This window comes from Bufo bufo, chromosome 4, assembly GCF_905171765.1.
Source record: "Bufo bufo chromosome 4, aBufBuf1.1, whole genome shotgun sequence".
Taxonomy (NCBI): Eukaryota; Metazoa; Chordata; class Amphibia; order Anura; family Bufonidae; genus Bufo; species Bufo bufo.
Window position 1 is genome coordinate 209,413,695 of NC_053392.1, and position 72,089 is coordinate 209,485,783.

Genomic DNA, 72,089 nt, shown 5'->3' on the forward strand with positions numbered 1-72,089 from the left:
TGCTGTAAATATCCTTCTGCCCTTCAGCTTTCTACTTAGCTGGATAAAAGTGTCTCTGCACTGTACTTTTAAAGGTGCTAGATATCTTCAGGAGGCAACTTCTTCTCCTGGGTGCAAGCTAGGAACCTGGGCTATCTAGCTGCATGTCAGAAGCTGCTCTTCAGCTAACCTCTGGAGAAAGTGCTCACTTGGCTAATGACCACACTCTCCCTCTCTGGACTGGACCTGACTATATATACTAGGGGGTTCCCTAGCTCCCTCTACTGCCTAGGAGGAGAAACTACATCCCTAGCAGGCCTGGTACACAGGAAATAAGTATGAAAGTATACATTACAATGCAATATAAAATACCATAACCATGTTCCACAGGAGGTGGAGAACAATGTGACCCAATTGACCCTTGAGTAGTGCCCACCCTTACGTAGTGGGACACTACATACCCCGCTACTTTGAGGTTGCCTGACCTAGGCGCAACATAGGGGGCCCGCCCAGCTGGACACTGTGACCTGAAAGACAAAAAATGCAAAGCAGGCATATTCAACAATCACTACATTTGCAAGGAAAATATCAGACACCTCCGCTGGCAAAGGAACAAGTGCTGTGAAAAGGGGCGTCGTTCTCTTCACACAGGATAGTACTGGGAACAGGGGCGCTGACCTGGTACAGCGTATCAGGAATAACCAGGATAGTCCATAATAATAAAATACAATAGTCCCATAAAACAGCATCTCAGAGGCCCACATGCATTGTGGTCATCTCTGGGCACAGTCCTTGAACTAATATTGCATATAAAAGCCACAGCACAGAACTCTACATCTCAGGGATACTTTCCCCTGGCAAGTCCTGGTAGATAAAAATGGTGCTGTAATATCCCTGATCAACCTGAAAAGGGGGTTAAAAGGGTTAAGGTGCAAAAAAGGCACAAATTGGATTATCACTTAAAGCAGGCAGGATGTCCTGGTAAACAGTATGGCAGAAGAGCTATTGGTATTCTCAGTGGCCTTTCAACCACCACCTTTGGCCGTCGGTAACTGGCAGCAGCTCATTGTGCCAAAACATAGGACTCCTGTCCTGAAACAATTACATTTACTGGAAGGGTCCCTCAGCAATCATGGCCTAGCAGGCCTACTCACAGGTATGTGTCCAGTTCATACTGATCGTCAGACGTGGTGCATCCTGGTTCCGCTCTGAGTCTTGGCCTGGAACGGGAATCCACACTTGGCTGGGCCCACAAAATAGAGTTAAGAGGCAGCTGAAGAATAAATGGGCCTGTCACTGGTATAGGCTCCACAAGCCTGGGGGTGAAGGTTGCAGGAGGCTCCATAGGTCTGGGCGTCGCCGGCTTTATGCGACAGACCCGACTCCTGGTGTAACAAAGTTTCTCGGGCACAGGGATGGTGGTCGCCGAGCTGGTGGCGACGGGATATTTCACTGCAGGCCCGGGGACATCAGAGTTCTTGGACGAATCGCTATTGTCCGGTGGTATTGGTGCCACTCTGGACGCAGCAAGTTGGCGCAGGCCATGAAGATGGATTTCTAGCCTGGCGATCTGGTCCTCCAGTCTCTCAGGTGATGCTCCACTGCAGGGATCCGGTACTGTCACAGCAGGTCCAGGTGCGGAGTTACAACTCTTTCCTCGCCGCAGGACATCAAGGGTCTCATGGAATTTCTGCATGTTTTCCATCTCCACTTGTGTCTTCTCCCTGCGGGGCAACTCAGGTGAGGGATAGGGACTCACCCGTTTCTCTAGCACAGTAGGCTGCCAGAAGATATCGGGGCCGGTGAAGTAACCCCTCTCCTGGTAAGTATTGCGAGCAGGCTCGCATTCTGGACTGGTGGGCTCTTCAGGCTCTTCCCAATCCTCTAGTCCCAGCTTGGGACGGGTTATGGCCGTGGCATAAGGACCCCTCAAGCCCTCGGCGGGGGTAAACACTTCTTCTCCTTCGCGGAGGTTATACAAATGTTCGGGTAGGTAACTGCGTTTCACAGACCTCCGATTCACAAAAAGGTCTCGGCCTGTGGAGAAGTCCTTGATGAACCCGAAACCCTGGCTTTTATCAAACGTCACCACCACTCCCATCCTTCTCTCCAGGTGGGGCTGAGTATTCGAGTGGCGCTCGTATACAGTCTTTGCGAGCTCCTCGAAGTAGATCTTTGTCTCAGTAGTTTTTCGTATTGCCGCGGCGCGTATCTCGGCCATCAGCAAGGGCCATTGCGCACTAGGCTGGGCAAATCCACCCCGCGAGCCAGGGCACGGCTCGGGCTGCGACCGCGGTGGGAAGCAAGGTGGCCTCTCCGGTCCCGGAGTATAGGCGGGTGGTGCTTCTCCCTCCTCGATCATTGCAGGCTCTGTCATTTTGACGGTAGGTGAGGCCATTCGATTAGAGAAATCCTCACTCTCCAACATGCTCGATCCCTTTACTGTGCATGACAGGGCGGCTCTCAGTACTTCACACAAGACCTCCCACTGCTCCGGGAGGCCACCCCCTAGGTACTCCAACATGGGGGAGGCGGAGTCCATATTAACATACATGCAGATTAAATAAAGAGGCGGTGGCGCGAACATACAGTCCTTCCCGCTCTCTCAGTGGAAGACGCCAATTTTTCCCGCCAACAAAACACAGCGATGGCGCAGCAATAATTCCAGTCAGCTTAGGCGGCCATCTTTAAGCATAAAGCTGTCAATTCACTGACAGCAAGCGGTGACTTAGGGAGCGGCAAACAGTCCACAATATACAGTTTTCACACCGCGATTTTTCACAGTTCTTTGGCCCAACAATTTTCAAATAAACAGATAGGGCATTTATCACTTTATAGGCAATAATGGCACATAGTTCAGATTCCACTTTGACGTAGGAATATTCGCATCCTGTTCGTGATGCCAAAATATGCAGTACGCTAGTTCTGCAGCGTGAGCGAATGTGAGGTCAAGGTTAATAGGCAGAACGAGGGTTGCTCTTGGTACTCACAGTTTTTATTTACCCTGGGCAGGCGTACAGCAGTGATGGAGAGGCTGGCACATGAATCCTCTGGGGCACTCTCTGTGTATAGGGACCAGGCCAGGTGGTAGGTGAGGTGCCCTGGGTGTTGGAAGTTTAATGTGCCGGTGGCAAGATCCCTTATAGTTCGTGACGCCAGTGCCGGTAACGGTGGCACACCAATTTATTGTAGGAATAACTGAGGTACACAAAGTTGCAGTGAACCAGAACTTCTTTTTACTGAACAGTTCAACTATTTACAAGTTTCAGTTAGTTCCACATGAAAAGTCTTGGTCACAGGCAGGCTTCACATAAATGGCAGGCAAAGTCTTTGCAAGATACTCAGAGGGAATAACACTTACAGATCAGGCTGTATTTTCCTCAGATCCTGTCTGGCTTTCTCCAAGGCCCGTATGCCCTATAGCTGGCTTTATCCTTGGGTAGGGAAACCTTCCTCTGGTGTAAATCCTCTTGCTGTAAATATCCTTCTGCCCTTCAACTTTCTACTTAGCTGGATAAAAGTGTCTCTGCACTGTACTTTTAAAGGTGCTAGATATCTTCAGGAGGCAACTTCTTCTCCTGGGTGCAAGCTAGGAACCTGGGCTATCTAGCTGCATGTCAGAAGCTGCTCTTCAGCTAACCTCTGGAGAAAGTGCTCACTTGGCTTCTGACCACACTCTCCCTCTCTGGACTGGACCTGACTATATATATTAGGGGGTTCCCTAGCTCCCTCTACTGCCTAGGAGGAGAAACTACACCCCTAGCAGGCCTGGTACACAGGAAATTAACATGAAAGTATACATTACAATGCAATATAAAATACCATAACCATGTTCCACAGGAGGTGGAGAACAACATGACCCAATTGACCCTTGAGTAGTGCCCACCCTTACGTAGTGGGACACTACACCGCGAAAAAATAAATCGCATCATTAGTGATTTTTGCAATGGTGCTTTTTTTAAACACTCGATCTGCATATACAGCGATTGTTATAACATGCATGTGAAATGTAATCAAATACACTGCTTTAATGTCAAATTACTTACAGTGATCAGAAATTCTTCCTCAATGTCGCAAAACTTGTTGCCAAACATCTTTTCTGATCGCATCCAACTTCGATCTGGTGAAAACCCAGTTTCTGTAGTAGGCCACTCATATTTTGCGCATGCGCATAGGCGAAAATTACATTGCCGATATTTCACATTGACAAAAATTATGAATGGAGATCGCAAATTCGAATAATACATCTGGTATGTCACTGTCCATGTTGTGGGACTATTTGTGCACTTCTAGTAAGTATTTGGTGGCTGCAAATATGGCCTGAAGGTATTCCAGGTTCGCCTGCCTTTAAAGTGAAAGGGGCCCGCCGCGAACTTGCAGTTCGCGAACTGTTACGGCCGATGTTCGGCCATCACTAGTTAGCACCAAACCTCCAGGGAGCTATAGGTGCAACCAATTAAGATGCCTTTGCTATAAATCCATAAATGTTACTGCATCCTTCCTTGGCCGAACGACGAATCTTTTCCGATTAAGGACACGTTGGACTGCGGATCGATGAATATCGTTTACCTAATCACCTGCCCATGTGGCCTTCACTATGTGGGACGCACCATCCAAACCCTACGTAACAGACTCAATAAACACAGATCAAATGTTAAAAAGTTTTTACAACATAGCATCTCCAAATATACCACTACCTACCACCAAGGCTCAATTTCTGGATTCACTATTACTCCGATCGATTAAGTCAAAACGAATGGATACAATATCATCCAGGCCTTAAGAAAATGATAGATGTTCTGGATTTACAAATTGAATTGTCTAAACCGATACGGCCTCAATGAGGCATTTGAAATGAATCTCTAAATCTATCCACCTCCATCACCATTTCTCCACCTCAACTCAGTAGCCACATACCCCCCCCCCCTTCTCATTAGCGTGCCATTCATTCCAGGCCTTACCACCACCACACCAGAGGACCACCTACATACTACCCACAAAAATCCCAGTCAGTACCTCAGTTGTATCAATCTAATCGGTGCACACTATATTGTCACACCACCCTTCAGATGAGCGTCGCAACATATTTACTACCCCCAAGGTCACCTTATCAAGGCGTTAGGCATCACTTTTTTGCTGTTTCTGTATTTTTACTATGTCTATTTTTATTACTATATTTATATATATCCATTCATGTATTTAAGTATTTATGTATTTATGTATTTTTGTATTTAGGTATTCATGTAAGGGTCCATTCACACGTCCGTTGTTTCTTTCCTGATCTGTTCCGTTTTTTGCGGAACAGATCTGGACCAGATCTGGACCCATTTATTTTCAATGGGTCCTGAAAAAAATCGGACAGCTCAATGTCTGATTTTTTTTCAGGACCCATTGAAAATGAATGGGTCCAGATCTGGTCCAGATCTGTTCCGCAAAAAACGGAACAGATCAGGAAAGAAACAACGGACGTGTGAATGGAGCCTAATTATGTATTTTTTTAATACATTTTTATATATATATATATATATATATATATATATATATATATATATATAGGGGCAGCGAAGGGGCAGCACTCCGGTCTTCCAGTGAAAAAAGTGGAGACTTTATTACACCTAACAGCAATGCAGCATTTCAGCTCTCTCAGCGGAGCCGTTGTCAAGCTAGTGATAGTAGTGCCCAAACACATATAAATACAGCTGAGTACACAAGTATTACATAATTGCCAATAAACATATTAGCTGGATAGCAAAGTGAATACATGATTGTGAATCAAAATTCATATAGTAAAAAATAGATAAAAACATCATGTGCTTCCAATGATGACAGTGACGATTAAATACATAATCTTAATATCCACCCAGATACAGGTCCGGCTCTCTTGTTTCTGCATAGAGCGTACAGTGTATAAATCATAGACTGGTGACATTCTAAATAAAGAGATACAGCTTAATTACACTATGGGGAATATAATGTCAATGCTCCCAGTGTCAACCGGACCACACTAGCCATTATGATACAGGGAGGGGGAACAAATCAATGTCCACTCCTCCCCATCACAATATCCCCATTACATGTATACTGCAGGGTAGGGGCAGAGTTCATGCATGCTTAACATAGGGACCCCAGCCCCGTTTCCAGGACTGTTGTCCCCATGCGGGAAAAGGGAGAAAAAACACTCCAGTGTCGCCCCCCTGGTCCCCTCATGCACCACAAAACTGCACCACCACCAATATCATAGAATAATGTATTGCACCACTCCATAATTTTGCTTCAAGTCACGGTAACCACGCCCCCTTCCCTTCCCCTTCGCTGTGACTGACAGTGCTTATGCACGACAGTTCGGCTGGCTTTGCCGAACTGCCGACTATCAGTCACAGCGAAGGGGCAGGGAAGGGGGCGTGGTTACCGTGACTTGAAGCAAGATGGCCGCTGCCTCCGTGACTTCAAGCCTGACTAAAGAAGCTCGCCGACAGGGGATTAAAGAATGTTTTTATAGCTTTTGCTTCATCTGCCTGCAGGAAGAAAATGATTGTTACAAACATGCTGCTGGCTACTCTAAGATACTGCTGGCTTGGGATGTTTGTTGGAGGTGACAGGTTCCCTTTAACAGGATTGTGTAGACTTTTTATATCCACTGTATATATATATATATATGTATATATATATATATATATATATATATATATACATATATATATATAATGTCATTTATCAAACAGGTGTAAAGTAGAACTGGTTAGTTGCCCATAGCAACCAATCAGATTCCACCTCTCATTTTTCACTGCTCCATTGGAAAATGAAAGGAGGAATCTTATTGGTTGCTATGGGCAACTAAGGCAGTTTTCCTTTGAACCAGTTTTGATAAATCTCCCCCACTGTGTACTTCTATGTGTACACAGCATTGTGTGTCGTCACACTATACTAATCTGTGTGGGACAAGTGACCGCTCACTGTGCAAACTGCACACAATACTGTATTCAGAAGAGAGTGCAGGTAATGAGAGCTGTCAGTAATGAGATCTATAGCCTGCTTATAACACCATGGTTCAGACTGTAGATCGCTGCACTAACGTTATCAGCAGAAATATCTATTGTGTCTACTTTCTACAGAATGGAAAGTGAGAAATAGATCTGCTGATTACCGGCTCTAGCATACTGTAAGAAGCATCATGTGGATTGGAATGAAATCATACTACCAAGTTACTTGCAAGTTCCTACAGCCTATATATAAGTGTCTGCTAGCTGTGCTATGTAACAGGATGTGGGGGCAGGGCAACAGAGCTTGTGCCGGTGCATGTGAAATCCATAGGAAGACCCGCAGAGCCTCACAGATGATGACAGCAGTGAGCAAAACTCATAGAAGAACATTTCTGAGAGCATGTGAAGCAAAGCTGATACCAATAAACAAACAAGTGCAATTTTATTATGTGCTGCATTACAATAAGATATGGGGTTATTGATTTTTATTGCTGTGGGGATTTGCTCTGGTAGACAGGTTAGCGGACGCAGTACAGAGGCAAGGAACCAGGTTGTAAATCAAACTTTAGTGTTTTATTCACACTCAGCAAAATATAATAGTCTTGGTGCTTGTTCATACACAGCAAAACTAAACAATGTTCACCTGGAATCCTAGGTATCAGTTTGCACCCGGCTGAATGCTGAGCCACAGAAAAGATCACTGGTAGGCTTCCAGGCAGCCTGCACGCCTGCTTACAGTCTTCAGCCTTCAGCACAGAGGACTCCACAGTTTCACTGTCAGATGGAGGTAGATCCACACCACCTGATCATGCTGACTGCTTTATAAGCCTGCCAACACCCGGCCTGGAACGTGGGGAGTAGCCACCCACCCAGCACTTTTGACTACTCCCAGTAAAAGCCGTCCCGGATCATCTTTACAGCCATACTAAACAGCTGAAGTGTCAGACTGCAATCTGCAATAATGACACTTGAGAAAACCGTCTCTTACCTCAGCGAGGCCAGGGAGCTCGGTGACACATACCGACCATCAATGACAGCCCCTTGTTCGTTCCTACAGTCAACAAAGGTGTCCATAGCCTTTAATGGCTGTGTGGCACCTTTAAACAGAGGCTGTTGCTGGTATGGGGTTTTGCTGGTTAGTTGGGGGACAATATGCATATAATTGCTGTTCTTGCCTGCAATCTCTGTATTTTAATAAGCTCTGGCATACCCACTTATCCAAACCCAGTGCTTTCCTGCCCTACAGGTGGGAGCCTTTCTTTTGTCATCTGCTTTTCCTCCTTTTTCATATAATTTATTATCGATGAGAATATGTCATCAGGATCATCCAGCTCCTCCCCTGTCTCCCCGCATCTTGCTGACTTTTCTAGGACATGGAAACTTTGAAGGATGATTTGTAAGGAGCAAAACCAGCAAAAAATGTGGATGGTCATCATGTCGGGGTCATCTGCATTGTCTTGGTCATCACCCTCTAGCTCCTCCTGCTCCTCTCCTGTCATTTGGGCAGATAAACCACCTAGTTGTGTATCAAATTCCTGGGCGTTTATGACTTCCTCATCTTCCTCTGCCAGTTCATCTTCCTTAGGGCTCAGGTGGCCGTGAAATGGGGGTGCCATATTCTGTCCCCTCGCCAATCAGATTTGTCAGCATCCCCTCTAGGACGTGAAAGAGTGGAATGACATCATTCATCCTGTAGTTCTGCTGACTGACAAATAAAGTTACCTCCTCAACGGGCCTGAGCAAACGGCACGTGTCATGCATGAGTTGCCACTGGCTCAAATGGAAGTTACACTAGGGAGTAGACCTGTCCATCTGCAGCATCAAGAAATCGTTGACTGCCTTCCTTTGCTCATACAGGAAACATTGCATATCAGGAGGTGTTGGGGAAGAGCATTTTGCCATTGCAGCTCAAGGAGGGCGTGTTTTGCACAGTAAGAGTGGCTGAAATGCATGCACAGTTTCCTGGACATTTTTAACAGCTCTTGCAGTTCAGTGGAAGACTTGAAAAACCGAGTGACATACGTCTCTTGTCAGCCATTCATTAATACTTCTTGCCCATCTTTTTCAGATTATTTAGAATTTTCTGCCAAATAGATGACAAAGAAGAGGAAAATATTTCCACTTCAGGTATACCAGAAGTCTAAGTACCAGAAAATGTGCCAAACTGCAGATGGAACCCATATGCCCCCCAAAAACGGCGACTTATCACCTGCCTATGGTTATTTATGGCGAACTCGGCCAAAGACAAAAAAGAAGACCACTCCTCCTGATTTTCTGAGACAAAACATCTCCAGATTCTGATTAGTGCGCTCAGTCTGTCCGTTCGACTGAGGGTGAATAGCCGAAGAGAAGGACAATTGTACCCCCAAGTGAGTGCAAATTGCCTTCCAGAATATAGAAACAAACTGAGTCCCCCTATCAGACACCACATCAGAGGGAATACCATGTAGCTTCATTATGTTGTCAACAAACACTTGTCCGAGAGTTTTAGCATTAGGTAGTCCTGGTAATGCTATAAAGTGTGACATCTTACTTAAGCGATCAACAACCACCAGAATAAGTTTACGCAACCCCGGCCACCAGAATCTACAAGAGATGAGATTGACCATGGACCTGCTCCAAGGGTGTCCTGTAAAAACTGTACAGTGATGTTCCTCGAACACCTTGTGCCATAATTCAGAAGGAACAGACAACTTTCCCGGAGGACAAGAATCTGGTGCATCTCCCTGGGCCTCCAACACCTCTGCCTCAAGGACGGGATAAAGAGAAAATATTACTACCCCTTCAGACAAGATAGGACCAGGATCTTCCGAATCACCCCCCTACGAAATCTACGCGACAAGGCATCCGCCTTGAAATTAAATCTGGTAAAAAACAACGACCATCTGGCCTGCCTTGGGTTCAGACGTTTAGCCAACTCCAGGTAAGACAGATTTTAGTGATTGGTAATTACCGTAATGGGATGAACCGCTCCTCCCAACCAATGACACCATTCCTTAAAAGCCAACTTAAAGGCTAGCAATTGCCTACGTCATAATTTCTTTCAGCAGCCCAAAGTCTCTTAGAGAAGAAAGCACATGGGCGCCATTTACTAGGTGAAGGACCCTGCAACAAGACTGCTCCTACCCCCACCTCAGATGCGTCAACTTCCACAATAAATGGCTGTGACACATCAGGTTGCACCAGTATAGGAGCAGAAGCAAAACATTCCTTTACCACTGAAAAGGCATGTAATGCCTCATCAGACCAGACTGAGAAATCTTAGTCATATCTGTTAATGGTTTAACAACAGTCGAGTAATTCAAGATAAATTTACGGTAGTAGTTGGTGAACCCCAAAAATCGCATGAGCGCTTTCAGATTTTCGAGTCGATCCCAGTCCAACACAGCACAGACTTTTTCCGGATCCATGCCAAAACTCGAAGATGAGAGTAGGTAACCCAGGAATTGCACTTCCGGAACCTCAAATACACACTTCTCCATCTTAGCATACAACTTATTCTCCCTTAGGATCTGTAAGACCTGTCTCACGTGATCCTGAAGCTTCTCTGTGTCGGGGGAATAAATTAAAATATCATCCAGATACATCACCACAAACCTGCCTACCAGATGATGAAAGATGTCATTGATGAAATGTTGAAAAACAGCAGGAGCATTGGTCAATCCAAAAGGCATAACCACATTCTCAAAATGACCTTCAGGGGTATTAAAGGCCGTCTTCCATTCGTCCCCCTCCTTGACCCTTACCAGATTATCTGCCCCCCTCGAATCCAATTTAGAGAACACCTTGGCACCGACAATCTGATTGAACAAATCTGGGATCAAAGGAAGGGGATAGGGGTGGACAGTAATGCGATTAAGCTCACGGAAATCCAGACATGGACTAAGAGTTCTGTCCTTTTTCTTAACAAAGAAAAACCCTGAATCAACTGGGGATTTGGACGGTCTAATAGGTCTCTTAGCCAAACTCTCGGTGATATAGTCTCACATGGCTGCTCCTTTGGGTTCAGAAAGATTATACAACCGAGATTTGGGCAATTTAGCTCCGGGAATAAGGTTGATAGGGCAATCATACTCTCGATGTGAGGGTAACTCCTGGTCTCCACTTTCAGAGAATACATCAGAAAAACAGAAATAAAGGAAGGTACAGCTTTAGTGGTTACAACAGAAAGCGATGTGCTAAGTTGTCTATGCAATAATCACTCCAATCAAGAATCTGTCTCGCTTGCCAATCGATGGTAGGATTATGTTTACTTAAACATGGTAAACCTAGCACCACCAGAGCATGCAGACGCTCCAGCACAAAACACGAGACGGATTCTTGATGAAAATCACCCACCTTTAAACGGATGTCCTGCACAATTTGTAATAAATATTTTTGAGTGAGTGGAGTGGAATCAATTGCAAATATCGAATTATTTTTTTCTAATGCATTTGTTGTCAAACCATGCATACGAACAAACTGACCATCAACTAGGTTAACCCCTGCCCCACTGTCAATAAACACCTCAATTCCCACAGTTTTGGAGTCTAGCACCACCTCGGCCGACAGGAAGTTATTATTATTATTATTATTATTATTATTATTATTATTATTATTATAATAATTATTATTATTTTTTTAACCCTCAATTGATTATCTACTAAGCATTCTGTTTTCAGAATGCTATTATTTTCCCTTATAACCGTGAATAGACTGTCACCTAGCAACCATGCGTGAAAATCGCACCGCATCCGCACTTGCTTGCGGATGCTTGCGATTTTCACGCAACCCCATTCACTTCTATGGGGCCTGCGTTGCGTGAAAAACGCAGAATATAGAGCATGCCTTGATTTTAACGCAACGCACAAGTGATGCGTGAAAATCACCGCTCATCTGAACAGCCCCATTGAAATTAATGGGTCGGGATTCAGTGCGGGTGCAATACGTTCACCTACCGCATTGCACCCGCGCGGAAATCTCGCCCGTGTGAGCGCAGCCTTATGGGTCGTATCGTGTTCCCAGGCTTCTTAACCACCTCCGGACCGCCAAACGCAGCGACGCGTCCTGGAGGTGGTCGATTGATTCCTCCTGGACGCATATACGCATCCTCTCGCGAGACGCGAGATTTCAATCAGAGCCGGCCCGCGCATGTGCATCGCGGGCCGGCAAAAGTTCGAGAAGTATTTCGTCAGCAACCTGCCAGCCAATGATCGTTGCTGGCAGGTTGCTGATTTTTTTAAAATTGAATCAGAAGCCATCTAACACCTTATATTTATAAATATAAGCTGTTAAATGGCTTCTGTGCTCCTCTGCTAATCCTTTTCGTCGGTTGGTTCCAGCAGAGGAGCACACATCACTGTGAGTACCCACCAAACACCACACTTAGCCCCAGATCACCCTCCATCACCCCCATCACCCCAATTAACCCCTTGATCGCCCCCTGTCAATCACCTAGTGAAAAGGAAAAAAGTGATCAGTGTAAACTGTCACTTTTTTTTTTTCACTGGTATTGACGGTTAGCTTTAGGGTAGTTTAGGTCCCTTGGTTAGGTAGTTAGCGTCGGTTAGCGCGCAGCCCACCGCACCGCAGTCACTTATTCGCTGATTAGCGTATCGCTAATCAGCATTTGTACTTTTATAGTATCTGTAAGTGATCAAAACTGATCACAGTCAGATCTATAATTGTTTTAGTGTCACCTTAGCTCGCCCTCCACCCAAAACGCAGTGTTTACCCGATCAGGCCTGATCGGTCGCCCACACGTGCGTTCACCCACGCCCGCCCCACCGCAGTGACAAAAAATTATTTATTTTTTTATCACTGCACAATCACTTTACAAGCACTGCGGCGATAAAGAAAATCAGTTTTGATATTTTTTATCAATCGCAGCTGCCTCCGGTACTTCGCTAGCCTCCCATTTGTAAGACAGGCTTGCTTTTTTTCTTGGGTAGTCTCAGGGAATACCCCTAAATTTAGTAGTCCAAATGTCAAACAGGGGGTATTCTTCTGAAGAGGCCTACAGGATTCTGACCCTGTCGGATGAGGAATGGGAACCCTCATCTGACGAATCTAGCGGGTCAGAATATGAACCTGTAGAAAGCAGTGGTAGTCTGACCCAAAGTTCGGACGAGGAGGTTGAGGTCCCTGATAGCACCAGGCGTACCCGGCCCCGTGTCGCTAGACCACAGGTTGTGCAGGATCCGTTTCAAGGGCAGCAGAGTGGGGCTGGCGCTGTCGGATTACGTGGTGAGGCATACACCAGCAGCGCAGCCCATCCTGGACCTAGTACCAGCACTGCCGTACAACATGGTGAAGTGGCGAGCACCAGAAGGGCAGTTGAAGCTGGTACGGTGGCACGTGCAATAGTTACCCCGTCGCAGCCACCGCAAAGACAGGCCCGTAGAGCCCCTAGAGTCCCTGAGGTGCTGGCAAATCCTGATTGGCAGTTACCAACTTCAGCCGCACCATTAGTTCCCCCTTTCACCGCCCAGTCTGGAGTTCGGGTTGAGACAGCTCAGATCGGTTTGGCCCTGGGATTTTTTGAGCTGTTCTTGACTGCGGAGCTCTTTGTCACGGCTGTGTGTGAGCAACAAGAGCATGCACAGAAAATAGAGCTACTGACCGGACCCAAACTAGGGAGGATAAAGGGTGACCCCTGTCCGACCCTCAAAAGCTCTCCCTATGCTGCTAAGCCCATGCCCGGATCCAAATGGTGGAAGGAGGCATGCCCGCGTACCTAAGACTGATGGCCACTGTAACCCCTACAATAGTGGAAGGGGCACGGCCACCGGTGCCCTGCTCAGTATATGGAGGGAACCGTGGTCGCCTCGGATCCAGTCAGAAAACACACAGATACACAGCAATGTCTGCACACTTAGCTGAAGGGCTGCAGCTGCAGTGAAGACGGATCCAAAGACAGGCTGGCAATATCCGGAGTACTTGCTGCAGCAGAACACAGGTCCAGTGAAAGGATAGCATACAAGGGAAGATACTCAAGCAAGAGCTACAACCCAAATGAGAAATATAATCCACACCTACAATAGGAGGAGGGGGAATATAAAGGCAGGGAAATCAAACGGAGGAGAAACAGCTGGGAGGAAGGAAACAGAAAACTCCTCCCAGCTCTAGTAGTGACATCATCACAGGGGTGGAGAAACAGAGCTGTGAGAATGTCCCAAAGCTCTAGTAGTGACAGTACCCCCCCCCCCCCTCTACGGGTGGACTCCGGACACCCAGGACCCACCTTCTCAGGATGAGCCCTATGAAATGCCCTGATGAGGCGAGTGGCTTTAATGTCCGACACCGGAACCCACATCCTCTCCTCAGGACCATAACCCTTCCAATGAACGAGGTACTGGAGAGAACTGCGGACAATGCGAGAGTCCACAATTCTGGAAACCTCAAACTCCAGATTGCCATCAACCAAAATCGGAGGAGGAGGCAAAGAGGAGGGTACCGTGGGCTGGACATATGGTTTTAAGAGAGATCTGTGAAATACATTATGTATCTTCCAAACCCGTGGAAGATCAAGACGGAAGGCAACAGGATTGATGACTGACAAGATTTTATAAGGCCCAATAAACTTGGGACCCAATTTCCAGGAGGGAACCTTCAGTTTAATATTTCTTGTAGACAACCACACCAGATCACCCACACTCAGGTCCGGACCAGGCACACGTCTCTTATCAGCCACACGCTTATACTTCTCACTCATCTTTCTAAGATTACTCTGAATCTTTTGCCAAATGGTAGACAAAGACGAGGAAAATCTCTCCTCCTCAGGCAAACCAGAAAGAGCCCCTCCCGAGAATGTCTAAAAACTGCGGATGGAACCCTTATGCACCAAAGAATGGCGACTTATCAGAAGATTCCTGACGGCGGTTGTTCAGAGCAAACTCAGCAAGAGGGAGAAATGAACACCAATCCTCCTGGTTCTCTGCCACGAAACAGCGCAAATATGTCTCCAGATTCTGATTGAGGCGCTCAGTCTGACGATTCGACTGCGGGTGAAAAGCAGAAGAGAAGGACAGCCGAACCCCCAGGCGAGAACAGAAAGCCTTCCAGAACCTGGACACAAACTGCGTGCCTCTATCGGAAACAATGTCAGAGGGAATGCCATGCAATTTAACAATATGGTCGACAAAAGCTTGCGCCAACGTTTTAGCATTGGGTAAATCAGGGAAAGGTACGAAATGAGCCATCTTGCTAAAACGGTCCACCACCACCAGGATCACCGACTTCCCTGAGGAACGAGGAAGATCCGTGATAAAGTCCATGGACAGGTGTGTTCAAGGATGGGAAGGTATGGGTAACGGGAGAAGGGAACCTAAAGGCCGTGAACGAGGGACCTTAGCGCGAGCGCACGTCTCACAAGCAGCCACAAAACCCTCCACCGACTTACGAAGAGCCGGCCACCAAAATCTCAGAGCAATGAGATCTACCGTGGCTCTACTCCCCGGGTGACCAGCAAGAACAGTATCATGATGCTCCTTGAAGAGTTTGTGACGTAGCTCAGGAGGCACAAACAACTTCCCAGAAGGACAACGGGCAGGTGCCTCAGTCTGGGCAGCCTGGACCTCGGCCTCCAAATCAGAATATAGAGCAGAAACAACTACCCCCTCCGCCAAAATGGGACCCGGGTCCTCGGAGTTTCCTCCTCCCGGAAAACAGCGAGAGAGAGCATAAGCCTTCACATTTTTGATCCCAGGGCGGAATGTGACGACAAAATTGAATCTGGAGAAGAACAGAGACCATCTGGCCTGTCTCGGATTCATACGCCTGGCCGACTTCAAGTATGCCAGATTCTTATGGTCGGTAAAAACGGTGATAGGGTGCCTGGCCCCCTCCAACCAATGGCGCCATTCCTCAAAAGCCAACTTGATGGCCAACAACTCCCTATCTCCCACATCATAGTTTTTCTCTGCCGGGGAGAGTTTTTTAGAGAAAAAGGCACAGGGTCGCCATTTGGCAGGAGAAGGGCCCTGGGACAAAACCGCACCCACACCCACCTCGGAAGCATCCACCTCAACAATAAAAGGTAAGGAAACATCGGGATGCACCAAGACGGGAGCAGATGCAAAACTTTCTTTAATCTTAGAAAAAGCTGCAAGCGCCTCCTCCGACCAAGAGGAAAGATCCGCCCCCTTTTTTGTCATGTCAGTGAGGGGTTTGACCACAGAGGAATAATTCAAAATGAACTTTCTGTAATAGTTCGCAAAACCCAAAAAGCGCATCAATGCCTTCTGATTCTCAGGAAGCTCCCACTCAAGTACAGCACGTACCTTCTCCGGATCCATGCGAAAACCAGAAGCAGAGAGGAGAAAACCCAGAAATTGAATCTCCGATACCATAAAAACACATTTCTCCAGCTTGGCGTACAATTTATTTTCCCGCAGAATCTGCAGAACCTGAAAAAGATGATCCTGATGGGTCTGAACATCAGGAGAAAAAATCAAAATATCATCAAGATACACCAATACAAATTTCCCCATTAAATGGTAGAAAATACTGTTAACAAAATGCTGAAAGACGGCCGGAGCATTCATCAGGCCGAAAGGCATAACGAGATTCTCGAAATGCCCGTTAGGGGTATTAAAGGCCGTTTTCCATTCATCCCCCTCTCTGACCCTGACCAGGTTGTACGCGCCTCTCAAATCCAATTTGGAAAAAACCTTGGCCCCAACAATTTGGTTGAAGAGGTCCGGGATCAGAGGAAGGGGATAGGGATCGCGAATCGTGATACGGTTCAGCTCCCTAAAATCTAGGCAAGGTCTCAGAGAGCCATCTTTTTTTTTAGCAAAAAAAAAACCAGCGGCAACAGGTGATTTTGAGGGACGAATATGCCCCTTATCGAGACTCTCGGAGATATAGGTTTGCATTGCGATTCTTTCCGGTTGTGAGAGATTGTAGAGGCGAGCTTTTGGCAGCTTGGCGCCGGGAATGAGGTTAATGGGACAGTCAAACTCCCGGTGAGGAGGTAGCTCCTGAACACCGCTCTCGGAAAACACGTCCGAGAAATCAGAGAGAAATGATGGCACAGTTTTAGTAGACACCTCTGCAAAAGTCGCTGTAAGACAATTCTCTCTACAAAAGTCACTCTACTCATTTATTTGCCTTCCTTGCCAATCAATAGTGGGGTTATGTCTAGTGAGCCAGGGTAACCCCAAAACTAGAGGAGAAGGCAATCCGTTAAGGACAAAACAAGATATATCCTCCAACCAATGGCGCCATTCCTCGAAAGCCAACTTGATGGCCAACAACTCCCTATCTCCCACATCATAGTTTTTCTCTGCCGGGGAGAGTTTTTTAGAGAAAAAGGCACAGGGTCGCCATTTGGCAGGAGAAGGGCCCTGGGACAAAACCGCACCCACACCCACCTCGGAAGCATCCACCTCAACAATAAAAGGTAAGGAAACATCGGGATGCACCAAGACGGGAGCAGATGCAAAACTTTCTTTAATCTTAGAAAAAGCTGCAAGCGCCTCCTCCGACCAAGAGGAAAGATCCGCCCCCTTTTTTGTCATGTCAGTGAGGGGTTTGACCACAGAGGAATAATTCAAAATGAACTTTCTGTAATAGTTCGCAAAACCCAAAAAGCGCATCAATGCCTTCTGATTCTCAGGAAGCTCCCACTCAAGTACAGCACGGACCTTCTCCGGATCCATGCGAAAACCAGAAGCAGAGAGGAGAAAACCCAGAAATTGAATCTCCGATACCATAAAAACACATTTCTCCAGCTTGGCGTACAATTTATTTTCCCGCAGAATCTGCAGAACCTGAAAAAGATGATCCTGATGGGTCTGAACATCAGGGGAAAAAATCAAAATATCATCAAGATACACCAATACAAATTTCACCATTAAATGGTAGAAAATACTGTTAACAAAATGCTGAAAGACGGCCGGAGCATTCATCAGGCCGAAAGGCATAACGAGATTCTCGAAATGCCCGTTAGGGGTATTAAAGGCCGTTTTCCATTCATCCCCCTCTCTGACCCTGACCAGGTTGTACGCGCCTCTCAAATCCAATTTGGAAAAAACCTTGGCCCCAACAATTTGGTTGAAGAGGTCCGGGATCAGAGGAAGGGGATAGGGATCGCAAATCGTGATACGGTTCAGCTCCCTAAAATCTAGGCAAGGTCTCAGAGAGCCATCTTTTTTTTTAGCAAAAAAAAAACCAGCGGCAACAGGTGATTTTGAGGGACGAATATGCCCCTTATCGAGACTCTCGGAGATATAGGTTTGCATTGCGATTCTTTCCGGTTGTGAGAGATTGTAGAGGCGAGCTTTTGGCAGCTTGGCGCCGGGAATGAGGTTAATGGGACAGTCAAACTCCCGGTGAGGAGGTAGCTCCTGAACACCGCTCTCGGAAAACACGTCCGAGAAATCAGAGAGAAATGATGGCACAGTTTTAGTAGACACCTCTGCAAAAGTCGCTGTAAGACAATTCTCTCTACAAAAGTCACTCTACTCATTTATTTGCCTTCCTTGCCAATCAATAGTGGGGTTATGTCTAGTGAGCCAGGGTAACCCCAAAACTAGAGGAGAAGGCAATCCGTTAAGGACAAAACAAGATATATCCTCCAACCAATGGCGCCATTCCTCGAAAGCCAACTTGATGGCCAACAACTCCCTATCTCCCACATCATAGTTTTTCTCTGCCGGGGAGAGTTTTTTAGAGAAAAAGGCACAGGGTCGCCATTTGGCAGGAGAAGGGCCCTGGGACAAAACCGCACCCACACCCACCTCGGAAGCATCCACCTCAACAATAAAAGGTAAGGAAACATCGGGATGCACCAAGACGGGAGCAGATGCAAAACTTTCTTTAATCTTAGAAAAAGCTGCAAGCGCCTCCTCCGACCAAGAGGAAAGATCCGCCCCCTTTTTTGTCATGTCAGTGAGGGGTTTGACCACAGAGGAATAATTCAAAATGAACTTTCTGTAATAGTTCGCAAAACCCAAAAAGCGCATCAATGCCTTCTGATTCTCAGGAAGCTCCCACTCAAGTACAGCACGGACCTTCTCCGGATCCATGCGAAAACCAGAAGCAGAGAGGAGAAAACCCAGAAATTGAATCTCCGATAACATAAAAACACATTTCTCCAGCTTGGCGTACAATTTATTTTCCCGCAGAATCTGCAGAACCTGAAAAAGATGATCCTGATGGGTCTGAACATCAGGGGAAAAAATCAAAATATCATCAAGATACACCAATACAAATTTCACCATTAAATGGTAGAAAATACTGTTAACAAAATGCTGAAAGACGGCCGGAGCATTCATCAGGCCGAAAGGCATAACGAGATTCTCAAAATGCCCGTTAGGGGTATTAAAGGCCGTTTTCCATTCATCCCCCTCTCTGACCCTGACCAGGTTGTACGCGCCTCTCAAATCCAATTTGGAAAAAACCTTGGCCCCAACAATTTGGTTGAAGAGGTCCGGGATCAGAGGAAGGGGATAGGGATCGCGAATCGTGATACGGTTCAGCTCCCTAAAATCTAGGCAAGGTCTCAGAGAGCCATCTTTTTTTTTAGCAAAAAAAAAAACAGCGGCAACAGGTGATTTTGAGGGACGAATATGCCCCTTATCGAGACTCTCGGAGATATAGGTTTGCATTGCGATTCTTTCCGGTTGTGAGAGATTGTAGAGGCGAGCTTTTGGCAGCTTGGCGCCGGGAATGAGGTTAATGGGACAGTCAAACTCCCGGTGAGGAGGTAGCTCCTGAACACCGCTCTCGGAAAACACGTCCGAGAAATCAGAGAGAAATGATGGCACAGTTTTAGTAGACACCTCTGCAAAAGTCGCTTTAAGACAATTCTCTCTACAAAAGTCACTCTACTCATTTATTTGCCTTCCTTGCCAATCAATAGTGGGGTTATGTCTAGTGAGCCAGGGTAACCCCAAAACTAGAGGAGAAGGCAATCCGTTAAGGACAAAACAAGATATATCCTCCACATGAGTGTCACCTACAGCTAACCGAATATTGTGAACAATGCCCTTCAGAGATCTCTGTGAGAGTGGAGCAGAGTCAATAGCAAAAACAGGTATATCCTTTTCTAATGTGCAAACCTGAAAACCATGCATGGCTACAAATTGAGTGTCAATAAGATTGACGGCCGCTCCACTATCAACAAAAATCTCACAAGAAATGACTTTGCTCTATAGCGCCACCCTGGCAGACAGGAGAAAACGGGAACTGCAGGTCAGAGGAAAAGCATCAATTCCTACATCAACTTTGCCCAAAGTAGCAGATGAAGCAGAGTTTGATGATTTACCTTTTGAGGTTTTTCTCTTATTATCGCTCTTAGTACAGTTCAAGAATCTCCTAGACGGACAAACATTTGCCAAATGACCTATGCCCCCACAACAAAAACACACCATACTCTGAGGACTAAATCCTCTTTTATCAGGGGCAAGTCGACCTAGCTGCATGGGCTCCTCCTCAGAGGGGAGCGAGACAGGATGAGGCCCCTGCACACTGAATGAGTCCGCACCACTGCCCCTAGACTGACAATGGCTGGACAGAGAGGTCTCGTTTCTTTCTCTTAGACGCCTGTCAAGGCGTACCGCCAGTGACATGGCAGACTCTGAGGACGTTGGTCTCTCATGGAAAGCAAACGCATCTTTCAATCTCTCCGAGAGACCATGACAGAACTGACTCCGGAGTGCAGCATCATTCCAACCTGAATCAGCTGCCCATCTCCAAAATTCAGAACAATAAAGCTCCGCAGACAGTTTGCTCTGGCATAAAAAACGTAAGTTAGATTCGGCCAGAGCAACACGATCCGGGTCATCATATATCTGCCCCAGGGCCACAAAAAATCCTTCCACGGATCGAAGGGAGGGATCCCCTGATGGCAGCGAAAAAGCCCAAGTCTGAGCATTACCCCTGAGCAGGGAGATGACAATCCTCACCCTCTGCTCCTGATTACCAGAGGAATGTGGACACAAGCAAAAATGGAGTTTGCATGCCTCTCTGAAGCGAACAAAACTCTCACTGCCCCCGGAGAACGTTTCCGGAAGTGAGACCTTTGGCTCGCAACAGACTCCATAGGCCGGAGCAGAGCCCAATGCTTGAAGCTGAGTCATAGATTGACGGAGATCCGCTACCTCCAAAGAAAGACCCTGCATGCGGTCAACCAGGCCAGAAAGCGGATCCATGTCAAAAAAGACGGTTTTGGTGGATTATAATGTCACGGCTGTGTGTGAGCAACAAGAGCATGCACAGAAAATAGAGCTACTGACCGGACCCAAACTAGGGAGGATAAAGGGTGACCCCTGTCCGACCCTCAAAAACTCTCCCTATGCTGCTAAGCCCATGCCCGGATCCAAATGGTGGAAGGAGGCATGCCCGCGTACCTAAGACTGATGGCCACTGTAACCCCTACAATAGTGGAAGGGGCACGGCCACCTGTGCCCTGCTCAGTATATGGAGGGAACCGTGGTCGCCTCGGATCCAGTCAGAAAACACACAGATACACAGCAATGTCTGCACACTTAGCTGAAGGGCTGCAGCTGCAGTGAAGACGGATCCAAAGACAGGCTGGCAATATCCGGAGTACTTGCTGCAGCAGAACACAGGTCCAGTGAAAGGATAGCATACAAGGGAAGATACTCAAGCAAGAGCTACAACCCAAATGAGAAATATAATCCACACCTACAATAGGAGGAGGGGGAATATAAAGGCAGGGAAATCAAACGGAGGAGAAACAGCTGGGAGGAAGGAAACAGAAAACTCCTCCCAGCTCTAGTAGTGACATCATCACAGGGGTGGAGAAACAGAGCTGTGAGAACGTCCCAAAGCTCTGGGACTTAGTCGTGGCAGAAACAAATCGGCATGCCACTCAATTTATATCCGCCAACCCGGGAAGCTTTTATGCCCAGCCTTTCCGGTGGAAACCAGTCCACGTTTCCGAAATTAACATTTTTCTGGGCCTTCTCCTGAACATGGGTCTAACCAAAAAGCATGAATTGCGGTCATATTGGTCCACGAACCCAATTCATCACATGCCCATGTTCTCTGCTGCTATGTCCAGGACACGTTTTGAGACCATCCTGCGTTTCCTGCACTTTAGCGACAACAGCACCTCTCGTCCCAGAGGCCACCCAGCTTTTGACCGGCTCCACAAAATTCGGCCCCTCATAGACCACTTCAACCAGAAATTTGCAGATTTGTATACCCCTGAGCAAAACATCTGCATAGACGAGTCCCTAATACATTTTACCGGGCGCCTTGGCTTCAAACAATACATCCCAAGCAAGCGCGCCCGGTATGGGGTCAAATTGTATAAGCTCTGTGAAAGGCAACAGGCTATACCCAAAAATTTTGGATCTATGAGGGAAAAGATCAGACCCTGGAGCCGGTCGGTTGCCCTGACTACCTGGGGAGCAGTGGGAAGACAGTCTGGGACTTGGTGTCACCCTTATTTGGCAAGGGGTACCATCTTTATGTGGACAATTTTTACAAAAGTGTGCCCCTCTTCAGGCATTTGTTCCTAGAACAGATTGGCTGCTGTGGCACCGTGCGACCTAGTCGCCGGGGCTTCCCCCAACGGCTCGTTACCACCCGTCTTGCAAGGGGGGAGAGGGCTGCCTTGTGTAACGAAGAACTGCTCGCGGTGAAATGGAGAGACAAGTGTGACGTTTACATGCTCTCCTCTATTCACGCAGACACGACAATACAAATTGAACGGGCAACCCGTGTCATTGAGAAGCCCCTCTCAATCCACGACTATAATGCGCTCATGGGAGGGGTGGACTTTAATGACCAGATGTTGGCTCCCTATTTAGTTTCCCGACGCACCAGACGCTGGTATAAGAAGGTGTCTGTATATTTAATTCAATTGGCTGCCTATAATAGTTTTGTTCTCTACAGTAAGGCTGGGAGAACAGGATCCTTCCTCAAATTTCAGGAAGAGATCATCGAGAACCTCCTGTATCCAGGAGGTTCCATGGCCCCAACCACCAGTGTAGTGAGCCGTCTACACGAGCGACATTTCCCCAATGTCGTTGCTGGTACCTCAACCCAACCGTCACCCCGAAAAAAATGTCGTGTCTGTAGCAGGAGTGGAATAAGGCGTAACACCCGCTATTTCTGTCCTGACTGCCCTGACCACCCTGCCCTATGCTTAGGGGAGTGTTTCCGGAAGTACCACACACAGGTACACTTAGCATAGGGATTGCATCTCACAGGACAGGCACACAGGGCTATTAGGGCCCTTTCTCTCACAGCTGCTGCAAACCTCTCCTTTCACCTGGGATAAAGTGCATAATGTACTTCGCCACATCTTTGGGCGATTTGCGCTTTGCACATTGTCCCATGGGGAAGGAGAGGTTTGTCCTATAAAGGTAAAAAAAAAACAAAAAAAAAACACCGGTAAGCAAAAAAAGTTAACGTTCAGTTAAATAAAGTTTATATGTTATGTTCAAAAGTTATTATAAAGTTAATACATTTATTATGTTGCGGCCTGGTTTTTTCTTTTTTGTTTTGTTTTTTTTACCTTCCAGGTGGACCAACCGATCGACTAGCTGCAGCACTGATGTGCATTCTGACAGAAGCATTGCGCTGCTGTCAGATTACACAAAAGTCGGTGTATGCGGCGCTGCAAGACGAGATTTCTCCTCTGCAGTAAAAGATACGTTTGCCGAGGCATATGAGCTGAGGAGGCGGCGGTGTTCATATACTTTGGCAAACACTTTGTATATAAAAAAAAATAAAAAAATCCCGGCAATGATTTATTCATTCACATCGATTGATGTGAATGGAGAAATCTTGTTTGCCAGGGCATACGGGCTAAGTGGGTATCGATGTTGGGCGGAGCTCCTATGTCCTGGCAGACGCCTTTCCCCTCCTTTTTTTTTTTTTGGCAGAGATTTTTTCATCCACATTGATCGATGCGAATGAAGAAATCTGTGCCGTTCATTTTTTCTTTCAGCCCTGAGGCTAAACGGAAAAAAAAAATCTCATTACCCGTATGCTCAATATAAGGAGAATAGCAGAAACTCCTAATGCTGGCCATACATGTAATGATTGCGGAGACCCTCAAATGCCAGGGCAGTACAAACACCCCACAAATGACCCCATTTTGGAAAGAAGACACCCCAAGGTATTCGCTGAGGGGCATATTGAGTCCATGAAAGATTGAAATTTTTGTCCCAAGTTAGCGGAAAGGGAGACTTTGTGAGAAAAAAAATCAATTTCCGCTAACTTGTGCCAAAAAAAATAAAAATTCTATGAACTCGCCATGCCCTCATTGAATACCTTGGGGTGTCTTCTTTCCAAAATGGGGTCACATGTGGGGTATTTATACTGCCCTGGCATTTTAGGGGCCCCAAAGCGTGAGAAGAAGTCTGGTATCCAAATGTCTAAAAATGCCCTCCTAAAAGGAATGTGGGCCCCTTTGCGCATCTAGGCTGCAAAAAAGTGTCACACATGTGGTATCTCCGTACTCAGGAGAAGTTGGGCAATGTGTTTTGGGGTGTCATTTTACATATACCCATGCTGGGTGAGATAAATATCTTGGTCAAATGCCAACTTTGTATAAAAAAATGGGAAAAGTTGTCTTTTGCCAAGATATTTCTCTCACCCAGCATGGGTATATGTAAAATGACACCCCAAAACACATTGCCCAACTTCTCCTGAGTACGGAGATACCACATGTGTGACACTTTTTAGCAGCCTAGGTGGGCAAAGGGGCCCACATTCCAAAGAGCACCTTTCGGATTTCACCGGCCATTTTTTACAGATTTTGATTTCAAACTACTTACCACACATTTGGGCCCCTAGAATGCCAGGGCAGTATAACTACCCCACAAGTGACCCCATTTTGTAAAGAAGACACCCCAAGGTATTCTCTGATGGGCATAGTGAGTTCATGGAAGTTTTTATTTTTTGTCACAAGTTAGTGGAATATGAGACTTTGTAAGAAAAAAAAAATCATCATTTTCCGCTAACTTGTGACAAAAAAAAAAAATTCTAGGAACTTGCCATGCCCCTCACGGAATACCTTAGGGTGTCTACTTTCCGAAATGGGGTCATTTGTGGGGTTTTTCTACTGTCTGGCCATTGTAGAACCTCAGGAAACATGACAGGTGCTCAGAAAGTCAGAGCTGCTTCAAAAAGCGGAAATTCACATTTTTGTACCATAGTTTGTAAACGCTATAACTTTTACCCAAACCATTTTTTTTTTACCCAAACATTTTTTTTTATCAAAGACATGTAGAACAATAAATTTTGAGAAAAATTTATATATGGATGTTGTTTTTTTTGCAAAATTTTACAACTGAAAGTGAAAAATGTCATTTTTTTTGCAAAAAAAATCGTTAAATTTCAATTAATAACAAAAAAAGTTAAAATATCAGCAGCAATGAAATACCACCAAATGAAAGCTCTATTAGTGAGAAGAAAAGGAGGTAAAATTCATTTGGGTGGTAAGTTGCATGACCGAGCAATAAATGATGAAAGTAGTGTAGGTCAGAAGTGTAAAAAGTGGCCTGGTCATTAAGGGTGTTTAAGCTAGGGGAGCTGAGGTGGTTAATCTCCACCCACTCCTCTGTCCCTTCCTACTTGCACTTACCAATCCTAGGCAATGGGGTGATCCCTAACCTGTGTAAGTGTGGAGGGACGGACAAACAGACAAACAAAGAGAGGTCGAACTAGCAAGGTGAAAACCAGGAGGTCAAGGCGGTACCAGGGAAAAAGCAGAATCAGAGTCAAAGTACAATCAGAGAGTCAATACCAGGAGACGCAATAGGACACAGGGAGCAAGCAAAAGACTAAGTCAAGTAACAAGCCGAAATACAAATACCAAGTAATATGCCAACGGAACGTACACAAGGAACAGGACCTTAATCACAGGAAACTGTGGTCAGCAGGCTGCCTGTTAAATAGGAGAGAGTGGGAGTCATGTGACGTGGCCAGCATCACATGACTCATCCCCCTGCATCCTGCTGAGCGCCGAGTGCCCAGTTCGGCGCTCAGACTTTTCGCCGAAACTATGGGAGCAGAGGACGCCGACCACGCTAAGGAGGCCCCCCGTTGCCCTGGAGACAAGGACGCAGCACATGTACTTGCTCAGAAGTTATCACAGGGCGCCGGCAGCACCGAAGGGAAGGAGCTTGAAGCCGACCCCCTGTGACAGTACCCCCCCTTCTACGAGGAGCCACCGGACCCAAAGTCACAGGAAAAGGTTTTTCTGAATGATGAAATTTTCTAATCAACCTAGAAGCATGAATCTTATTCACTGGCACCCAGGACCTTTCCTCGGGTCCATAACCCTTCCAATGGACAAGGTACTGAAACGAATTATGAACTTTCCTAACATCAATGATTTCGGAAATTCATTTTAACCATTCACCAGTACCGGGGAAGGAACTGCCTGAGATGGATTTATGAAATACGCTGTGGATACGAAATGAGTCTGGCAGCTTCAACCCAAAAGATACAGGATTAATGATGTCAAGAATTTCCTATGGTCCAACAAATCGTGGCGCAAATTTCCTAGAAGACACTTTTAAGGACAAATTTTTTGTGGACAACCAGACTTTCTCCCCAACCTTAATCTCCCCCAAAAATATACATAAACCTCTCAAATGTATGTATACTAATGCCAGAAGCCTGACTAATAAAACTGGGGAACTGGAATTAGTGATGTGTGAGGAGGACTATGACATAGTGGGAATAACGGAAACGTAGCTGGATGATAGCTATGACTGGGCAGTTAATGTACAAGGTTACAGTCTGCTTAGAAAGGATCGTCAAAACCGGAGGAGGGGGGTATCCCTTTATGTAAAGTCCTGTCTAAAGCCCACACTCCGGCAATATATGTGAGGGACATGAACATGTGGAGTCACTGTGGGTAGAGATACATGGAGCTAAAAACAATAATAAATTACTAATAGGAGTTTACTATAAACCACCTAATATACCAGTGTCCACAGAAAATCTACTACTAAATGAGATAGACAAGGCGGCAAATCATATTGAGGTGGTTATTATGGGGGACTTCAACTACCCAGATATAGAGTGGGAAACTGAAACTTATATATCTCATAAAGGAAACAGGTTCTTGGCAATAACCAAAGATAATTACCTCTTCCAATTGGTTCAGGACCCGACTAGAGGAACGGCCATACTGGACTTAGTATTAACTAATAGGCCTGACAGAACAACAGACGTGCAGGTTGGGGGACACCTGGGAAATAGTGACCATAAAGTAATAACCTTCCAATTATCATTCAAAAGAGCGTTTCTACAGGGAGGAACAAAAATACCAAACTTCAAAAAAGCTAAATTTAGCCAACTAAGAGAACCCATAGGCCTAACTAACTGGGACTAAAGTCCTCAAAAATAAAAATACAGCAACAAAATGGGATATCTTTAAAAGCATCCTAAAATATAATTGTGAGAGGTACATACCATATGGGAATAAAAGGTTAAGGAACAAAAAGAAACCAATGTGGATAAATAGAACTGTAAAGAAAGCAATAAATGATAAAAAGAAAGCATATAAATCACTAAAACAGGAGGGTAGCACGGAAGCACTGAAAAACTATAAGGAAAAAAATAGAACATGTAAAAAACAAATAAAAGCGGCCAAACTAGACACCGAGAGATTAATTGCCAAAGAGAGTAAAACTAACCCTAAAATGTTCTTCAATTATATAAATGTTAAAAGGTATAAATCTGAAGGTGTGGGTCCTTTAAAGAGTAATGATGGGGCAGTCGCAGAGAGCGACGAGGAGAAAGAAAAGCTGTTAAATATTTTTTTCTCCAATGTATTAACTAAGGAAAATTAACTGTCAGATGAAATGCTGAATGTAAAAATAAATTCCCCATTAAAAGTGTCCTGTCTGACCCAGGAAGAAGTACAACAGCGACTTAAATAGATTAAAATAGACAAATCGCGATGGCATACACCCCCGTATCCTAAGAGAACTTAGTAATGTCATAGCCAGACCCTTATTTCTGATATTTGCAGACTCTATACTGACAGGAAATGTCCCACAGGATTGGCGCATAGCAAATGTGGTGCCAATATTCAAAAAGGGTCCAAAAACAGAGCCTGGAAACTATAGGCTGGTAAGTTTAACATCTGTTGTGGGTAAACTGTTTAAAGGTTTTCTAAGAGATGCTATCTTAGAGCTTCATGAGGGATCAGTCATGCCAAACTAATTTAATCAGTTTCTATGAGGAGGTAAGTTCTAGACTTGACAGCGGGGAATCAATGGATGTTGTATATCTGGACTTTTCCAAAGCATTTGACACTGTACCACATAAAAGGTTAGTATATAAAATGAGAATGCTCTGACTGGGAGAAAACGTCTGTATGTGGGTAAGTAACTGGCTGAGTGATAGAAAACAGAGGGTGGTTATTAATGGTACACACTCATATTGGGTCACTGTCACTAGTGGGGTACCTCAGGGGTCAGTATTGGGCCCTATTCTCTTCAATATATTTATTAATGATCTTGTAGAAGGCTTGCATAGTAAAATATTAATTTTTGCAGATGACACTAAACTGTGTAAAGTAATTTACACTGAAGAGGACAGCATACTACTACAGAGGGATCTGGATAGATTGGAGGCTTGGGCAGATAAGTGGCAGATGAGGTTTAACAGTGACAAATGTAAAGTTATGCACATGGAAAGGAATAATGCAAGTCGCCCGTACATACTAAATAGTAAAACACTCGGTAACACTGACATGGAAAAGGATCTAGGAATTTTAATAAACAGCAAACTAAGCTGCAAAAAACTGTGTCAGGCAGCTGCTGCCAATGGGTTGCATCAAAAGGGGCATAGATGCCCGTGATGAGAACATAGTCCTACCACTTTACAAATCGCTAGTCAGACCACACATGGAGTACTGTGTACAGTTCTGGGCTCCTGTGAACAAGGCAGACATAGCAGAGCTGGAGAGGGTCCAGAGGAGGGCAACTAAAGTAATAACTAGAATGGGGCAACTACAGTACCCTGAAAGATTATCAAAATTAGGGTTATTCACTTTAGAAAAAAGACGCCTGAGGGGAGATCTAATTACTATGTATAAATATATCAGGGGTCAGTACAGAGATCTATCCCATCATCTATTTATCCCCAGGACTGTGACTGTGATGAGGGGACATCCTCTGCGTCTGGAGGAAAGAAGGTTTGTACACAAACATAGAAGAGGATTCTTTACGGTAAGAGCAGTGAGACTATGGAACTCTCTGCCTGAGGAGGTGGTGATGGTGAGTACAATAAAGGAATTCAAGAGGGGTCTGGATGTATTTCTGGAGTGTAATAATATTACAGGCTATAGCTATTAGAGAGGGGTCATTGATCCAGGGAGTTATTCTGATTGCCTGATTGGAGTCGGGAAGGAATTTTTTATTCCTCTAAAGTGGGGAAAATTGGCTTCGACCTCAGGTTTTTTTTTTTGCCTTCCTCTAGATCAACGTGCAGGATGACACAAATGCCAAAAAAGGTTTCTCTTGATCCAGCTGAATCAAGAGTGGGGCGTTCCCAGATGATTTTTTAAGAGTTTAGAAGGCTTCTATTGCCTCCACAGGCCCGTTAACAAGATCCGCCCACTTTCTTGGTTAAGTCAGTTAAGGGTCTAGCAATTACTGAAATTTAAAAAAAAAAATTACGATAATAATTAGAGAACCCAAGGAAGCGCTGTAATTCTTTAAGGGAAGATGGCCTTACCCAGTCTTGAATAGCTTGTACCTTACCAGGACCCATCTTAAACGAGTGTGGAGTAAGGATATAACCTAGATATAAAAAAAATTGTACCCCAAAAACTAATTTTTCTAATTTGACAGATAATTGATTTTTTCTTAGAATTTCAAGCACTTGTTTGATATGAATAACATGGGAAAGCCAAGTCGGTGAAAAAAATCTAAATATCAATATGATATACAATCATAAATTTATCGATAAATTCTCTGAATATGTAATTCATAAAATTTTGAAAGACTGCAGGAGCATTACTAAGCCCAAAAGGCATTACAGTATATTTAAAGTGTCCCTCCGGAGTATTAAAGGCAGTCTTCCATTCGTCCCCATATTTGATACGGATCAAATGATATGCCCCTCTCAAATCAAGTTTGGTGAACCATGATGCCCCCAGAACCTGATTGAACAGATCGGGAATCAATGGGAGAGAGTATTGATTTTTAATGGTGATTTTGTTCAATTCACAATAATCAATACACGGTCTGAGGTCTCCATCCTTTTTTTTTTTTTTTTACAAAAAAGAACACCGCCCCCATAGGAGACACAGAGGGTCTCATGTGTCCTTTATTTAGACTCTCCTTAATATACTCTCTCATAGAATTGCGCTCTGGCCCAGATAAATTATATATCCGACCCTTAGGGATTCAGGGAACATGGAATCCATCACTAAATCAATAGCACAGTCATAAGATCTATGGGGGGGGGGGGCAGACTTCCCGAGGAGAACACATCAGCAAATTCCTTAATATATGAAGGTAACTTCTTAGATACAGCAGAGATACCGCCTGTATAATGGGTAAACAAAGAGTTACATTTGGGACCCCATTTTTCAACCTCACCTCTGGTCCAATTATTGACAGGGCTGTGTAATTGGAGCCAGGGCATACCTAAAACCATTTCAGCGGGCAAATTTTCTAAGATCAACAAGGAACAATTCTCAGTGTGGGTTACCCCTACAGTAAGGGTTATTTCAGGTGTACAATACTTAACAGTGACCCCCAGCAAGGGGGTAGAGTCAATGGCTACAATGTAAATAGGATTGGGAAGGGATAACATAAGTATCACCACTTGAAGAGCAAATTTAAGATCAATAAAGTTAGAGCCCGACCCAGAATCAATAAAGGCACTACCTGACCCCTTGTTTAATCCAAATGAAATAGTAAAAGGTACCAATAACTTCTGCTTATCCACCCCAGGGAGTACCTTATCTTTAGATCCCTCTGGTTTGGAAGATCTTCCGGAAGGAGGGACCTTGGTACATTGCCGGATCCAATGATCGGAGTCGCCACAGTAAAAACATTGTAGGGGATCAGCTCTCTTTCGGGGATCATTCTCACAGATATCTTCAGGACACCAAGTTTAAGATCCAAACACGGTGCTTTATTGCGGCACATCCGCATAAACATAAACAATAATACAAAATAATAAACACTCGCCCGGCTGGGCTCTAACTAAACAAACAGATCCCTGACTCACCTAAGTCCCTGTGAACACCCTGTGAACACATGCAGCTTTCTGAGCCAATGTCCCACAGCCTCCTGGCTGTACAGATCACAGTACGCCCACTGTCTCCAGTCCAGTGTCTCTTGGGGAATCGTGGTCTCTCAGCCCTCCTGGCTTGGACCACACTGACAGAGCCTCCAGGCCTCTGTCCACAGGTAACACACTCCCCCCTTGCTGACACCCTGGGAGGTGCTTTATGCCAGCCTAATTACTTCTAGTTGGTCTCGCCTGTGGTGGAATAGGGGTGTGGACCGCACTATCCACCCCTTCCTTGCCTCTACCCTGCGTGAGACCTGTCACTGTCTCACAACATGTACCACAACGACATTGGTCTCTTCTGGTCAAACCTAGCTGCATAGGTTCATCAGTACAAGGCTCGGACTTGATTCCCATAGGACTGGTCTCTGGTTTGGACATAACCTGTGGAAAAAGCAAATGCTCCTGTTGTCTCTCCCTAATGTGTCTGCCCAGTCTCACAGCAAGAGTCATGGTTTGCTCCAAGGTCTCCGGAGAGGGATAACCTACAAGCATGTCTTTGAGAGTCTCAGTCCAGACCTAAACTGACTTTTAAAAGCAAGTTCATTCCAACCAGAGTGAACACACCATTTACGAAATTGAGTACAGTAGTCTTCTACTGGTCGGTCACCCTGCACAAGAGATTTTAACAGATTTTCCTCTCCAGACTCTCTGTCAGGTTCAAAAAACGTGTCAACAGATCTAAGACACAGAGAGTCGGGGGGTAACGAAAATGCCCTTGGGGGTCGCCTTGTAATAAGGACATAATAATTCCCACTCTTTGTTGAGCTGAACCAGAAGAGTGAGAGCGCAAACAGAAATACATTTTGCAGCTCTCCCTAAAGGCCAAAAAACAATTGCGATCCCCCGAGAACCGATCAGGAAGCTTAACATGTGGTTCCGCCTGTAGCGTGGATGACGAAGAAACAGAGAGGTTTCTGACAGTTTCCCGTGCTTGAAACCTCTCCCCTAACTCCTGGACAATCTGAGCCAGGTTTTGGACATGATCCGTGAGAGTTTGCAACGGATCCATGATATGGTAGTGCGGCCTGTGATTCTGTCACAAGAAGGGGAATAGGGAAGATGCAAACTGACTCCACCCACTCATTTGCCCTGCCTACTTGCACTTACCCGTCCTAGGCAACAGAGCGCAACTGGGCTGCGATCCCTAATCTGCGTAAGTGCGGACAAACAAACAGACAAACAAAGAGAGGTCGAACTAGCAAGGTCAAAACCAGGAGGTCAAGGCGGTACCAGGAAAAAAGCAGAATCAGCGTCAAAGTACAATCAGAGAGTCAATACCAGGAGAAGTACAGAAATACAAATACCAAGTAATATGCCAACGGAACGTACACAGGGAATAGGACCTTAATCACAGGCAACCTGTGGCCAGCAGGCTGCCTGTTAAATAGGAGAAAGAGGGAGTCATGTGACGTGGCCAGCATCACATGACTCATCCCACTGCATCCTGCTGAGCGCCGAGTGCCCAGTTCGGCGCTCAGACTTTTCGCCAAAACTACTGGAGCGGAGGACACTGACCATGCTAAGGAGGCGTCCGCGGCCGGGCCCTCCCCTCCCCTGTTGCCCTGGAGACGAGGATGCAGCACATGTCCTTGCTAAGAAGTTATCGCAGGGAAGGAGCGCGAAGCAGGCGCCTTGTGACACTAATTTAGAAAAAATATATATTTGTTACCACATAGCGCAAGCTAAGGCTAATAGGTCGAGGCTAATCAAATTTTTCAAAACTTCGGATGGAATTCTACTTCAGATCGTTCGATTCGTTCAACACTAGTTGTGAATCGAAGTTTTCATAAACTTCAGACCGAATTCCGCTTTGAATGCTTTGCTTCGCTCAACACGAGATACAACCTTCATATTCTAGATGGTGATGTTCTTTTTATCATTACTTTTTAACAGGACTTTTAAAAGTATTCTCTATTTTGTATTTTCTTTATTCCTTACTGTAAAACCTCTCATTTAATATTTCACTTTGAAATATCAATCAATTTAAACAGTTCCTAACTATTAAAGAACTCACTGATCGATCACCTGGCTTAATCTTTCATTGATTCTTGCATCTACTTCACATTCTACAGTACATTTTGTAAATGGAGCTTCAGTTTCTTATTTAAGGCGAATGTTCTCATGCTTTGTTGTGTCAGTACCACACTTTGTAATGCTCCCTTCATCCCTAGATTTGTTCTGTCATATTGCTGTAATGAGTGGCCCCGCTTAAATGTAAAGACACTGATCCCACCTTGACCCACCCCCCCCCCCCCAACAATAAAGCCTCATGCAGACGTCCGTGGAACACGGTCCATGAGATACTAGACTGGCATTGCAGGAGCGCACGGCATCATCGGTTACTATGACGCCGTGCGCTCCTGCAATGCCAGTCCGGTATCTCATGGACCGTGTTCCACGGACGTCTGCATGAGGCTTAATACACATACTTTTGGCAAAACCTATGTTGTCTTCACCACAATGTTAAATAAACATTTCACATCATATATAGTAAAGGAGAGGAAAACGCATGAACCGACACTTTTCCCTTGACTGCTCAACCTAGAGGAACCAGTCACAGCCCACCTACCATAGCCAACCTCCCACAATAAACCTTTCCAGCTTATCAGGTCAAACTCACATCAAGGATTTGCCATATGTTTTTTAACCCCCTCTCATATCTGAGGCTCCCTGCTGTGTAAGGCTTTATTCACACAGTCAGTGTTCAGTCAGTGATTTCCATCAGTGATTGTGAGCCAAAACCAGGTGTGGCTGTAAACACAGAACATGTGCAGATCTTTCCCTTATACCTTATGGGTGGGGAGGCTATTATTGATGGAAATCACGGAACAAAACACTGACGAAGGAATGAGGCATATCTGGTGGAACATCCACTGTGGTCATGCCATACCATCAACAATCGGAGTGTAGAGCTGCTAACTATAAATCCGTAACAACCAGCAGACACCCCTAACTAAAAACATAAGGGTGGAATATCATGAGGATTTCGCTGAAAAAAAGGTAACTAATGTATTTAATTCCTAGTGAAGTTTTTTAACTGGAATCATTTAACAGGTGAATGTTCTTCCGGGAAATCAAAAGAACAGCAGGAGGCACCATTTGGACTTTATTTGCATTACTGTGGCTTCATTATTATTTCTGCTATGATTATTATTTTTATTTTATTTATTTATTTATCATTATTCAATTTACCAGCAACTTCTTTTCACATAGAACTATTCCCATCTGAGCTTTCTTCTTTTTGACAATACCCTTCCTCCCAAATATAAGGCTCTAGCAGTCCAGACCCATCTAAGGCAGGATGTGTTGGATTTTTTGGCATACATATGTTTTGGGTTGAAGTAGAAATCTGTGACTCCCATATTCAAGGAAATGACAGAGAGAAAATATTAATGAGAATATATAGTAATAATGAAATAAATAGTACAATTTTCTGACTATAATCTCTTGTTACTTAACTAAAGCTGCCTTACTATATGCAGAATTGTATACAAGCTCATCTATGTATTCTGTGTATGTGGTTTTATACTGCCGAGATGTGTCTTCTCGAAGAATTAAGTGAACATTATACTGTGCTGTCTAGGCTGACTTGCCATGCCCTGCTGTGCTACCATATGTTCCCAATTCAAGTCTTATGCCATGTTATCGCACTTTGATACTATGTGCTGCCCTGTGCTGTCAAAATATGGCTTTAGATCAGCAATGTTTTCTACTTGTTTTATTTTTTTATACCACTGCCACTGTGCATCTCAGGAAAAATCTTCAATATCTTCTTCCTTAAAGACTTTTGTAGCCTCTTACATTTTATATAAGGGTTGGTAAGAAGTGGACTGGGCTATATATTCTAATTTGAAATAATGAGCTCTTCCTTAGCTTGGCCACCAGGATAAGTATAAAGAATTGATGAAGAGCCAATCAGAATGCAAAATAAACATTATATAATCTAAGATTTCAATAGCTGCCACTAAATTGCTTAAATAACTTAAAGGTACACTTCCATCATTTGTTTGTCACATAACAACCTATATGTGAATATTCTATGTAAACCGGGTAGATGTTTACCTGGATATAATTTTTTGAAGTCACTCCATGTATACTAATACCTATCCTGGATCTTTAACCCCTTCCCGATCAGCGCCGGTCGGGTCTTTAACCCCTTAGGGACTTATGGCGTACCGGTACGTCCTGTTTCCCGAGTCCTTAAGGAACGTCCTAACTTTAAACAGACATTGCGGCACGGCGGGGGTTAATAGGAACAGAATGCCCGCTGAAATCATTCAGCGGGCATCCTGTCACAGCGCCGGGGGGGGGGTCATGTGACCCCCCCCCCCCCGTATCGGTGATCGCCGCAAACCGCAGGTCAATTCAGACCTGCGGTTTGCGGCTTTTACCTGCGGTTGCGGCAGCTGTGCGGCGGTGCCATCGGGTCCCCATGCGGCTGTAGGGGGGACCTGATGGCATGGAAGGCAGCGCGATGTCTAAGGAAGGCATCGCGCTGCCTTCCGGTGAAGAGCCTGTGAGATCCAGCCCCCTGGATCTCACAGGCCGGAAGCTGTATGAGTAATACACACAGTATTACTCATACAGCCAATGCATTCCAATACAGAAGTATTGGAATGCATTGTAAAGGATAAGACCCCCAAAAGTGGGACAAAAAATAAAGTGAAAAAAAAGTTGAAAAAATAAAGTTTTCCCCCCAAAAAATTTAAAGTTTCAAGTAAAAATAAACAAAAACGTCATTTTCCCCAAATAAAGTAAAAAAAAATAGGGAAAAAAAAAAAGTATACATATTAGGTATCGCCGCGTCCGTATCAACTGGCTCTATAAACATATCACATGACCTAACCCCTCAGATGAACATCGTAAATAAAAAAAATAAAAAACTGTGCTAAATAAACCATTTTTTGGCACCTTAGCAAGCGATCAAAAAGTCTCACGAACCCCAAAATAGTGCCAATGAAACCGTCATCTCATCCCGCAAAAATCATACCCTACTCAAGGTAATCGCCCAAAAACTGAAAAAATTATGGCTCTCAGACTAAAACATGATTTTTTTTGCTTCAAAAATGAAATCATTGTGTAAAACTTACATAAATAAAAAAAAAGTATACATATTAGGTATCGCCGCATCCGTGACAACCTGGTCTATAAGAATATCACATGATCTAACCTGTCAGATGAATGTTGTAAATAACAAAAAAATAAAAACGGTGCCAAAACAGCTATTTCTTGTTATCTTGCCTCACAAAAAGTGTAATATAGAGCAACTAAAAATCATATGTACCCTAAACTAGTACCAACAATACTGCCACCCTATCCCGTAGTTTCTAAAATGGGGTCACTTTTTTGGAGTTTCTACACTAGGGGTGCATCAGGGGGGCTTCAAATGGGACATGGTGTCAAAAAAAACAGTACAGCAAAATCTGCCTTCCAAAAACCGTATTGCATTCCTTTCCTTCCGCGCCCTGCCGTGTGCCCCTACAGCGGTTTACAACCACATATGGGGTGTTTCTGTAAACTACAGAATAAGGACCATAAATTTTGAGTTTGGTTTGGCTGTTAACCCTTGCTTTGTAACTGGAAAAAAATTATTAAAATGGAAAATCTGCCAAAAAAGTGAAATTGTATCTCTATTTTCCATTAATTCTTGTGGAACACCTAAAGGGTTAACAAAGTTTGTAAAATCAGTTTTGAATACCTTGAGGGGTGTAGTTTATAGAATGGGGTCATTTTTTGGTGGTTTCTATTATGTAAGCCTCGCAAAGTGACTTCAGACCTGAACTGGTCCCTAAAAATTGGGTTTTTGAAAATTTCAGAAAAATTTCAAGATTTGCTTCTACACTTCTAAGCCTTGTAACATCCCCAAAAAATAAAATAACATTCCCAAAATGATCCAAACATGAAGTAGACATATGGGGAATGTAAAGTAATAACTATTATTGAAGGTATTACTATGTATTATAGAAGTAGAGAAATTGAAACTTGACATTTATTCCGACAGCCTCTCGCCATGCGCTGCCGTGCCTCCGCCGTAACTCTACACCGCCCCCATTATAGTCAATGGGGAGCAGCAGTCCGGGGGCACACGGTCACTAGCGGAAGGATGGATTCACCCGACGGAACAGCCTGTCGGAGGTCTATGCCACTAGTGTGAAAGTAGCCTTAGAATATTTAAAAAAAAATAGAAGTGTTAATAGTTTATTTTTATTAATTATTAAAATGCAAAGTGAATGAACAAAAGAGAAATCTAAATCAAATCAATATTTGTTGTGACCACCCTTTGTCTTCAAAGCAGCCTCAATTCCTCTAGGGTCACCTGCACACAGTTTTTAAAGGAACTAGTCAGGGATGTTGTTCCAAGAATCTTAGAGAACTAACCACAGATCTCTGGATGTTGACTTGCTTAAATCCTTCTGTCTCTTCATGTAATCCCTGACAGACAGTTTGTTGTGCAGGTGAGCTGCAGCACAACTCCATTCCAGTAAACAGCTACAGGCCCATGCCCAACCAGGTGGCACTGCTGTTCAGCAAAAAAACTGTGGGGAGGCCTTAGTTCTGAATCAAGGCCACTTCATTTTAAGGATTTGTGAGCAAACCCAGAGGTTAGAACCCCACTGATCATAAAGCAATAGCATTTCTTAGTGATATACCTTAATTTTATGAGATGCTGATTAAAGTATAAACTTATTTTGCCCATACAGTGTACACTGTATCAGAAAAAAAAAACTAAATGGCCAAATTGGAGTTTTTTCGTTGCTTCACCTCCAAGCAAATTGAACAAAAAGTCATAACCATTCCAAAATGATATAATTTAAAAACTACAGGTTACCCTACAAAAAATGAGCCCTCACACAGCTCCATAGATGGAAATATAAAAAAGTTATGGGAGTCAGAATAAATGCAAAGAAAAAAACATTTTTACCAAACTTTTAAATTTTTTTCAGTATTAAAACAAGACAAACTATATAAATAAGTGAATGAAGTGCACAGGTCAGTTTTACCACATAGGGAAAACTGCACACCTAAATAATAACCGGGATACAGCCTAGATCATAAGAAGATAGGTATGACTACCAACACTAAGTAACCACCAATTAGACAAATACCTCAATACAATTAGTAAACAAAATATGCTTTATTAAATAATTGATAAAATCATGATGACATATATGGATATCAATATAGCAGCAATGAGTATATCAGAGAGAACATGGAGGGTGCTGCCCTTTCAGTCATGTATCATCCACATCTAAAGAAATCAAATATATTAAACTACTGCCAACACTGGTAAACATATAAAATAATCCACCCAAAAGGGGAGGCAACTAGTATATCAAATAATGAATATCATAATGCTGGGATAGTAGAAATAAAAAATAAGACAACATATGCAGATTACCGACTGACAGGACAGCGTCCTCCTCCCAACTCTGTTTTGCCAAAACAGGCTTCTTCCTTAGAATATATGTAGAATATGTGGCCTCACTGGTCCCATTAACATCAATAAAGTCCATTACCCATTTAAAAACCGGCGTGGCATAGATAACAATGCCCCATTAAAAACCAGGGTTCGTATGAACAGAACTTTAGTACGTGATCTGTTTTTACCAGTATAAGATCAATGGATGACACATTTTAATTTGTCATCACTCAGTTAAGCTCATATGCCAACACTCCTGGAAAAATGGGATACCCCCTGAGAATCAGCCCTAATTGTATTTTTCATCAGGATGCTGCATCATCAAACATAGACCCGGTGCCAAAACACTTACTCACCTGGATGCCTCATATAAAAGGTTAGCGACTATTGTTCAGATCACTTGCAGAACAAAAACTGATATTGCATAGGATTAGAATCACACCTGCATTATTACTTCCTGTTTCTACTCCATCATAGGAGCAGAATAGAGATGAGTGAATCACAATTTCATTTGGGTTCAATTCAGCAGAATCGGTTGACTATTTTGATTCAGGTATGAATCAATTTTGTCCAAATCTAAAGACCTCCATCCATTTCTGATGAAAATTGGTTTATGACATGCTGCGGTCTCCTGGGATTTATATTTTATCTCTATTGTTTCTCACTTTTTAAAAGGTCTTGTTATTAGTTGTCTCCCTCTTTCTCCCCCACACCTAAGATTCGCCCAAATGAAATCATCAAGAATCCAGATTCAGATCCACCAGGCAAAGCAACTAAGAAGGTAACATATGTCAGCACTAGGGTTGCCACCCGGCTGGTAGGGAATGCTCGATGCTGACTGGAGGACAGGACCTGCGAGACGTCATCGCACTGGAACGCAAGTCCGGTCCTGAGCTTCCCGTGAGCAGTGAGTGTTCACAGCTGCGCGATCAAATGGAGCAGGTGAGTTTTTTTTTTTTTTGCAGTAGCAGAGAAGGGAGCACTAATGGCGGCATTACTATTACTGGGGGCACTAATTGGGGCATTACTATTACTGGGGGCACTAATAGGGGCATTATTCTTACTGGGAGCACTAATGAGGGCATTATTCCTACTAGGGGCACTAATGAGGGCATTATTAATTCTGGGGTGCGCTAATGGGGCCATTACTATTACTGAGGGGCAATAATGGGGGCATTAGTATTATTGGGAGGCACTAATGGGGTCATTATTAATTCTGGGGGACACTAATAGGGGCATTATTAATGCTAGGGGGCACTAATAGGTAAATTATTAATTCTGGGTGGCACTAATGGGGGGCATTAATATTACTGGGGGCACTAATGAAGGCCTTAATATTATTGAGAGCCATAGTATGACGGCGACTTAACGCCCTGTGTTAAGCCATGCCCCCACAGCCACACCCCCTTTGTGGTGTGGCTTAACTTGGCCGGTATTTTTTGTTGGTAAAGGTGGCAACCCTAGCCAGCACCCTTATAAATAGACAATAAAGCTCACACCTTAAAGGGGTTTTGTCACTTCAGCAAGTGGCATTTATCATGTAGAGAAAGTTAATATGAGCCACTTACTAATGTAGTGTTATTATCCTTATTGCTTTCTTTGCTGTCTAGATTCATTTTTCTATCACATTATACACTGCTCGTTTCCATGGTTACGACCACCCTGCAGCAGAGGTGATCCTGCTTGCACACTATAGGAAAAAAAGCCTCTCTGGTGACTGGGACCATGGGAGCTTACATAGGCTGATGCTTTTTTTATTGAGTGCAAGCACGGCCACCGCTGCTGGATTGCAGGGTGGTCATAACCATGGTAACAACAAGTGTGTAATGTGATGGAAAAATGAATCCAGCCAGAAAAGGAAGCAATATGCCCAATCACATTACATTAGTAAGTGCCTTAACTTTGTCTACATGATAAATGCTACTTGCTGAAATGACACAACCCCTTTAAGACAGCAAAAACCAAAACTACTTCAGCCAAATATTTGACAGACTGTATTTACAGCCATGCACTTCCCATGTAATCAGGTGAGAGAATGTACAAAGCCCCAATATACAATGTTAACGCTATAGCCAGCGACTAGAACAAATGATACATTACTAGTTTAGAATGGTTTCCCTTGTTCTGATACTTTTTGTGATTTGTACTGCTATTTCCTAGCACATAGGAAATCTCATGACCATCTTATAGACAGGTTTTATACACCAGATGGAAAGACATTTATATTTATAATTGTGTTTTCTTCTTCCTCACGTTACAATGATGGATGAATTATGTTCCTCTGTTTTGTATAGCATTTATAGGTTGGATCTGTTACCTAGGAAACAGGGAATACTGCAGATTTCTTCCCATTGCAAATTCTCACACGGGACATGAAGATGCCTGTTAGAGTCTCACACATCACCATTGCCTTAGTGTAATTTCCATTCAGGTGCTGATATAGAACCGTCCACATCTAGTGTTCTAGGGAATGAATTATCACTCGTATAAGAGCCGTCCCGGTGAATTCTACTTAATGACCTGTATATCTGGGACTTTTTAATAATCAGTCTGCTTACTTTCATTGAATATTTGCTTTGTGATTATCTTACTGCTATTAGACTTTATGATAAGGCAGCGACTGTCATCTAGTAGGTGGTGAGCATTCAATTATTTTTCAAAATTATTATTGACTTTTTAGTTGTCATTCTGTACAGGAATTTCCCTAGACATAATTTAAGGTAATTTTACCTAGGCTAATTAAACAAACCAGACATTCCCAATAAAGCATGGTCTACAGGGGCCTCTCAGCAAGGTGGGCTCCTAGTCCCCAACCCCTGCACAAGTGGCACATGGCACAGTAGAGAGCCTATACTACATACAGATAGGTAGTATACAGCACCTCAACCAGCCTGTATTCATATAAAAACTTGGTAGATTACTTTGCAAACGACCTAATTATTATTATAGATACAAGTGGTTGGGATAACTTCTAGGTACAGAGGCAGGCCAGCTGGCATCCTTCTTCCCCAGGGACCTGCCTAATTGAAGTTGCTGCAGGAACCCCTATAATCAATCATCTTGTAGCATCTTGCTGCTGCCTACCGCTGTATTAGCAGGTAATACTTGCATGTCGCTGTACAGTGGGCCCCTAGAATGAATTTTACTAGTTGGCCCTAGACACCCCAGTCTGACACTGCCTAAAACCCTGACTCTGTGTCATGAATTCCTTCTTCTGCTATCAGATCACACATTTACAGAAAATAAACTTGGAGAATGCAACATAGTATAGTAATATAAGTATAAAGCCTCTTGCACAAGGCCGTTCTGTACATTGCATCTCACACACTGATAACATATCACTAGAATATGCCATCTATGTCAGATAGATGGGGTTTCCACCTCTAGGACCCGCTCCTATCTCCAGAATGGGGCTCCCAAAGTGGAGGGAAAGTAGTTGTGCATTCCCTCTCTGTTTACCACTATGAGGGTACTGAAAATAACCCTGAGCTGGCTCAGCTATTTCCAAATGCATAATACTCCATGAGAAATGAGACATGCAATCCAGTTCTCCTTAAAAAAAACAAGAGTACTAGGTATCTCACGAGAAAATTTCCCTGGTTAGCTGAGTGGCCTTGGGTTTACCCTTGGTGGTGTTCTTTTTCTTGGGGGAAACCAACAAGTATGCATCAGGAGCACTGTAGTCCATCTAATGCTGCTCTGCCTTTCTGGGAAACATATATGCATATATGATGACATCAGATAGACCTAGTGTTCTTTTTCTGGAAGGAAAGCTAATTTGCATACCTTTGGGTTTCTGGGAAAGATATTCAAAATAGCACCTTAAAAGTGATCTTTTTTCTGAAAAAGATTGACTTCTCGCTTCACTTCACTTCTGAAGCGTGAGAGGTCTAAGTTCACAAAATTTAGCATAAGTTGTCACGTGCACCAAAACATGTGCTAGTGCTTTCATAAATTTCCCCCAATGATAATATTCTCATTTACTTAAACAATGCTCTGGTTCAAGATAAAAAAAAAAATCACAGTAACTAGGGAATGAACAGAACACTTATCTGGCGCCCTCCTTATCTTTTCAGCTGCAAATCTCCTATTTCCCATACCCCTTTTCTGCCATCCAACATGGCTCCACTGCTTCTCAGACTACCTGATGCATACTGAGCATTTGAAAGCCCAAGACACTTCCGGTATTAGCAGTTCTGACCAATCCGAGGGCTAGGATAGAGAAGAAGGAAGTGTCTTGGACTACCACATGCCCAGTGTGAATCAGGTCATCTGAAAAGCAGTGTGAACATCTTGGATAACAGAAGAGGAAATCGGGAATCAGCAGATATGCACCTTAAACGATGAAAAAGAGATCATTTAAGTGTTGTGTTAATTCCCCAGTTAATGTCAAGTTGTTTTTTTTAAAGTGCTTTAAACCAAAAACTAGTAGCAATCCTTTCAGCCACTCTGACATTACTCTTAGAGATATGCTAATGGTTCTGCCATGGATTGGATTTTTCATGTGAACCATTTTTCATTTGCTCTCAAAATATAAACATCTTCATCTTCATTTGATGTACTTTCCAGTCAAAACCAATTTATCGATAATGTATTTTGGATAAACTTCTCAAGTAATAAGAAACCAGAGAATACAACAACAAAAAAGCCTTTATAATAAATCAGTTCATAATAAAATATGTACAAACTTAGAAAATATTATTTTTCAATGTGAAAAGCTGAGTCATTTTAATTTATTTTTTTCTGCTGATACAATAGAAATTTATTTTGATTCAGCTATTGTGACCAATACTCTTTCATAATTCATAGAGGTGTTATATTTCTAGAGCAAAAAAGATGATTTATGGAAGTTTATTTAATATGGTTTCCTGTGGTAATTTGGCATGTAGTGAAAGAGATACATATGTATGGTTCTGTATAAATGAACCTAGTGAATAAATTTGAATTTTGTCAAGGAATATATGACATGAGAATAGTCTCTCGGTTAGGTGTATTCAAGTGTAATCCCAAAAATGTTCTTAATAGTTACAGACCTATGATTTAGTTAGGGCTATATTAAGGGTGTTATAGATCAGAATCTGCTGGGAACTGCAAAAAGTATAGGTACTCCAGTGGTTCTGGGTCAAACTCAACACACTTGGGGACAGGGGGGCACACTCGAATACACAAGGCAATATCACTGAAAGTGTCCATTATGATATCACAACCTTTCTGGTATCACCAGCCTTGCAAACTCACCATCCTTGTAATGTCATTAATCCAGTAACATCACTACTTGCATTGGTGCTCTACAGAAAGCCAAGCAGCCCTTTTCTCTAAAAACCCCCTTGAAGACATCATCATGATCAGAAAAGTAACAAAAGCAATGATCTTAGCCTCTCGATATCACCATGAGGTCTTAAAAATTATACACCACGTCTCAGGCATGAGTGAGTCTAGTCCATGTAAAGGAGTATATCAGTCCATGTTAGTCTCAATGCCACTTATAAAATCATAAGTGGTGTTAGTAGTAGCACCAAATAAGTGACTTTTGCCTTTATGACCTCCTAGAATAATCACCCCCTATGAGACCACTACTGCTGGTATAGCAAGCATAGTTTTCTAGTTGGCTCTTAGCACTCAAATCTTTTCTGACTAAACTGCGTTTCAAGTCCCCTCGCTGTGAAATAACCACCCATTCTGGGGCATTAAAGGGCACACATTAGATAATGGTCATCCATGTAGAATGGTCATAATTGTCTACCAGCTGTGGATCCTAGCAATGAATTTTTAAGGTTACAAGCCCAACCTCCCCCCCCCCCCCCACAAACCAATCATGTTATGTCATTGCCCTTGACCACTTGTGAGAAGTTAAAATGACACACATCAATATCACTCACATTGCCCATTATGGCATCATTATCCTCATAACTTTGTCAAACCTATGACTCCACATCAGACCTGTGATGCCATTACATTTGTTGTTATCAGCAATGTTCCGGACAAATTAAAGAGGTATTTCAGTTAAAGAAAGTTATCCCCTATCAGATCAGTAGGGGTCCTACCGCTGGGACCCCCCACCAATCTGATAGCTATGCCCTATCCTGTGGATAGAGAATAACCTTCTATAACCAGAATACCCCTTTAACTGATGACATTAGCATTTGTGATGTCACTATCTCAGTGACATTGGCTTCTAAACACCTGCTTTAGAGATCTGAGGGTGCTACTCCAGGCATTATGACTTGGAGATCTCATTATAACATAACCACCTCTGAGACTTCACTATCCCTGTGCCATGACTAGAGATGAGCGAATTTTTCAAAAATTTAGTTGCGGCAAATCGAGTAAAAAAGTGGTGTAGAACACTGTGCCTTGCAGCAGGGCCGGCGCTTCCATAGAGGCAAGGGTGGCAATTGCCCCCGGGCCCCCGAGTCCTTAGGGGCCCCCAGCGCCGGCCCGCAACTAACTATTATTCTATAATTCTATGTGACGGCGGGGTGTTGCTAACTCCGCTAAGCGCATGGAGTCCCAGGCAGCGGGCAGTCCGGACTAATGGAAAGGAGGGGCCCCGCAGCCGCTCTGAGCCCCGCTCTGCCTGCCAGCCACTTTTAAAGATCAGTGGCTGTGAGTGTGCCACCGCTGCTGCACAGACACGTCTTCGCATCTGACGTTGCCACAACTCCGCCCCCAGAGCGAGCGGCAGCGGCAGCCAGCCACAGCCCGCAGACTCTGCCAGGGAAGGCCCGCCCACACACAGACAGCCAAGTTACAAGTACAGAACAGTTACTGGTAGGAACTTAGGTTAAAGGGCTTCTGTCACCCCACTAAACAGTTTTTTTGTTTTGTTGTTGTTACTTATCCCTATACTGCGATTTATGCATACATACTGTAATTAATCATTTTGGTTCAGCAGATTCTGTTAAAAACGTACTTTGAAAATATGCAAATTACCTTGCTACCAGCAAGTAGGGCTGCTACTTGCTGGTAGCAGCCGCATCCTCCTATCCTAAAGACGCCCCCTCCATATGTTGATTGACAGGGCCAGCGGACGGGATCTTTCTCTGCTGGCCCTGTTTGCAATCAAAATCTGGCGTCTGCGCCATACCTGTCTTCAGTCGGCGCAGGCGCACTGAGAGGCGGACGCTCGCTCGGCCGCTCTATCCTCAATGCGCCTGTGCCGATGACGTCACATCTACACCCGGCGCAGGCGCATTAAGGAAGGAGCGGCCGAGCGAGTGTCCTCCTCTCAGTGCGCCTGCGCCAACTGAAGACAGGTACGGCGCAGGCACCAGATTTTGATTGCAAACAGGGCCAGCAGAGAAAGATCCCGTCCACTGGCCCTGTCAATCAACATGCGGAGGGGGCGTCTTTAGGATAGGAGGATGCGGCTGCTACCAGCAAGTAGCAGCCCTACTTGCTGGTAGCAAGGTAATTTGCATATTTTAAAAGTACGTTTTTAACAGAATCTGCTGAACCAAAATGATTAATTACAGTATGTATGCATAAATCGCAGTATAGGGATTATAAGTAAAAAAAAAACAGTTTAGTGGGGTGACAGAAGCCCTTTAATTATAACAACTGGATCCCATTCCCACCATCTCACCCGTCCCAGTGCCAGTGGCAGTGGGACTTAGGAGCACTGAGCAGAGATGTACTAGCCCACCCTGGTTCTGCTTGGACTGGAGAAATGTTCATTTGAGGGGAGGGGGGGGGCGAATGACTCATGATGAGAGATGTGCATGTGCTGGCACTGCTGGAGAGATGTGGGGCTGCCAAGTGCCACTGGCCAATGGAGTGGGAGAACTGTGCTATGGGGGGGATGTTAAGTGTCATGTGGGGGGGGGCCCTTATTGTTTTTTGCCCCAGGGCCCCATTTCACCTAGAACCGGCCCTGCCTTGCAGAAACACGCATAGGGTGTCTGCTCTGGTAGTGAAATAATACTGTGAGTCAGTATGACATGCAGATGACAGGCATTGCTCTTAGAATCACTGCACACTTCACTTATTTGGGCAGTCACAGGGCTAAAACTGACCAAATAGCTCAGCCTTATAGGTGCACTCCTTTTACACCATCATCAGCTGTAGTTATGGCCTTGCGGTTCGCCCGGCGGTCGGTTTGCAGCGAGCTTTGAGAGTTCGTGAAACGCTGAACATGCAAACATATGGCGATGTTCGAGCATGCCGAATTCTTTTGCATTGCGCCGAACTTTGACTAATGACACATCCATCAGGTGGGACAGGACAGCTAATTGAGACATTTCAGCACATGGACACACCACTACCCTATAACAAAACCCGATCTGGCTGCCATTTTACATTCTGTATTTTGTCAGTGTAGGGAGAGGTTGCTTTGTGGAGCAGGGACAGGCTGTTAGGGACACCAAACGCTAGCTAATAGGGCCACAAAAGTCCTTTTAAGAAATAGTATAGGTGTGCTATCGATAGTGTAATGGTCACGTCCACACACACACAGGGGGAAGGATAGTGACCACTGCGCTCCACCCTCACCCCTGGCCCTGCCTACTTGCCTCACGAGTCCTAATGACAGGGGACAGCTGGACAACAGTCCCTTACTTAGGATATGTGCAGGAAAGACAGACAAGACAAAGTACGGAACATGAACGGACCGGGTCAGAACCAAGAGAGCTACGCAGTACAAAGGGTTAAGCAAAGAATGGTCAGGAGAACCCGGGGTCAAAAACCAGGAGAGTAAAGAAGTACCAGAGGAGTCCGCAAAGAGTAGTCAGGTGGGAGCCGAGGTCACAATACCAGGAGGGATGCGCAGTACAGGAGGAGCAGGCAAAGGATAGTCAGGGAACAGGATCAGGTGAGCATTCAGTAGTCCAACAAATAGCCAGGAACCTAGAATTAACAGGCAACCTGTGGCCAGCAGGCTGCCTGTATTTATAGTGGGGTCTGAGGGTCATGTGACGTGGCCAGCGTCACATGACCGACAGACAGACAAGTCGAACACCAAGTGATCAGCTCGGCACTCAAGGCAGACCTAGGAGCAGGGAGCCTCCCAGCTAGCAAAGCCGCCCTGGGAACGAGGCCAAACACAGATCCTCGCTGCCGAAGCTAAGCAGCAGGTCCGCGGCTGATGGGAGACCGAGTGCGCCTTTGGCGCCCCGTGACAGATAGGTGTGATATACAGAGGGGTGTGATACACTTATAATATACTTTCTAACAAAGAAAATATATTATAATGCATTTGTACTGTGCAGCGATTTTGTGCGGAACTGCTGCGATACCACAGCTATTTAGAGGGACAAACGCTATTGGAACAACTAATTGCAATGGGTGTGATATACTAGTTGCCCCCCAAAAAACCTGATTGAGGCAGGGGTGTGTTATACCTATAATATACTTTCTATATAGTGCATTTGAACTGTGCAACAGTTATGAGCAGTTCTGCTGCGATTCCGCAGCTATATAGAGGGACAAACGCTATTGGAACAACTAATTGCAATGGGTGTGATATACCAAAAAACTATAATAGCTCCAATACGTTGACAATGGTATGTCGCAGCGATTCCCAAGAGTGAAGTGGGTACAAGTCACAATTCAGTACATGCGTTTTTGAGGGACAAAATAATATATTTTCTATATAGTTCATTTGAACCGTGCAGCAGTTGTGTGCGGTTCTGCTGCGGTTCTGCTGCGATACCGCAGTTATATAGAGGAACAAACGCTATTGGAACAACTAATTGCAATGAGTGTGATATACCAGTTGCCCCCCCAAAAAAAGTGATTGAGGCAGGGGTGTGATATACCTATAATATATTTTCTATATAGTGCATTTGTACTGTACAGCACTTGTGTGCGGTTCTGCTGCGATACCGCAGCTATATAGAGGGACAAACTCTATTGGGACAACTAATTGCAATAGATGTGATATACCAGTTGCCCCCCAAAAAAACTGATTGAGGGGTATGTTATATCTGCATCCACAAAAGACTAATTAAGAGGTTAGATATACCTGCTTCCACCAAATATTGATTGAGGCCTGCAATTTACCTGCTTCCACAAATACTGCTCTTCTCTAGGGACTTAGGCACAGGGTCATTTTGAAAATGACAGGCAGAAGAAGAGGCAGGCTGTCCCGCAGGGGTGGTAGGGGTCAGGCAGGTGCACCAGGCCGGAGCCTAAGTGGGAAGTTGGAGAAGGCTTGCGTGATAACTTCAAAGGATGCACCAGAGTTGGTTGAGTGGCTCACTCACCCTTATACTTCTGCACCCTCCTCATCATCTGTATCTGCACCCTCCTCACTCTTAGCTGTGTGCACCCCCAAATCCACCACCACCACAACCATAGCCCCTCCACACGAGTCAGAGGAATTATTTTCCCATCCATACCCAGACCTTACAATGCGTAGCCATTCTTGACATCGGGTGACGAAGAGGAGGTAGCAACGGCCGCCACCCAGTGGTCTGACGACAGTACCCAGATCAGCCCAAGAAGGGAAGTCCCTGCTTTTGCTGCCTACTCTGAGATCTCAAATGTCAGTGGTGGTGAAGGTGAGGATGATGATGTGTCGATGGACGTCACATGGGTGCCCACAAGAGAGGAAGAGGAGGGGAGTTCAGAGGGAGAGAAGGAGCAGCAGAGAGGGAGGAAAAGAAGGAGAAGCAGGCACAGTTCGCAGGGCACAGGAGGCAAAAAGCATACTGGAAATGTATCTGGAGCTAGCCATCCACCATGCACAGTTACATCTTGTGCTCCCAGGACACCGGCACATGGCTCTGCAGTGTGGGCTTTTTTTAACGTGTCAGCTTCTGACAATAGTGTTGCCATCTGCAGCCTATGCTGTCAACGCATAAGTCGCGGTAAGCCCAACACTCACCTAGGGACGACCGCCTTAAGAAGGCACCTGGCCTCCCATCATCGAGCCCAGTGGGAGCAATGCCGTCAGAACCCACAAAGCCACACTCCCGGCGCTCCACGTCCTGCCTCTTCTCCTTCTCCTCTCTCCTCCCATTTGTCCTCCACTCCACCTTCTACCGTACCATCGTCGCATTCATCTGGCTTAAGGCAGGCTTCCGTGGCCCAAATGTTCGAGCGTAAAAAGATGATGGCGCCGGATAACCCTCTTGCCCAACGGCTGACCGCTGGCTTGTCGGTACTGCTAGCCCGCCAACTACTGCCATATAAACTGGTGGACTCAGAGGCCTATAGAAAATTTGGGGCCATTGGCACATCGCAACGGAAGGTCCCTGGAAGGAAATATTTCTCCCAGAAGGGCATCCCAGAGCTATATGGCCATGTTCAGCCATTGGCACACCTCAATGGAAGGTCCCTGGAAGGAAATATTTCTCCCAGAAGGGCATCCTAGAGCTATATGACCACGTTCAGAGGCAAGTGAATATATCTTTGGCACACAGTGTCGGTGCCAAAATACATCTGACCACAGACACGTGGTCTAGCAAACACGGGCAGGGAAGGTACATAACTTTTACTGCCCACTGGGTGAACCTACTGACGGCCGTCAAGCATGTAACCTGTGGCTCCCGTGTGGATTTGGTGTTAACGCCACGGATTGCATGAAGGCCTGCCTCTTCTCCTCCTCCTTCTCCATCCTCTGTCTCCTCCTCAGCTGACTCTTCCTTTTCCACTGCTACCGCCTCTTCTGCTGCGCCCCCAAGTTCCCCAGAACCTATTCAACGTCCCAGGTGAGACGTTGCCATGCTGTGCTGCGGATGTTGTTCCTGGAAGTCAAGAGCCACACCGGTCCTGCACTGCTTTCAGCTCTGCGGTCACAGGCTGATCAGTGGCTAACCCCGCTCAATTTGACAGTTGGTAACGTGGTGTGCGACAACGGTGCCAATCTGCTGAGCACACTGAAACAGGGCAAAATAACACACGTGCCATGCATGGCACACGTCCTGAACTTAGTCACCCAGCGATTCTTTGCCAAATACCCCGGGGTCCATGACGTCTTGCGGCAGGCCAGGAAAATCTCTGGCCATTTTCAAAGATCTTACATGGCCATGACTCGCCTTGCTGACATTCAGAGGCGACACCACTTGCCCGTCAGACGTCTGGTTGGTGACAGCCCGACGCACTGGAACTCTACCTTGTATATGCTTGATAGGCTGATCCAGCAGCAACGTGCCATTAATGACTACCTGTATGAACTCTGCAGCAGGACAGGTTCTGGGGAGCTTGGTTTCTTTTCACCGCACCAGTGGCTGCTCATGCGCGACGGATGCAGACTTCTGCGGCCGTTTGATGAGGTCACCAAACTGGTCAGTCGCAGCCAGGGAGCCATCAGTGACATTGTACCTTACGCCTTCTTTCTGGAGCGTGTATTGCGTCGTGTCATTGATCAAGCCGCCGAGGAGCAGAAGCAGGAAGATGAGGAAGTTGCAATGCTGAAGGAATTCCCAGGGGGGGGCTACTCCATCTGAGACAAGTCAGCAGGAGTCTGAAGAGGAGTCATAGGAGGATGGTGGCTGGGGGGAGGAGGAGGAGCAAGAAGAGCAGGCTTTGAGGGGGACTTCAAACTTTGCAGGGATCCATTGTGTTGTCCGTGGCTGGTGGGAGTAGACCACACATATATTTGCCACCACCCAGAACAAAGAATGGTATATACAGTGGCATAAAAGGCCTTTTCTGTCAGGTGAATGCCTAATGTTTGGGGCCTCTACTCCAGTGGCCTACAGTGCAATTTTTATCAAATGACTGCCTAATGTACCTCCAGCCACAGAATCACAAGTTCCTTTGTGTCAGGTGAATGCCAAATTTTTGAGGCCTCTACTCCAGTGGCCTACAGTAAAATTTGTATCCAGTGACCGCCTAAGGTACCTCCAGCCACAGAATCACAAGTTCTTTTCTGTCTGGTGAATGCCTAATTTTTGGGGTCTATACTCCAGTGGCCTACAGTTCTATTTTTATCCAGTGACCGCCTAATGTACCTCCAGCCACAGAATCACAAGTTTTTTTGTGTCAGGTGAATGCCAAATTTTTGGGGCCTGTACTCTAGTTGCCTACAGTAAAATTTTTATCCAGTGAACGCCTAATGTACCTCCAGCCACATCAGCCAAAGTTCTTTTCTGTCTGGTAAATGCCAAATTTTTAGAGCCAGTACTCCAGTGGCCTACAGTAACATTTTTATCCAGTGAATGTCTAATGTACCTCCAGCCAATCAGCCAAAGTTCTTTTCTGTCCGTTGAATGCCAAATTTTTGGGGCCTGGACTCCAGTGGCCTACAGTAAAAATTTTATCCATTGAACGCCTAATGTACCTCCAGCCACATCATTCTAAGTTCTTTTCTGTCAGGTGAATGCCTAATTTTTGGGGCAAGTACTCCAGTGGCCTACAGTAACATTTTTATCCAGTGAATGCCTAATGTACCTCCAGCCACATCAGCTAAAGTTCTTTTCTGTCCGGTGAATGCCAAATTTTGGGGATTTGTATTGGCCTACAGTAAAATTTGTACCCAGTGAATGCCTAATATACCTCCAGCCACATAATCACAAGTTCTTTTGTGTCAGGTGAATGCCTAATTTTTGGGGCCTGTACTTCAGTGGCCTACAGTAAATTTTTAATCTAGTTACCGCCTAATGTACCTCCAGCCACAGGATCACAAATTCTTTTGTTAGGTGAATGCCAAATTTTTGAGACCTCTACTCCAGTGGCCTACAGTAACATTTTTATCCAGTGACCGCCTAATGTACCTCCAGCCACATAATCACAAGTTCTTTTCTGTCAGATGAATGCCAAATTTGTGGGGCCTGTACTCCAGTTGCCTACAGTAAAATTTTTATCCAGTGAATGCCTAATGGACCTCCAGCCACATCAGCCAAAGTTCTTTTCTGTCCGGTGAATGCCAAATTTTTGGGGCCGGTACTCCAGTGGCCTATAGTAACATTTTTAACCAGTGAATGATTAATGTACCTCCAGCCACATCAGCCAAAGTTCGTTTCTGTCTGGTGAATGCAAAAAATTTTGGTTTTGTACTGGCCTACAGTAAAAATTTTATCCAGTGAATGCCTAATGTACCTCCAGCCACATCAAAAAAGTTCTTATCTGTCCAGTGAATGCAAAATTTATGGGTCCTGTACTCCAGTGGCCTACAGTTCTATTTTTACCCAGTGACTGCCTAATGTACCTCCAGCCACAGAATCCCAAGTTCTTTTCTGTCAGGTGAATGCCTAATTTTTGGGGCCCGTACTGGCCGACAGTAAAATTTTTAGTCAGTGACCGCATAATGTACCTCCAGCCACAGAATCACAAGTTATTTTGTGTCAGGTGAATGTCTAATTTTTTGGGGCCTCTACTCCAGTGCCCTACAGTTCTATTTTTATCCAGTGACCGCCTAATGTATCTCCAGCCACATAATCACAAGTTCTTTTCTGTCAGATGAATACCAAATTTTTGGAGCCCGTACTCCCGTGACCTAAAATAACATTTTTCTAGGCTCCAGCAGGGCACATTTTTGAGAGTTTCCCTTTAAGACGCATAAAAATGGCCCCTGATTAAAAAACATATTTTTTGTGGGAATTTTTGCCAATGATCCCCCTCCGTTCCCGAATCGTCCCGGCCGATGTTTGTCTATTACTAGTCAGCTGATTACACATAGATGTCTACAGAATACAGAACCTGTTCTATTAAATGCTTATACAAGTAGAGCCCCTCGACAGAGTAGAGATGATGTCAGCAGTAAGTTTTTGTTGATGTTACTGATTATTTTGCCCTTCCTCTGATCCGTCAGAACAATAACCCCCAAATAACGGACCCTGTCTGTTGAGCATCCGCCTTAGAACATATAACTGCACCGCTAAACGGCAAATATATTTTCTATTTTCCACTTGTACACTCCACAAAAGGCTTTAGAACATATAACTGCACCGCTGAACACCAAATAGGCCCTTATTTTTTTCCACTTATACACGCTACAGAAGGCTTTAGAACAAATAACTGCACTGCTGAACGGCAAATATATTTTACTTTTGCCACTAATACACGACAATAGAGCTTTAAAACATATAACTGCACCGCTTAACGGCAAATATATTTTGCCATTAATACATGACAAAAAGGGCTTTAAAACATATAACTGCATAGCTGAAGGGCAAATATGTTTTATTTTTGCCACTAATACACGACAAGAAGGGCTTTAGAACATTTATCTGCACCACTTAACGGCAGATAGGCCCCTATTTTTTTCCACTTATACACGCCACAGAATGCTTTAGAACATATAACTGCACTGCTGAACGGCAAATATATTATACTTTTGCCACTAATACACGCCACAAAAGGCTTTAGAACATATAACTGCACAGCTGAACGCCAAATATATTTTTCTTTTGCTATTAATACATGACAAAAATTGCTGTAATTTTAGCACTTCACCACACAACGGCTAATAAGCCATTTTTTTCCACTAACACAAGCCAAAAAATGCTTTAGAACATATAACTGCACCGCACAAGGGCAAATAAGACGGTTTGCTGGAATTACAGAGCTGTATAATGGCAATTTGGGTCCCCAGTCAGTGCAGCAAGGTGTAATAGGATTGTTTCTTTTACCCAGACTGTAACCTCCCCGACTAAACCCTGTTATACATAAATGCTGTGGAATGGTTGCTCCCTATCCTTTCCCTACACCTTGAATATTCTTTCCCTGCACTTGTAAATCAAATTTTTAGCACAATTAAGTTTTTTCTACCACTGTCCTTAGCGCCTGCTGACGTCTCTCCCTGCAGTAAGTACACTGGAAAATGGCAGAATCCAAGATGGCTGAGGCTATTTATAGGGCTGTGACATCATAGGGCTGGCTGGCTGCTGATTGGCTGCATGCATGGCATTTTGGGTGATCCCACCTTCCCAGAGTTCCTTGCTCCATGTCCTTACATGTGCAGCAGCCAAGCGTGAGGAAATTCGGATTCGGTGCAAATCAAATTTTTCCTGAAATTCGGATCGAACTTCACTTCGTCAACTTTGATTCGCTCATCTCTAGCCATCACCAATGATCTCAAATTGTTAACCATGAACTGGACCCTACAGGGTACCAATTAGTCCATGTCTCTATAAACTCTATATAATGTCAGTGGCATAATAACCCACTATGGAGCCCTAAATGGAACTTACCATACCTATAGCATGGTGTCTCCCCTAATCCCAGAAGCAAACACCTGTTTAAAAGCATTGAGTTCCATAGGTCAATTCATAATGTCACCACTATGTATCACCTGTGACATCACAATCCGTTTTGTGATGATACATGTCAATGACAATACCCATTATGATGTAACCACCTCTATGGTAGACGGAGAAGGAATCTATTGACAAACTGCCCCTTCTCATTACTGATTGCAGAGCAGTTCAGTGATCACAAGGTTAAGTTTGGAAAAACATAGGAAATTCAACCAGAAAACCGATAAGTCTCCTCTTCTAATTCATTAGAAGCAGACAAAGAATTTGTGAGCTGGGAGACAGGGCTCAGAGATTCCAACATCATAGCAGATAATGCACAAACTGGGATTAAGAAAAAACTGACAATTAGGCAACATGGTGAAAATAAATATTGTTATCACTCATGTACACATAGGGGGGGGAATTAATCAGGAGAGTAGTATTTGAAGTCAGTTTTCCTTGAGTCTGCGTTGGCATACTTTGTGCCAAATTTAACACATGTTGCACATTGTTAGATGGGTCTTTAAGGAGGGCTGTATTACATTAAAAAAATTTCCTTCCCGGCAATCGCCTGCTTATTAGTGGAGGAGATCACTGCTATTACATGCAGCGATCTCCTCCACAGTATGGGGAGGAGCGATCGCTAATGTCGTCACTCATCTCCATACTGAATCATTGTTTGCTGGCACCAGACCATGATTAGACAGCATGACTTGCTGCCAGCAAACAATGATTTTTAAGCATGCTTAAAAATCTCGATTGCCCGATGAACAAGCATTTGCTCAATCATCGGGTAATCGACGGCAGTATATTACATGGCCGACCATCAGCCTATGTAATATAGCCCTAAGGCTTACATTACACTGGTCAATTGTTGGCCAAATCATCGCTAACAAGCTTTCATAGGATCGCTCATTAGCAATGATCTGGCAGTACCATTGCTGCCACCATGGCAATCGGAATCTATCAGCATGCTTAAAAATCATTGTTTGCTGGTGGCAGATTGTGCTGTTTAATCACAATCTGCTGCCGACAAATAATGATTCAGTATGGGGATGAGAGATAGCATTAGAAATCACTCCTGACGAGCAGGCGATTGCCGGGAAGGAACACTTGCTTCTCGACAATCACCTGCAAATTCTGTTCATGTAATATAAGCCTAACACTTCTCCTTAATGGCTTATTCTGCAAATTCACCTGGAATGACGTTATGCTTCTAAACATCAAAAATAAATAAACGGGACCTTGACGAAAGAAAAAAATTCAGGCTAAGAGTAGAAAAACATCAAAGACCAAAGAGTTAGCGGTGTTTTTATAATTGATAGTCTCATTTTGGACCAGTATATGACACCTTCAAAATAATAGCATCTTTTGATCTACGTGATTAATCACAATAATGCGAATGATTTCACACATACTGGATCATCTGCTGTTATCACAGTGATTTAAATAAATAGCAGATGAAAGCATTGCTGGTGGGTAACACAACAGAAGAATAGAAAAAAAGATAACATCTTCAAAAACCTAGAAATCTATTAAAACTTCTTTATACAATATAACTTACATGAGCTTTACCAATGCAGGTAATTATCACAAAATATAGCACCTGTGCATTATGGTGATCAGTGACTGGTAGCCACAATGATGGTGATGATTGGGGAAAGCTTAAAGCACAATTAGAAGCGGGAGCAAGCAGGAAATTATCGTGAAGAGACCGTTTTTGTTTTTCCATCAACATATCAACCATCTCAGTGCTTATACTGTATTGTATAACTTTTAGAATTTTTTGAGGAGGGGGTGGAAAAAAAATCCAAAATCTTGGGTTTTGTTTCACAGTCTCCCCTGTTATAAATAACTTAACTTTATTCTCTGTGTCAGTATGATTGCAGTAAAAAAAAAAAAACATTTTTAAAAATTATATATATATATATATATATATATATATATATATATATATAATTTGCTAGCAGAAGGACCTGGCTTCGCACAGGTATATTTCATCTATTTAATTTAATGTTTCAGTGAGTCGTTAAAAGATATTGACAGTATCCCCCATAACAGTGACCTCTACAGCACCCGCCCCCTTAACAGTGAACTCCACAGTCCCCCACCCCTTAACACTGACCCCCCCACAGTGCCCTGCCACCTTAAAATGGGACCTCTACAGCAACCCATCCCCTAAACTTTGACCTTCACAGCAGCCCACCGCTTTAACAGTGAGTTTCACAGCACCCACTCCTTTGACAGTGACCTCCTCAGGGCCCGCCTCCTTAACAGTGACCTCTACAGTACCCCACCCTTAACACTGACCTCCATAGGGGACCATCCCCTTATCTGTGACCTCCACTGTTCCCTGCCGCCTTAACAGAGACCTTCACAGCACCCGTCCCTTTAACAGTGACCACCACAGTACCCCACTCCCTTAACAGTGACCTCACAGTACCCTGCTGCCTTAACAGTGACCTCACAGTACCCCACTCCCTTAACAGTGACCTCACAGTACCCCACTCCCTTAACAGTGACCTCACAGTACGCTGCTGCCTTAACAGTGACCTCACAGTACCCTGCTGCCTTAACAGTGACCTCCACAGCAGTTGCCCCTTTAATAGTGGCCCCTGCCCCCTTAACAGTGACCTCCACAGTGTCCTGACCCTTTAATGCTATGGCTACATGACAACATGTGTCGCGCAACAATTTGTCTCAACAATTTTTATAATGATAGGCTATGGTGTCACGCTGCGACATGCTGTGACTGCGACACATCCAAGATGGATTTTTATGTGAACGTCGCGTCGCAGTATGTTGCATGTCGCAGTGCAACACCATAGACTATAATTATAAGACACTGATGTCGCATGACACATGTAGCAGTGTAGTTGTGCCCTATGCGTCGTGCGACTTTTTGTCGCACGAAACAAGTCGTCATGTAGCCCTAGCCTAAAGCTGACCTACAGCAGTGAAGAAAAATGGCTGGGTTGTTATGGAAACCTGGTGTGAAACTGTGTGTATGTGACCGTGTGTATGGCAGTTGGGATATGAGTGAAAGACTTGCAGGCTTCTATTGGCTAATGCAGGTAATGTTTGGCGAATATCTCAGGAACGGTACGTCCTAGAGAGCTGAGACCCGGACACCCGTGTGCCAAATTTGGTGAAGATCGGTTCAGTCATTTGGTCGTTAATAAAGAACAGATAGACAGAAACTCATTTAAATATATATATATATAAGATACTAGCAGAAGGACCTGGCTTCGGCTTTCATTTAATGTGTCGTTGAAAGGTATTGACAGTATCCCCCATAACAGTGACCTCTACAGTACCCAGACCCCTTATTACATTATAACACGCCTATAGATGTACACATACTATGATTAGTTCTATCCATCTCTTCCGCGTATGTTCTGTCTTAGTACTTTTTAATACTTATGTCTTTACGAACTGCGCATGTCCTCGGATTTGTGTATTTATTGTGCTCACTCAGTCCCTTTAACCAAGTGGGCACCGCTCCCTTGCGCTTGCATTAGATCTTTGTTATTACAGGATGGGTTGTTTCTTCATGAGTGTACTAGGCTTAAGCATTAATTGTTCTGTTAATTCCTTGCTTTCATTTAAGGATTGCGCTTACGTTTGGATCTTATTTCTCACTGTACTTGGCTTAGACTGTTTCCTGCCCCTTAACAGAGACCTCCACAGCACCCGTCCCTTTAACAGTGACTGCCACAGTACCCCGCTTCATTAACAGTGACCTCATAGTACCCTGCTAACTTAACAGTGACCTCCAAGGCAGCTGCCCCTTTAATAGTGGCCCCTGCCCCCTTAACAATGACCTCTACAGTACCCCGATCCCTTAACAGTGACCTCCACAGTACCCCGCTTCATTAACAGTGACCTTATGGTACCCTGCTGACTTAATAGTGACCTCCACAGCAGCTGCCCCTTTAATAGTGGCCCCTGCCCCCTGAACAGTGACCTAGACAGTTCCCGTCCCTTTAACAGTGACCTCCACAGTGGCCTACCCCCTTACCAGTAACATCCGCAGTGAACGCCCCTTTGCCAGTGACCTCCACAGTGCCCGCCTCATTAACAGTGAGCTCCACAGCAGCTGCCCTTTTAATAGTGCCCCCTGCCCCTTAACAGTGATCTCCACAGCAGCTGCCCCTTTAATAGTGGACCCTGCTCCCTTAACAGTGACCTCCACAGAGCCTGCCCCTTTAAGGCTAGGGCTACACGACAACATGTGTCGCGCGACATTTTGTTGCACCAATGTCGCACAACAATTTTTATAATGATAGTCTATTGTGTTGCACTGCGACATGCAACATGATGCGACTGCGACACGACACTCGCAAAAAATCCATCCAAGATGGATTTTTCTGTGATTGTCGCGTCACAGTGGCAGCATGTCGCATGTCGCAGTGCAACACAATAGACTATCATTATAAAAATTGTTGTGCGACATCAATGTCGCAGTGCAGTTGTGCCCTATGTGTCGTGAGGCATATTGTCAAGCAACACATGTCGTCGTGTAGCCCTAGCCTAAAGCGGACCTACAGCAGTGAAGAAAAATAGCTGGGTTGCTATGGAAACCTGGAGTAAAACTGTGTGTTTGTGCAGACTAAGAGCCTGCGAGCTTCTATTGGCTGACAAGGGACATGTGTATGGCAGTTGGGATTTGAAGAGAAAGACTTGCAGGCTTGTATTGGCTAATGCGGGTCTTTTTTGGGGAATATTTCAGGAACGGTACATCCTAGAGAAGTGTGACCCGGACATCTGATGTACCTGTGTGCCGAATTTGGTGAAGATCGGTTCAGTAGTTTGGTCATGCATAAAGAACAGACAGACGTCGGGACAGACAGAAACTCATTTTTATATATATAAGAGACTAGCAGAAGGACCCGGCTTCGCACGGGTATATTTCATCTATTTCATTTAATGTTTGTGCGTGTCGTTAAAGATATCAACAGTATCCCCCATAATAGTGACCTCTACAGCACCCTGCCCATTTAACAGTGAACTCTACAGTCCCCCACCCCTTAACACTGACCCCCACAGTGCCCCGCCATTTTAAAATAGGACCTCCACAGCAGTCCATCCCCTTAACTTTAACCTTCACAGCAGCCCGCCCCTTTAACAGTGAGTTTCACAGCACCCTACTCCCTTAACAGTGACCTCTTCAGAGGACCGCCCCTTTAACAGTAACCTCCACAGTACCCCGCTGCCTTAACAGTGACCTCACAGTACCCTGCTGCCTTAACAGTGACCTCCACAGCAGTTGCCCCTTTAATAGTGGCCCTGCCCCTTTAACAGTGACCTTCACAGAACTCTGCCCCTTTAACAGTAACATCCACAGTGCCCGCCTCTTTAACAGTGACCTCCACAGTGCCCGCTCTTTTAACAGTGACCTACATAGTGTCCGCCTCTTTAACAGTGACCTCCACAGTGCTCGCCCCTTTAACAGTGACCTCCTCAGTGCCCGCCCCTTTAACAGTGATCTCCACAGTGCCCACCCTTTTAACAGTGACCTCCACAGTGCCCGCCTCTTTAACAGTGACCTCCACAGCACCCTCCCCTTTACAGTGACCTTTACAGTGCCCGCCCTTTTAACAGTGACCTCCTCAGTGCCCGCCTCTTTAACAGTGACCTCCACAGCGCCTGCCCCTTTAACAGTGACCTCCACAGTTCCCCCTCTTTAACAGTGACCTCCACAGCACCCGCCCCTTTAACAATGACCTCCACAGTGCCTGCCCCTTTAACAGTGACCTCCACAGCGCCCTGCCTCTTTAACAGTGACCTCCACAGCACCCACCTCTTTAACAGTGCCCTCTACAGCGCCCGCCCCTTTAACAGTGACCTTCACAGTGCCCATCCCTTTAACAGTGAACTTCACAGCACCATGCCCCTTTAATGCAAGGGCTACACGACAACATGTGTTGAGCAACTTTTTTAATGATAGGCTATGGTGTCACACTGCAACATGCTGAAACTGCGACAGTCGCAAAAAATCCATCCAAGATGAATGCATGTAGCAGCGTAGTTGTCCCCTATGTGTCGTGCGACTTATTGTCGTCATGTAGCCCTAGCCTAAAGCTGACCTACAGCAGTGAAGAAAAATGGCTGGGTTGTCATGGAAACCTGGAGAAAAAACTGTGTGTATGTGGGTCCATTCACACGTCCGCAAAATGGGTGCACATCCGTTTCGCAATTTTGCGGAACAGGTGCGGACCCATTCATTTTCAAAGGGGCCGAAATGTGCTGTCCGCATCCGCATTTGCGGATCCGCACTTCCGGATCCACACTTCTCGTCTGCAAAAAAATAGAGCATGTCCTATTCTTGTCCGCAATTGAGGACAAGAAAAGGCATTTTCTATGAGAGTGCCGTCGATGTGCGGTCGGCAACATGCGGAATGCACATTGCCGGTGTCCGTGTTTTGCAGATCCGCAATTTGCAGATCCGCAAAACACATACGGACGTGTGAATGGACCCTTAGGGCCTGCAAGCTTCTATTGGCTAAGGGACATGTGACTGTGTGTATGGCAGTTGGGATATGAAGAGAAAGACTTGCAGGCTTGTATTGGCTATTGCAGGTCATTTTTTGGGAATATATCAGGAACGGTACGTCCTAGAGAGCTGAGACCCGGTCTAAAACCTTCCCGGACACCTGATGTACCTGTGTGCCAGATTTGGTGAACATCGCTCCAGTCCTTTGGTCGCTCATAAAGAACAGACAGATAGACATCAGGACAGACAGACAAAATCAAATTTTTATAATATAAGATATATATATATACACTCACCTAAAGAATTATTAGGAACACCTGTTCTATTTCTCATTAATGCAATTATCTAGTCAACCAATCACATGGCAGTTGCTTCAATGCATTTGGGGGGGGTGGTCCTGGTCAAGACAATCTCCTGAACTCCAAACTGAATGTCAGAATGGGAAAGAAAGGTGATTTAAGCAATTTTGAGCGTGACATGGTTGTTGGTGCCAGACGGGCCGGTCTGAGTATTTCAAAATCTGCTCAGTTACTGGGATTTTCACGCACAACCATTTCTAGGGTTTACAAAGAATGGTGTGAAAAGGGAAAAACATCCAGTATGCGGCAGTCCTGTGGGCAAAAATGCCTTGTGGATGCTAGAGGTCAGAGGAGAATGGGCCGACTGATTCAAGCTGATAGAAGAGCAACGTTGACTGAAATAACCACTCGTTACAACCGAGGTATGCAGCAAAGCATTTGTGAAGCCACAACACGCACAACCTTGAGGCGGATGGGCAACAACAGCAGATGACCCCACCGGGTACCACTCATCTCCACTACAAATAGGAAAAAGAGGCTACAATTAGCACAAGCTCACAAAAATTGGACTGTTGAAGACTGGAAAAATGTTGCCTGGTCTGATGAGTCTTGATTTCTGTTGAGACATTCAAATGGTAGAGTCCGAATTTGGCGTAAACAGAATGAGAACATGTATCCATCATGCCTTGTTACCACTGTGCAGGCTGGTGGTGGTGTTGTAATAGTGTGGGGGATGTTTTCAGGGCACACTTTAGGCCCCTTAGTGCCAATTGGGCATCGTTTAAATGCCACGGGCTACCTGAGCATTGTTTCTGACCATGTCCATCCCTTCATGACCACCATGTACCCATCCTCTGATGGCTACATCCAGCAGGATAATGCACCATGTCACAAAGCTCGAATCATTTCAAATTGGTTTCTAGTAGGGATGAGCGAACCCGAACTGTATAGTTTTCGTAAAAGTCCGGGTTCGGGTTCGGGTTCGGTGTTCGGCGCTTTCTTGGCGCTTTTTGAAAGGCTGCAAAGCAGCCAATCAACAAGCGTCATACTACTTGCCCCAAGAGGCCATCACAGCCTTGCCTACTATTGGCCAGTGCAGCATGTGACCCAGCCTCTATATAAGCTTGGGTCACGTAGAGCTGCACGTCACTCTGCTGATTCAAGCATAGGGAGAGGTTGCTGCTGCGACGTTAGGGTGAGATTAGGCAGATTAACTCCTCCAAAAGACTTAATTCAGTGATCGATCTCCAGCTGTGGATCATTGAAGTGCTGATATTGAATTGCTCACTTTTTTTAGGCTGCCCAGAGCGTTTTTATATCACTTTTTTCTGGTGTGATCGGCGGCCATTTTGTGGCTTGTGGTGCGCCAGCACAAGCTACCACCAAGTGCATTTAACCATCAATAGTGTGGTTATTTTTTGCTATATCCTACATCAGCTGCAGGCTGAGCCTGTGTCACCCAAGTGCATTTAACCATCAACAGTGTGGTTATTTTTTGGCCATATACTACATCAGGTGCAGGCTGAGCCTGTGTCACCCAAGTGCATTTAACCATCAACAGTGTGGTTATTTTTTGGCCATATACTACATCAGGTGCAGGCTGAGCCTGTGTCACCCAAGTGCATTTAACCATCAACAGTGTGGTTATTTTTTGGCCATATACTACATCAGGTGCAGGCTGAGCCTGTGTCACCTAAGTGCATTTAACCATCAATAGTGTGGTTATTTTTTGGCCATATACTACATCAGGGGCAAGTTGAGCCTGTCACCCAGCGCCTAAAAAATAGCCCTGACATTTATATTCCTCCAAATCAGTACTGTTTTAGCTGGTCAAGTTATTTTGTAGTGACCGTAAAAGCACAGTTTTTGTTCTGGGTTGAAAAACTATTCCCAAATTTGCCATTCTTAAAATTAGTAGTTTCTGCTATATCAGGCCTACTTTAAATTTATCCCAAAAAGGGTATATTAGATTCAAGGTGCTGATAGTGTCATTCTGAAAAACTTAACACACACGCTACAGTGCAGATACAAGTCTAATTCTGTGATTAAAGGTATACCTGTCACCCAGCGCATAAAAAATAGCCCTGACATTTATATTCCTCCAAATCAGTACTGTTTTAGCTGGTCAAATTATTTGTAGTGACCGTAAAAGCACAGTTTTTGTTCTGGGTTGAAAAAGTATTCCCAAATTTGCCATTTTCAAAATTGTGGTGAACGGGAACAATGAGGAAAACATCTAGTAAGGGACGCGGACGCGGACGTGGACATGGTCGTGGTGGTGTTAGTGGACCCTCTGGTGCTGGGAGAGGACGTGGCCGTTCTGCCACAGCCACACGTCCTAGTGTACCAACTACCTCAGGTCCCAGTAGCCGCCAGAATTTACAGCCATATTTGGTGGGGCCCAATGCCGTTCTAAGGATGGTAAGGCCTGAGCAGGTACAGGCATTAGTCAATTGGGTGGCCGACAGTGCATCCAGCACGTTCACATTATCTCCCACCCAGTCTTCTGCAGAAAGTGCACAGATGGCGCATGAAAACCAAGCCCATCAGTCTGTCACATCACCCCCATGCATATCAGGGAAACTGTCTGAGCCTCAAGTTATGCAGCAGTCTCTTATGCTGTTTAAAGACTCTGCTGCCGGGGTTTCCCAAGGGCATCCACCTAGCCCTTCCCCTGGGGTGGAAGAGATAGAATGCACTAACGCACAACCACTTATGTTTCCTGATGATGAGGACATGGGAATACCACTTCAGCACGTCTCTGATGATGACGAAACACAGGTGCCAACTGCTGCGTCTTTCTGCAGTGTGCAGACTGAACAGGAGGTCAGGGATCAAGACTGGGTGGAAGACGATGCAGGGGACGATGAGGTCCTAGACCCCACATGGAATGAAGGTTGTGCCACTGACTTTCAGAGTTCGGAGGAAGAGGCAGTGGTGAGACCGAGCCAACAGCGTAGCAAAAGAGGGAGCAGTGGGCAAAATCAGAACACCCGCCGCCAAGAGACTCCGCCTGCTACTGACCGCCGCCCTCTGGGACCGAGCACCAAAAAGGCAGCTTCAAGGAGTTCCCTGGCATGGCACTTCTTCAAACAATGTGCTGACGACAAGACCCGAGTGGTTTGCGCGCTGTGCCATCAGAGCCTGAAGCGAGGCATTAACGTTCTGAACCTTAGCACAACCTGCATGACCAGGCACCTGCATGCAAAGCATGAACTGCAGTGGAGTAAACACCTAAAAAACAAGGAAGTCACTCAGGCTCCCCCTGCTACCTCTTCTGCTGCTGCCGCCTCGGCCTCTTCTGCTGCTGCAGCCTCGGCCTCTTCCTCCGCCTCTGGAGGAACGTTGGCACCTGCCGCCCAGCAAACATGGGATGTACCACCAACACCACCACCTGCGTCACCAAGCATCTCAACCATGTCACACGGCAGCGTTCAGCTCTCCATCTCACAAACATTTGAGAGAAAGCGTAAATTCCCACCTAGCCACCCTCGATCCCTGGCCCTGAATGCCAGCATTTCTAAACTACTGGCCTATGAAATGCTGTCATTTAGGCTGGTGGACACAGACAGCTTCAAACAATTCATGTCGCTTGCTGTCCCACAGTATGTTGTTCCCAGCCGCCACTACTTCTCCAAGAGAGCCGTGCCTTCCCTGCACAACCAAGTGTCCGATAAAATCAAGTGTGCACTGCGCAACGCTATCTGTGGCAAGGTCCACCTAACCACAGATACGTGGACCAGTAAGCACGGCCGGGGACGCTATATCTCCCTAACTGCACACTGGGTAAATGTACGTCCTTCCGCCGCCAAGGATCGCAGGGCAACATTCTTTGCCTCCTGTCTCCTCCTCCTCCTACTCAGCTTCCTCCTCCTCTTCTTCCACCTGCTCATCCAGTCAGCCACACACCTTCACCACCAACTTCAGCACAGCCCGGGGTAAACGTCAGCAGGCCGTTCTGAAACTCATATGTTTGGGGGACAGGCCCCACACCGCACAGGAGTTGTGGCGGGGTATAGAACAACAGACCGACGAGTGGTTGCTGCCGGTGAGCCTCAAGCCCGGCCTGGTGGTGTGCGATAATGGGCGAAATCTCGTTGCAGCTCTGGGACTAGCCGGTTTGACGCACATCCCTTGCCTGGCGCATGTGCTGAATTTGGTGGTGCAGAAGTTCATTCGCAACTACCCCGACATGTCAGAGCTGCTGCATAAAGTGCGGGCCGTCTGTTCGCGCTTCCGGCGTTCACACCCTGCCGCTGCTCGCCTGTCTGCGCTACAGCGTAACTTCGGCCTTCCTGGTCACCGCCTCATATGCGACGTGCCCACCAGGTGGAACTCCACCTTGCACATGCTGGATAGACTCTGCGAGCAGCAGCAGGCCATAGTGGAGTTTCAGCTGCAGCACGCACGGGTCAGTCGCACTGCGGAACAGCACCACTTCACCACCAATGACTGGGCCTCCATGCGAGACCTGTGTGCCCTGTTGCGCTGTTTCGAGTACTCCATCAACATGGCCAGTGGCGATGACGCCGTTATCAGCGTTACAATACCACTTCTATGTCTCCTTGAGAAAACACTTAGGGAGAAGATGGAAGAGGAGGTGGCCCAGGAGGAAGAGGGGTCATTTTTAGCACTTTCAGGCCAGTCTCTTCGAAGTGACTCAGAGGGAGGTTTTTTGCAACAGCAGAGGCCAGGTACAAATGCGGCCAGACAGGGCCCACTACTGGAGGACGAGGAGGACGAGGATGAGGAGGAGGTGGAGGAGGATGAGGATGAAGCATGTTCACAGCGGGGTGGCACCCAAAGCAGCTCGGGCCCATCACTGGTGCGTGGCTGGGGGGAAACACAGGACGATGACGATACGCCTCCCACAGAGGACAGCTTGTCCTTACCTCTGGGCAGCCTGGCACACATGAGCGACTACATGCTGCAGTGCCTGCGCAACGACAGCAGAGTTGCCCACATTGTAACGTGTGCGGAATACTGGGTTGCCACCCTGCTGGATCCCCGGTACAAAGACAATGTGCCCACCTTACTTCCTACACTGGAGCGTGATAGGAAGATGCGCGAGTACAAGCGCACGTTGGTAGACGCGCTACTGAGAGCATTCCCAAATGTCACAGGGGAACCAGTGGAAGCCCAAGGCGAAGGCAGAGGAGGAGCAAGAGGTCGCCAACGCAGCTGTGTCACGGCCAGCTCCTCTGAGGGCAGGGTTAGCATGGCAGAGATGTGAAAAAGTTTTGTCACCACGCCACAGCTAACTGCACCACCACCTGATACGGAACGTGTTAGCAGGAGGCAACATTTCACTAACATGGTGGAACAGTACCTGTGCACACCCCTCCACGTACAGACTGATGGTTCGGCCCCATTCAACTTCTGGGTCTCCAAATTTTCCACGTGGCCAGAGCTAGCCTTTTATGCCTTGGAGGTGCTGGCCTGCCCGGTGGCCAGCGTTTTGTCTGAACGTGTATTCAGCACGGCAGGGGGCGTCATTACAGACAAACGCAGCCGCCTGTCTACAGCCAATGTGGACAAGCTGACGTTCATAAAAATGAACCAGGCATGGATCCCACAGGACCTGTCCATCCCTTGTGCAGATTAGACATTAACTACCTCCCCTTAACAATATATTATTGTACTCCAGGGCACTTCCTCATTCAATCCTATTTTTATTTTCATTTTACCATTATATTGCGGGGCAACCCAAAGTTGAATGAACCTCTCCTCTGTCTGGGTGCTGGGGCCTAAATATGTGACAGTGGCCTGTTCCAGTGGTGGGTGACGTGAAGCCTGATTCTCTGCTATAACATGAAGACTGATTCTGTGCTGACATGAAGCCAGATTCTCTGTTACGGGACCTCTCTCCTCTACCTGGGTGCCTGGGCCTAAATATGTGACAGTGGCCTGTTCCAGTGGTGGGTGACGTGAAGCCTGATTCTCTGCTATGACATGAAGACTGATTCTTTGCTGACATGAAGCCTGAATCTCTGTTACGGGACCTCTCTCCTCTGTCTGGGTGCCAGGGCCTAAATGTGTGACAGTGGCCTCTTCCAGTGGTGGGTGACGTGAAGCCTGATTCTCTGCTATAACATGAAGACTGATTCTGTGCTGACATGAAGCCAGATTCTCTGTTACGGGACCTCTCTCCTCTGCCTGGGTGCCTGGGCCTAAATATGTGACAGTGGCTTGTTCCAGTGGTGGGTGACGTGAAGCCTGATTCTCTGCTATGACATGAAGACTGATTCTCTGCTGACATGAAGCCAGATTCTCTGTTACGGGACCTCTCTCCTCTGCTTGGGTGCCTGGGCCTAAATATGTGACAGTGGCCTGTTCCAGTGGTGGGTGACGTGAAGCCTGATTCTCTGCTATGACATGAAGACTGATTCTCTGCTGACATGAAGCCTGAATCTCTGTTACGGGACCTCTCTCCTCTGTCTGGGTGCCAGGGCCTAAATGTGTGACAGTGGCCTCTTCCAGTGGTGGGTGACGTGAAGCCTGATTCTCTGCTATAACATGAAGACTGATTCTGTGCTGACATGAAGCCAGATTCTCTGTTACGGGACCTCTCTCCTCTGCCTGGGTGCCTGGGCCTAAATATGTGACAGTGGCCTGTTCCAGTGGTGGGTGACGTGAAGCCTGATTCTCTGCTATAACATGAAGACTGATTCTGTGCTGACATGAAGCCAGATTCTCTGTTACAGGACCTCTCTCCTCTGCCTGGGTGCCTGGGCCTAAATATGTGACAGTGGCCTGTTCCAGTGGTGGGTGACGTGAAGCCTGATTCTCTGCTATGACATGAAGACTGATTCTGTGCTGACATGAAGCCAGATTCTCTGTTACAGGACCTCTCTCCTCTGCCTGGGTGCCTGGGCCTAAATATGTGACAGTGGCCTGTTCCAGTGGTGGGTGACGTGAAGCCTGATTCTCTGCTATGACATGAAGACTGATTCTCTGCTGACATGAAGCCAGATTCTCTGCTATGGCATGAAGAGACTGATTCTCTGCTGACATGAAGCCAGATTCTCTGCTATGGTATGAAGAGACTGATTCTCTGCTGACGTGAAGCCAGATTCTCTGCTATAGGACCTCTGTCCAATTGATATTGGTTAATTTTTATTTTTTTTATTTTTATTTTAATTCATTTCCCTAACTACATTTGTTTGCAGGGGATTTACCTACATGTTGCTGCCTTTTTCAGCCCTCTAGCTCTTTCCTGGGCTGTTTTACAGCCTTTTTAGTGCTGAAAAGTTCGGGTCCCCATTGACTTCAATGGGGTTCGGGTTCTGGACGAAGTTCGGGTCGGGTTCGGATCCCGAACCCGAACATTTCCGGGAAGTTCGGCCGAACTTCTCGAACCCGAACATCCAGGTGTTCGCTCAACTCTAGTTTCTAGAACATGACAATGAGTTCACTGCACTAAAATGGCCCCCACAGTCACCAGATCTCAACCCAATAGAGCATCTTTGGGATGTGGTGGAACGGGAGCTTCGTTCCCTGGATGTGCATCCCTCAAATCTCCATCAACTGCAAGATGCTATCCTATTAATATGGGCCAACATTTCTAAAGAATGCTATCAGCACCTTGTTGAATCAATGCCACGTAGAATTATAGCAGTTCTGAAGGCAAAAGGGGGTCCAACACCGTATTAGTATGGTGTTCCTAATAATTCTTTAGGTGAGTGTATATATACGGTATATATATATAGAACCCAGAGCTTTATAAGAACTTGAATAAACAGATTAGGAGTAAGCTCTGGGTCATGGGTGATCCACCACCCCAATCCTCAACTAAGCGCCTCATAATTTAGTTGTCTTATTTTTTTTCTTCAAAGTAAAAAGGTTTAAAGGAAGGCAGCGCTGCAGTAACGGGCTTCATTCACTACGAGGAGAAACTCAGAGTCAAGGCCAGGTTGTAAGGCTTCATATATTGTGTCATTTAGTGATCTTACCTGAACATTTTGCAGTAATGGTTTAATGATGCAAAGGTGACACGCATGTCGCTATACTGTCTCATTGTTTGCCGGCAGCAGAGCACCAATTACATGGCACGATCATCCGCCGATATACCAGGATTTTTTAACATGTTAAAAGATCACGATTACCTGATGCACATACCCTGTGCAGATAGCACGTATATAAACATTCAAGTAGCTCTTTAATCCCAGCTAGGATGAAAGCTCCTGCAGCTGCAATCTAGCAGGAGCAGGTCGGGTCTCGGCTGTGAGACACAGAGGAGTGCCTGAGGAAAAGACAGGAGCGGTTTATTACCACTCTTGCCTTCTCCAGTGTCGGCAGAAGAGCACTGCACGAGCGCAGGGAGGGAGAGCAGGAAGCAGCCAAGACACTTTCTCTGTAATTCCTGGTGGTCACATGACCACCGGGGGTGTCAGGGGCAGGAGCAGAGCTGCAGGGTCTAAGGAGACCCTGATCTGCTCTGCCTGTGTGTCATGCCCCCACAGGGGCTGTTTTCCCCTGTGACTGGGGCTCCTGTGGATGCCCCAGTTACAGAGGAAACAGTGGGGAAAAAAATTGGAAAAAAAGTCAGAGCCAGTCTTTTAATGACCTCTTGGGGGACATATTATGGGCCAAAAATAAATTAAAATATAAGTAAAAATAACGAAATAAATACAAATAAAAAAATGTTTAAATGCAGTCGCTAACAGAAACCGTCACCATAGTTGCCCCGTTCGCTCAAATCTATACATGTTATACATGTTATATATGAAAACAATTGTCACAAAATAGGGAACCCATTGCAATAATAAATTTTTGTGTCAGTTTTAATATTTAAGAAATAAAAAGCTAGAATTAAAAAAATACTTTTTAATAATAATTAACAGTTTTCCTCCAAATTAAACCCAAAAAAAGGGAAAGAAACCTCTACAAAAATCCATTGTAATAAAAAGTCCTAAGTTAAGGATTTGTCTTCATGAACACATTTAACTTCACTGCTACATTAGAACTATTCAGTTTTGTCATTGTAATCTGACTAATACATGTCTTAGGGTAAATACACAGGGGCAGGGGAATAAATATAGAGGGTGTAGAAGTAGCAGTCACTACTACTTTTGGGTCTGATGGGGCCCAAAGATACTTCTGACACTAGTATTAAAGAAAGAACACAGTAGATGGGGACCCTGTTCCAAATTCTGCACTAGGGTGCAGGATCTTCCAGCTACGTTTCTGCACAGGGGTCCAATTTGCTATGGAAAATTTCCACAGTACACGGTATCTGCAAACAATCTGTGGGGAAACCCACAAGACGAATTACCACCAAATTATATAGATTTTGGTTTGAATTTTACTGCAGATTATGCAAAAAAAAAAAAAATGCTTTTGAAACCCACAATATATTTTTTTCTAATTTATTGCGGATGTCGACTTCTCTATTAATGTGAAGTGAGAAAATCCACGACAGACATACTTCTCGTCTACTTGCATGCTACTGCATTGTGCTGTGGATTTTCTGTCTGCCTAGTATTTTGCATGTGTATTTACCCATATCAGTCTGCTGTGTATAAGCTCTGCATTAAAAGTCATTAGATGTAGAAGCAGATTTGTAATATGGCCTATTTGTGACGACCAGGCTTAGCTGTGCCAGCAATTTACAGTCAGGGGTGCACCTAGCCTTTCTGCTGCCTGAGGTGAAAACTGAAAGCGCTCATTGCCCATGGCCCTTCTGCTGCCCCCCTCTTACCCCTACCTGGTGCTGCCTGAGGCAATCGCCTCACCTGGCCTCATTGGTGGTGCACCCCTGTGTATAGTAGCCTACAATGTAACTTGGCACCTCAGGCAAATGATCCGTTTGACCGTTCCAGGTTTATACAACCGCTAAAAAAACTGTCTGAAGCACTTGGAAGCTTTAATAGAGGCAGATATTTGCTGTAAAAGGAACAAGGTAACATAATTTCCCTTATGGAAAATGTGTTCACGTGTGTCACTGGATTTCAATCTGAGACGATGAAGGATTTTTAATTATTGTGACCTACGTCAAAGCTAATAAAGTACAGTATTTACATTAGAACCGAATGACAAATGCCATATTTTATTGGTCATCAAACCAGTAGAAAACCAAGAAAACTGATCATTTTATGTTAACCATGATTATTTGAAGACAAATTGCTTTGGGCAATTAAGCTAGTTTTTCTATGTACCAGTTTTGATAAATCTCCCCCAAATATATGTTTCACAGATATGGAGTTTAAAAAATGCATAAAATTATTGAGCTCAATATATCTTATCATTTTAAGAAAAATGTATTACTCCATATTCTGCAGTGCTATACATAGATTGTCATCACTCTCATTGGTCCCTGTACCCATGTACAATTTAATTTCCCTATCTTAGAAATACAAAATGTGGCCATTTTAGAAATACAAAAATACAAGAAATACAAAAAAAAGTCAATTAACCTTTCAATATGTTTTTGAAATGTAGGAGGAAATCACAGTACCAAGAGGAAACCCAAGCAAACCGGATGAGAACAAATGGTCTTTGAAACCAGGACCCTAGTAGGGCTGGGCGATATGGCCTAAAATCTATATCGCAATA